The 72089-nt window shown below is 38.6% G+C and overlaps 1 long non-coding RNA gene across 1 annotated transcript; it reads right to left on the reverse strand.

Annotated features, from left to right (window-relative positions):
- Positions 1-31874: 31874 nt before the first annotated feature.
- LOC122184859 lies at positions 31875-46666 on the reverse strand. The gene is made up of 3 exons (XR_006180664.1): positions 46649-46666; positions 32644-32754; positions 31875-31917 (listed from the first exon to the last, which is right to left on the reverse strand). It is a non-coding gene; the product is annotated as an uncharacterized LOC122184859 (long non-coding RNA).
- Between the last annotated feature and the right edge of the window lie 25423 nt (positions 46667-72089).

Here is a 72089-nt window from a genome sequence, read left to right on the forward strand (position 1 = left end):
GAATCACACAAAAATGTCAATGAGAGTGACATTACTGACACACTGAGCAGCCACAAAATCCTGAGGTTTAGTTCCTGAAGCAGATGGATTTTGAAGTCTCTTCTGACATCAGGCTCTTCCAAAACAATGCAACCAAGCCTGCAATGATCAACCAGGACTTGGAGCAAAAGGAGAAGACGCATCTCTACATTCCTGATGTTATCTTCCCCCTCATTTCATCCTACTAGCTGCCATGGCAGTGGTACTCTCTTCACATTCACTGCAACTGTTGCATAATGGTGTTGGCTTCTATGAACTATTCTAGCTTGAGTCTAACAACCAAATACTCCCACTCACCCAACACTATCAGCTACTGAACTAAGAAAAAGATATTTAGAGCCCAGCTTCACTGTGGATACTTACCCAGATTTATTTGGACAAAAAAATACAACAAAACAAAAACAAAACAAAAAGAATATCCACTGGAGCTGTGCATGTATGCAGAGCAGACAAAATCCAACCATGCAGCTGTTCAAACTTCAAGAGTTACCACTCAGCAAGCCTGTGCTCTAAAGCAAAACAAACTAGAAATAATATCAAAAATAGACGAAACCTCAAATCCACAGATGGCCAGCACTTAAATATAAAGTATTTCTCTGGTGCCACAATTGTATTTAACAGCAGCACAAATGTTAACCTCAATAATGCCTCTAAATCCAGTGGTATTTATGTATTCTGGAAAACAAACCTGAAAACAGGCAATGCAATTAGTTTCATTTACCATATTTGGCAAGGAAGCTTGCCAGGTCTTCCTAGTAAATCCAGAGCTTGAATGTGAAAGACCAACAGTTACCTAATAGAAACAGGGTAGGTGAGTAATGGCTAATGAATAGTTTATTCCACGCATTTAGGAATCCTTTCCATTTCAAAGCTGTCTATGAACACATCAAATAATTTCTTGAGCTGTTTCTCAAAGCTTTCAAATTCAAAATATGTTAGTCAGATGCGCTTATTTCTTGGCATAAGGATACTTGTTCCATGCTAAAAACAATAATAAACTCTAAATTTTCACTGAAACAAAAAGACAGAATATGTGCTTAAAGTTTCCTGTTTTTCTTACAACACAACACACTGTCTTAAATATTCTCAGAAAGAAAATTGAGGAAGAAGGGGTTCCCATAACAAAACCTAATGGGTTTTATTTGCACATTTCTCTCTGTCATTCTGCAACAACTCCAGTTTGCAGGTTGCCCCACCAAAAAAATAGATTAAACCTCCATACTGCCTAACACTCTAAACAAATCCCTTTTGCTTCTCTTTTTGCAAGAATGAGAGGAAAATAGTACTTCTGGAAGAACTCTTAGGGAAGCAGGGCTATACTGAGAATACCCAGCCAGTGCTGTATCGGCATCAGCTGCCTATTTGGAGCTCAACTACCTGCCTCTTCAGTGAGCCAAAAGGAATGTCACACTGAGGAGCCTCACCTCTTCAAAAGGAGTGTTTACTTTGGAATAAAAAGGTGGTGAGTTCACCCAGACATGTGGCTATCTGCCAGCAATCGTGGAGACTACTTTCTCCTCCCATTTTCTGATGGGTAAGTGATTTGTGCACTAGATTTGTCATGCAGGCATCAGGTTGGTACTGAGCCTAAGGACTCCAAGCAGCTCACTCACAGGTTGCACCTTGGAGAAATACAGAACAGAAGTCAGATGAAAATAAAGACTATCTTAGTAAGTTCTAAACCATTATCTCTACTATACAAGTACTGTTGTACTAGTATACAACTAGAAATGCACAGTATATGTTTAATATATCAAATGTAAAGATATAAACTTGTTTGCAAGTTTAGATATATTACTTGTGTGCACCTGATACACCATATGTGTGTTGGAGATGAAAAAGGAGACTTAATGCTCCAACTCCTCACGCTTTTTAAACACACATATTCTAAAGCAAAGTCATGGCCATTTCAAGTTCCTTGCTTATGTCAATATAGAAGTAAAAATAAGATTACAAACAAATCATAATAGATGTTTCAGACTTAAGAGAACAGATATACATGCACAAACAAGAAAATTGACACCTAGAGCATACTATAGATGGGCTTCTCAGTCTTGCAATCCACCACATAACGTACGACCAAATGCTACAGAATTGAAGTGATCAGCATAGATGCCATGTCACAGACCTGAAAAGCTTTCTCTACCCATTGTCCTGTAACACCACTTCATGGAGAGGATAACTGATCACAACCTAAGCAAGCAGTTACTCATGTTTATTAGAGCCTTCACAACCTGTAGTGATGGGTGTTACGGAATGCCTGCAAAAAATTATAGCTTACACAACTGACCGCCTTGCTGCAGACATGGATTAGATGTTTAGCTCCACCTGAGGTGCACTGACCTCACTGAACTTGATTCTGAACTGAACACTGAACTGGAGTAAGGGTAAACTTTCCCATGTCAGTTTAAGCCTCATCGTTACAAATGCATTAAGTAACAATGTGAAATTCCTATTGCTGGAGTACTGAAGAAGCAGTACGAGCAAATGGCTGATTTAGGAAGACTGAAGCTAAGGGATATACATTCAATAGCTTGTCTGTTTTCTGAAATAAAAGTTAAAAAAACTAACTGCTCTTACTGGATATTTTACACTTTATTGGATATTTCCTGTCTGTTTTCTCTGGGGCTAGTAGGCAGTACACACATTACAGTGCTTCTTTTAGTTGAGCTGCTTAATATTATTATCTCCACAACTGCTGAAGGGGAATGAAACACATGCATATAAAGACTTAAACTTTCCCTCATGTAAAACTAGGTAACAAAAAACCAAAACTGTGCCATGTGTGCTGCATTTATCGTGTCTGCTGCATTACATCTTTCAGTGGTAACTCATAATGAATTGTTCCAAATGAAATCTTGACCAAAAAAAGAAGTCAAATAAGTTTTAATGTCTCCAAAAGGTCTCCAAATGTTATATTAGCTAAAAAAAAACAAAAACAAAACCCACAACACAAAATCATATCACAAAATACTACACGTTCTATTATCAATCTCAATAATAGGAACACCTTCCTTGCACAATTCCTGGCAGATGCCTGTCTAGCCTACTGTCGATACATCTAATGGCAGAAAATTCCCAACCCATACAAATAATCCTTATCATTTTAATGGCAACACTCTTTACAGAACATGAACTTTCTTCTCTATGGCATTCTGCTGTAGTTCATAGTATCAATTAAATATACAGAGAAAAAAATAATTTTTAAAAAAGGTAATTCTCTTATTTGTTACAGTAGCCTTCAATATATTTCATGTTATTTTCCCTCAAGCATTTTCTTCTATAAGCAAGCACTGCTCTCCTCTTGTACTTCAGGTTTGCAGACTGTTAATCACTTCCTTTGATGCCCTTCTGACTCAACACTTGTACTGAAATTTGGTATTCAAGACTAGCTATGATTCTCCAACTAAGGCCCTTGCTTTTCAACTGCCGAGTACAGAAGAATGGTAACATTATGTATCTCTCTGGTTATAATTCTACTGTTAATTTTTATCACTGTGTTAGCATTTTCACAGCAATGAAACATTGCTAATTCACATCCAGTCCCATTAGATACCAAGACCTCTTTTGCAGACACTGCTGCTCAAGTCCATGGATTGTGTTGAAGCACTCAATATTTTCTTCTCTATTCAGTAAAGACAAAATAACTAACCAAAATCCACATCCTATTCTTCAAAATCATTTGCAATGCTAAGCTTGTTCTCCAACGTACTTGCAGATCTCCAGTGCTTCTATTTTCTTAAATATCTCTTTCATTTCCAAATAAAATTTGGGAGAATAAACCAACCTCAAATGGCCACTCAGTGTGCCCTTCCACTGTAGCAGGGAATGAAGAATAGCTACTGAGACTGCTTTTCCATAAAGTGTGCAGCCATTCCAGAATATTTTCTATACTTCTACCACTTCATGTCTTACACAGATAGTACAAGAGATGTTCACAACTGAGGAGTTGGACTAGATGACCTTTAAAGATCCCTTCCAACTCAACTGAATTTATGATTCTACAAAACAGTCTCAAAAGCCTTACTAAAGTGAAGATTCATGATACCAGCTACAGATCCAAAACCATTCAGATAAAATTTTCATCTCTGGTATAAAGACACCAACTATGTAAGATCTGAAAACTATTCAACTGAATTTGATGTGAGGCTAAACTCATTATTTGTCTTGAGGTTTACTCCATCTAATTCAGATGACAAAAGGAGCTCGCATTCCCAGAGCTATTCTTTTTCCCCTAAAATACAACTTACTAAAAGATGCCATCACAGTTCCTCTCCATTTGGCACCAGCCTAAGCTCCAGGATGATGTCCAGAACACTTGAATCATTCCCACTTTATTTGGCTTGCATTTTCTCTTCTGATTAACAGAGACTGTGTGACTCTTGTAACCTCACAGCCGAGGATCCCACACTGAAGGATAATGGCATTTCAGCTTCCCAAGCCGTACCGAATGTAACTTGCACCACTGCAATCACATTAGTGCACTTTGTTTTGTTCTCATGTCCCAAAGTCACACAAAAGCATTCATTCATCTCTCCCTTTCCACACAAGGCTCCTTACCTGTACTAGTGAACTAACACTGCTGTTTGCTTTCCCAGACTGTTTACAAAACTTACTAATCATCAAACTGGCGCATAAAACTGAGACCAATTTAACAGCTCTCTGAATAGCATTTCTTCCCAAGTGTGTATAAGGTAAAATATGTCAGCTTTGCAACGAGGAGAGAATTTTTAAAGGAAATCCAAGAAAGGAAAGTTCCATTTTCTTGAAGCAGTTATAAAACTGGATTATGAGCAATTCAAAGATGAGCCAAAAGTGTACACCACTAGCAATCAAATAGGAAACAGGAAAATAAGACATTTTCAGGTTTTCCTTCTCACATCTGAAAGTGGTTTTAGTTTTCAAGTTTATTCCCTTTCCTGTTGGGCATTCTACCTAAGATTTAAACATTTTAGTAAAAATCTTCACTAACAAACATAAAAAGATTAAGACTGGGCATTAAATCCTTACCTCATGCAGAAGCTGGTTAATGTAGATGCATGAGTGAATACGGGTAAAAAATTAAGATTTGTTTTTCATAAAGTAACTTTTTATTTTAGAATCTGCTGAAATTTGATATCTCTTCGGAGAAAAATCCCTCAAAACTTGACTATGCATCCCCTTTTGGAAAAAGGAAAAATATTTTGCTCTGGTACAAACATAAAAAGGCTAAAGAGAAATGTATGCCTTCCTTATGTATTTGTTGAAATCCTATCGCTTTAGAGTTCATTAATAGAAGCTATAGTAAAAGTGCTATATTTCGTGGTTAGCAAATCACATCTTTTGCCATGTAGTTTGTAGCATTCAGTGACAACCATGAGATAAGAACCAGTGAAAAAGGTTGTTGATCCCTCAGATTCAAAGCCAAACATTTTCAGAAATCTCAGGCCTAAATTATCCTACTTTGTTCACATCTAAAGTCATGCAACTTCATTTAAGTGCATTAAGTAATCTTTAGAGGTACAAATAACATGTGTAATGTCTCCTTATCCATCACAGGATAAGTACAAAATCTGGTCCAGGATGTTTCAAGGTTCCAATACTGCACTAATTTGTCATCATGGTAATATCAGGCCTTTGTAGCATATAGGCAGAAAAGGAAAGATCTCAGGAAAATATTAGAAAGCTAATTTCCTTCTCAATCCTGTTCATTTCGTATAAGCACTTCCACAATATCTCCAGTAAATGCACCCATGTATTAAAATACACGTAAGTATTTACAGTAATATATTCTTGAGGATTTTATCCAATAACAGAAGAATAAAAATCTCTGGGTTTTTTTTTTCCTTTTAATAGTGCTCCATGGAATATGAATGCATTCAGTGAAATGCAAATCCTCCTAAATTATTTGCTTGCTTTGCATATGATGGAAAACAATAAATAAGGAAAGTGTTGAAAATACATCAACTTTTGCATATTTCACAAATCCAGCAAGTAAAAATAATAAAATTCCCTGATCTTCAACTACAGCTGAGACATCACAACAAGATAATTCGTCACACGCAATCAGGTAGACAGGCTCTAAAGAAGTTTCCATGACCCTTTCTACAGCTTACTCCTCTCCTGCTGTTTTTGTGTTACAAGCTATTGTAAACCATAGCGACCTTCAACATTCATTTTCATTACTCAGGTTATAACACTGCCATGTCAGGTGTCTGTGCACAGCTGAATTTTATGAGAAAGGAAACAAGGATCCTGACCCTCTTCTTTTCCTTCCAAACATTCTGCTGTGTCATTTTGATCTGCTGAAATGTGAAACTATTGTAACTGGATCACTCAGCTAGCATCCAAAAAGGCTGTATTATCATCTCTGGGTGCACTGACAACTGACAGAGTCAATACTGTACTTATTTCCACCCTACCTTCAATGCTTCAAGGGCTCTTGGAAGGAATATCAGGGCTAGATAAAACAATTCAACAAAACAGACATGATTTTTCAGGTATTTAATTAAATGTAAAGCAGGTGCAGAATGCAGACTGAAAAGCACCACAGGAAACACGTTCTGCTCAAAAGATAAATGACACTTACTTGGTTGTGTTCAATAATGGAGCTATTATATAATGTGAATTCCAACAAGCACCAAAAGTGGAAATTCCTTGTTTTGGTTGCCACTGAAATGTGCTGTTAATTGGATATATGGTTATATATAAATTCCTTGAAATTATGTAGGAATAAAATGGCTTATCCACATCTAGAATTTTGAAATGTGTGGCACTAGTAATGACAATAATTAAAGTAAGGTTTAAATAAATACTCACCAGATTTTTTTGTAAGCTGCCAATTTGCTATTGATTTCAGGAAGATAGGTGACTTTTGTATCAACTGACAGCACATGTTTCTGTATGCACTATGATTTTTATGTGAGCATACCTGAACACACAGGCACACAAAAGCTGCCCAAGCACAATTCCTTAATGACAGTCTCCTAACATAGCACTTAAGCAGCTAATAAAGACATCATATTTACAAAAGCACTTAATAGCCAGCACTAAGGAAGTTATAAAAGCTATGTCTGAAGTGCAGCTTCATGTTTCTACTTCTAATACAAATTCAGCCACACAATTTGATTGCACTGATAGCTACAAAAATATTTTTAATGAGAGGGATGCAAACATACAGTAATCACAAGCCCTGCACAAAAGACAAGGAGCTACTGTGAAATCCTGGGAGCAGCTGAGAGACAGAACTGCCAGGGAAGCCCAGAACTCTTAAGCTTGTCTAACCTGAACTCAGGTGCCCAGCATGAAGCCCGGAGAGGAGTGAGCTCTCCAGCCAAATCCCATTTCTATTTCATCTCTATGAAAACTCTTGTTTGTGAAACCCTGGGCAGAAACAGAACACATGCAAATGTATGAAAAGTTGTGAGTATTGATATGCCATTCAGCCCAATAGAAAACACAAAATGAACCGAAGTACACAAAGAAACTCTTTATCACACCTCAGTCGCAAGGATTTGTGGACAGGAATACTTCTTTGTTAACTGAATGAAATAAAAATTCCGTGCCTGTATGTAAGTACAGAAATAATGCAACCTGAGGAATTATGTATCTGATATCACATCACAGTTGTTAGAATTTGTTTCAGATCTCCTTCATAACTGGACTGTGAATCCATTTTCTTCTTAAAAATTCCTTCACTGATAATATACCATTTTTCTGTTACAAGGCAGAAACACTCAAAGCAAGACCCCACAGTGCACTACTTAACACCATGCGACAAGAGTCATCTTAAGACCGTGGGACCTATTTCCTCCCTGTCAGGAATGTGTGGGCACTGCCTGTCCTGTTCAGTGTTACTGAGCATTACACTATTCCAAACACTGCTTTTTGGATCACTTAATGGATTAAAGACTGTCAGCTTTTAGCCAAAAAAAGAAGGAAAAAAAAGAAAAAGAAACAGAAAAATTGCCAAGTGACACATTAGAAGCTCTATATTGTTGCTAAGTACTTACAGCAAGTTCACCTTGACAATCTGTCACAACACAATGGGATGCTCTGTCACAGATGAATCACCTAACACCATTCATAGAAAGGACAAGCACAGAATTCAAAGGAACATGACAAGCCATGATTTGCCTCAATCCTCTAAAACATGCAAAAGTGGAATGCAGAAGAGAAAGCCAAGAAGGAAGAGATGAAAGTTTAAGGCAACAACACAACGTTTCAAGACAGCACGTGTTTTTCTCTGCTGCAGTTGATGGACATGGCATGACTAAATGGCTAAATATGAGGTTAATTAAAAACAAACAGTTCATTTTTAAAATGTGTATTATTGACCAAAAATATTTTCTCAGGAGCTTGTTACATGAGCATTATTGATTTGGTGGAGCATTATTAGCGTGTCAATCACTTCCAGGCTATTTTTATAACCTTGTTCATGTTGTTTTATTGCAACATATACAGATAGAAAAGTAGATACACACAGCAAAGAGTACTCGAATTCATAATACTCACCAACAGTATCCGGTTTTCAGCATCTGGGGCCAAGAGGAGGCTACAGAAGGAACTTTTAAAGAGGAAAAAACGTGGAAATTCAATAATCATTTTTCTTAGCTTTGTTGGTTTGTTCCCCTGATGTGTTATAGACGGGTCTATTCAATCCTCAAGATCAAAGATGGTTTCTCAAGACGTGCTGGATAATACAGTATAAAACTGAGACAAAGCATGTAAGTTAAGGTACATTATGGAGAAGCATATAGAGGGGATGTAAAAGCCTGCTTAGTTAACTGCTTAATTCCAAAAGTCTGGTTTGTTACTCAGCTTAGAAGTAATAATTATGTTAAATATTATCATTCAAGTTAGCCTTTTGAAAAGAGGCAGCAAGTGTTCTGGTGCCGAGTCGAGCCACAGGATAACAGAAACACTAACAGTTACAAAGCAAGGTTCTTCATTTAAATTGCCACAGAGGTATCATGCTGAAGAACTCCTGTGCTCTTTGGCTATCTTGTTAGCCACCAGGAGATAAAGAGTCTGAAGAAGTGCCAAGAACAAGACTGAAATCACGTGGTATAAATAAATTTCATCAGGGACATGAGTGTTCCCTTTACTAGCTGGGCCAGATACAATAAGTATACTGTCCCCAACACAGCCTGTTTTTTTGTGTTCAGCACAAATTAATACAGATAACACTGCTGCTTTATGAAACGTATATTTTATTTGTTATCTAGATAGCAAGCAGGTAGCAAACATCTGCATCTCTCCAGCTGCTTTGGTCCCTTCCAACTGCTCTCCCAGGATAAACCCCTGCTCATTTTTCAGGACTGTCTAAACTTTTTCATGTGCAAAGAAAGTTAGCAGAAATGTTTACTTTCATTTTTACCAGAGGAAGCGAACCATATTTTGTGTTCTTTATTTCAGACAGTCAGAAAACCCGTCTGCAAACTGAGCAGTTCTGTGCTGCTGTTTGTTTCAGGCCAGGCAAGAACACTACTTGATGCAATTCTCCACAGACTACCCTAAGTAAAATGAAGGCACAGAATAGCTTATAAAAGGTAGTGGGGAAAAAAATACAAATAAAAATCAATTCAGACATGGCTTCTAAACACGCATACGCCATCTTCCCCCGAAGCTAGCATTTCCCAGAGTAAGCTTTGAGCACAAGACTAATTCAAAGTCCTATGGAATGCTAAAACATTCAGATGTATAATGCAACTGAAGACATTCTTGTAAAGTGACACTCATTTATTATCGTGTCCACTGGGTATTGACTGGCTCCAGCAAAACAGGGAGATGCATGTGACATGAGTGTTTTCAATTTCAACATTTCTTTTTCTTGCATCTCTCATGAAAAGGAATAAACCACAGTGAGCTGACAGTTTCTTGAAATTCAGTGTCACGTGGGATAGTAAATAAAGAAATAAGACAAATTATTTCCTTTTATGAAAATGTCTAACCAAGAGACTTTGTCAAGCTACCACCACATTTGTGAGGATCTGATTTCCTTTTGGCCCTGGATGAAGTGCAACTGTGCTGTGCAACTCTTGGATTTACTTATGCTGGGAAGAAAAAAATTAAGCATTCATTTTCTTTAATTCTTTTTCAGAGTTTGATACAAACAAGGTTAGATCTGTATTTCAAAACAAATCCGAAGGAGAAAATATAAGAGGCTCCTGAAAAAAAATACTAAAAGCAGCACTCTACAATAAAAAATAAATACAAATCATTACTTGAAACCCTTATTTTAGTAGGTTTATATGTGTAAGTCTGCATAAAACCTCTCAGCAGAATTGGCTGTACTAGTGAAGCCTGTGAGTCAATTCATTTTCTTTTTTGTATTTTTTGCAAATGTATGGAACTTTCTGTTGATGGCTGTCAGTGCTATGCTGGAGGCTACCCCCATCATAAAATACAATATGATGCTATAAGCATGTCTGAACTAAAGGGTTTGCTGACCACACTGAAACTAACATGAAGAAAAAGCCTGAACTATTTAAAACACGGTGAGAGAAAGGAATCCAAATTCAAGCTTCATTGCAAATGTAAGTTTTTATTGAAATAAAACCTAAAATTGGCTTATAAGGTTATTTCACAGCTTAGAACGTCACTTCATGAGATAATGTCAGTTAAACAGTTGTTACAGGGATAATCAGAAGAGACATACCTACATGTGACTAGAGTAAGAGTAACCTGATCCTGGTAAAGAACTTCCCCCTGATATCCAACCAAAATCTTCCCTTCTTCAACTTGAAACCATTTCCCCTTGTCCTGCTGTGGTCTACCACAGTAAAGAGTTGACTCCCCTCCTGTTTGCTTTTGCTGACTATGGCTCACGATGGCTTAAGATTTTTTGCTATTCCCAGCAGATGTGCTGCCATTATTCTTTTAAGGCCTGGTGTCTGCTTTATGTTTTTCTCCCCAGCTATGAGTTTCTGTGCTTTCCTTTGTGGGAAGTATTGCTGACATAGCCAGGTTGGGAGCCACATCAGAGAACCAGTGTTAGCATCCGCGCAGGGGAAACAGTGGGAACTTGTAGCGTAAAGGAAAGAATAAGATAAAACACAGAGATTAGGCAACCTATATTCTGAAGAAGCAGAATTGCAAGAGCAATTTTTTGAAATAGAAGACACTTCTGCAAGAAGGAGTCTGTATTTTCTTTACAAGAGGTCAAAAAAGCCTTGGCAATCTCTTTGCCTGTATTTTTAGAGAACGAGACTGAGTTTAAATGCACGTGCTTGACTGTAAGAAATTACACATGGAATCTTTTTTTCAGTCCAAACCCTTTTTAGCTTTATTTGCAAATAGCTGACTTAAGTCTATGCCTCCCTGTAAAGTTCATGGAAGTGTGCTCACACTTCCAGCTGGGCACGAAGTTATTCATGCCTTCCGAGATCTGAACAGTTCACTATAAAAGCAGTAGATTGCAATTGGTTTCCCAGCTTCCCTTTTCTCACAGATGTCATATGCAGATGTAAGAAAGTTCTCTACGCTATTTCTTTGCTTACATTTTCCATCCAGAAACAGGATAAAGAACAGTAACACTTTTATATTTCCCAGGCTTGTTGCCAGATAGATAGATAGAAGAATGTGAAGTACCTGGATACTACGTAAATGCGGGTCACAAAAACTACAAGTAACAGCAAGGCATAAAGGAATAAAACAGAAAAACAAGTCCTAAGCATATTTTGACTGCTAAAAGGCCTTGAAATTTAAACCATTTCCAGAATAGTAGGAGCAACTGCTCCCATTGCTCTTCAGAAGAAAATCTTTAGACCTCAACAATTCAGTATTTCTTCACTTTACTGCAAGAACCACCAAAGGCAGATGCCACTGAGAGCAGACAGCGTGTAATCTACCACCACCTTTTTCCTCTCACAGAAATCCAAAGCACTTCTGGCAATATTTCACTTGTGACACACTGCACAGATGAAATGCTTTTTATCTTTATGGCAAATTAAGCTTTAGCTGTTTTATACCTATTCCTAAAGGTGTTGTCTACAAACGGAATTCAGGTGTTCCGAATGCAATGAGGCACAGTTCTTACAGGTGAAGCAGAGAGCTTGGAATAAATGCAAACAACCTTCTTCAAACAAACAAACAGCAGAACACTGGCCGTTTTTCAGACTCTGAGATCTTCACTGGATTTCTGCATCAACAAGCAGAGAAAGAACAGTATCACTCCATTTAAGGACAAATGCGTTTAAATAGAATTTGTAAAGCCCATCAGTATTAAGTATACATGTAAAATGAGCATTAAAAGTATTCAGAAGAAATGCACTGGTATATATTTGTTCATGCTCATATTTTCCTGCTACATTTATACAACAGCTGAGTAAGAGAGCAATATGAATAATTTGAGAATCAAAACTCTGCCATATTTTAAAATAGTAATAGCAATAAATTGCAGCTCATGCTTCTGCAGCCATTTCTAAGGTATCATTTTTTCATCATAAGCTTTTCAACAGCTGTGACTCATAAACCATAAACACTTCATACCAAGAAATTGCAAATGACAGATGATTTATGATGTGTTTGTATCTCTCTATATAAAAATGTTCTTTCTCTACGTAGAGGTCCAATGTGATGGATACAGTATGACTCATGCATAAAAAGAAATCGCTGATGCAACCAAGACACCTGACATTGAACTTTAGTTGATACTGGCAGGTTCTCATTAGTGTGTTAATTAATTATTTAAATACAGAATCTGATTGATACTGAACTGCTAGTATTGTCTCATAGACAGAGACCTTGATTTAAACAGTATATGCTTCTTATACAGAGCCACAGCATTCCTAATTTGTGGTATGTGTCTGATCACACTGTATTTCACAATTGTTTTATCACTGGAATCTTTTTAAAGAGAAGCACATATTCTCTGTCAGCAGCACTCCACATTTCTCCAGGAACAAAGCAAGCTTACATCAAAACTCCTCATATCTCTTCAGATGATGGTTTCCCATCATCCCTGCATGATATGAATAAAGCCCATAGAGTTTTATGGACTATATATTATGATTTCCTGGTAAAAAGGAAAAACTGCTTCACCATATTTCACATAAAAGGTGTAGAAACATCATTTTCCAGAACTGCAGTACACGTGAGCAATCCTACAGACATAGATCAGGTAACCCTAAGGACTATAAAGAATACCCTCTCCAGAAGCATAACATCTACATGACACAACTCATCTACATGCATCAATACGAAGCAAAGTACTTCTTAAGGTAACCAAACTAGTAACTTCAAAGGACCAGGCACACAGACCATCCATAACAAGAAGAATAAACAGTAGTTAGTTTCTTGGTTCCTGCTGTTGTTTCCTCACTCTGACTTGTTTATCTCCACAGTTCACAATTGATTCATAAAGCCTGTGCAAACTTTGCATTTTATTTTATTTTTCTCCATCACTGTGAGGCTGTTAGTTTGGGCCATCTATAGGGATCCCTTCACTGCACTGTAAACGAGCAGTAAATATAATGTGTATTTCACCAGCAAATGAGCAGTGGGAGTAAAAAAGAAAAACTTAAGGTTTTTATATATGCAATAATTTGCTGCAGTTGAAGCATACACAAGGAAATGATGCATCACATAACATCATATGAAATTTAAAACTGGATTATTTGGGTTACTTAAGAGTTGGCCAAAAAGCACCTGCAATGTAAATACCTTTGTAAGCCCCTAAATTCCATCAGGCTTCATTTTAGTTGCAATAGAATAATCTTAGATCTGTTGCATGCAATTCAGTATATGCTGCACTATTTTTCCAAAACAGAAGGAACTTACAAATAATAACAATAAATCATTCCTGAAATCTCTCGATTGTTTTCTGAGTGTTAAAATCTGATATTCCTTTTTTATCCCCATTCCAAGAGAAAATCCAGAAAAAAAAAAAAAAAAAAATAGAGACAGACAGACAGAGGAAATGACTAACAACACTGAGGAAATTCAGACTTGGCTATGTGTTAGACATAATCAAGTGCAAAATTAGATAAATTGAAATTTCTATTTAGGCTATAGGTTTCAGTTAAGATAAGAATTTCCATTTACAATATCCAAAGGTACCAACTGAAGGAGATGCATGATTTTTATGTTGCTCTATCAGCTATTCAATAAGAACACTTCATCCACATTACCTATAAAACAAAGTGAGAATAAAGTCTGAAGGAACAATCCTGGACTGCACTATTCTGGTCAACAACCCAGAAAAACAGGTGATTTCAATTTCATTTTTTAAAAGGAAAAATATCACCATGGTACAGAAGAACACTTTGAAAAGGTACAGAAGTCCCCACACTAAGGGGGAAACATAATCAATGTTTTAAAAAGTGTATGCCTGCCCTTCTAAAAGTCTTTTCAGGTACAAAAAGAAGTAGAAGTAAGTGCTAGTTTTGATTTGTGACACTGAGTCCAGTTAGAGAACTGGTGGAGCCTACAATCCAGATGAAAGTAATGGAAGTGGACAACACTTGGGCAATGTAAAACTGTTGAAAAACTTGTGCTTTCAGGATGCATGGAAAGTTTGGAACTTCTTACTGCTCAGATGTGCCTAACTAGTAGCAACTTGCATAGCATGGATAAATAAAACCTTGTAGGGAAAAAAATCTACATTGTGGAGATAAAGACTCACTGAAATAGGCTAATACAAATAAGAAAAGAAGATAAAATATAGTACAGAATGAGTAACTGCAATGCAAAAGAGCCAGAGGGTTACCTGCATGAGGTTTGCCAATTCCCAAGAAAGTATGAAGAAAGGAAAATACAGAAGGCATAGTAAAGATCTATCAATGCTATCAGTCACGATAATGATGTAAAACATGAAGAAGGATGCTTCATCAGTATAAGGCTATGTAAAAAGAACTCCATCAAATGCATGTAAAGCTCCAAACACACTCAAGATGAAGGAAATCAAACCATTCCCAGCCCAAACTGAAGGAGCACTATCTCACAGTAGTGATTTTATTTTTACTTTTACACTGAAAGTGATATCAGATATTCAGAAGATAGCAAAGTACCAACGGATTCAGCACTATGATTCCAGAAAAAAGGTACAGAAGTAAATGGAAAGCAGAATAAAATGCTTCATACACCAAAACTGATCTTGATAAAGGCCTTTTTTTTAAAAAAAAAAAAAAGACGAATGAGACTATGTTTTATAGCCACTGCAAGGACACTGACAGAGACAACAGATAGGAAAAACTTAGCAAATCATGACACAGAATAGTGAACTACTGTTCCCTAACTCCTATAATGGAGGAAAAAAAAAAACCCCATGGAGCATCATAATAAAATTAAGAAGGTGGTTCAAAGCAAACAGAAAAAGGCAAATCTTTATGTAATTCACACTAAGTTGCAGAAGAGCTGACCCTGAGAGGATGATTGCTAAGAACTTGCCTGGATTCAAAAGTGTCTATTCAAATTCTTGGAGCAAAAATCCACTGCGGCTATGAAGCAACAAGAAAGAACTTCTGGCTCATAAAATCCCTACTCTACAAACTGCTGCAGCCTATGAGTGCAATTTCATGCCTGACAAAGTTCCTCTGCCTCTCTTAAGCATCTGCTATTGACGACTATCAAAAAAAAAAAAGAGCTGGGCTAAATATATCATCCTGGTAGAGGATCTGTTCTATCTTCACTCTGGAAGAACTTGCTAGGTAACTGACTGAGGAGTGAGACTGGAGGATTTCAAGAATTTATCAACTTTCCTGCCTAGCTGAATTCCTAGCTGTAGTCCCTCCCAATTTACTTCCAGAGCATTCAAGACAAATATCATGAACAAAAATTGTAAACTGTAGTGTAACAATGCAGAAGAATATATGGGTAAAAATTGATGATGAATACCTTCCAGTTTAAAATTTAGAAAAATATTTCTAATATTCTCAGGCAATGATTGGAATAAGATTTCAGTAGAAACAGTGAAACAAATGAGTATTTTTAAGATTGAAGTTGATCGCAGAGGAGATTACATCCCATAATTTTCTGTAAAAGCAGTAGATTGGACACATCAAGACAAAAGATTCTTTTAAGTCTTATACTGCTAATGGAGCCCTTGATCTCAACTAGGACCTTGACAAATTGAGCTCCAGAAAAAAGAATCCAATTTGTTTTGTTTCATTCAGACCAAGGAATGCAGAGGAATCTGAGGCACCTCCTAGCAAACACAAAGCTAAAAACCAGCAGTTCCACAAAATGACATCTGACAGAATAAACACGAGGACTGAAGCATCATTTCCCACAGATCAAAATATAAAGACAATGTCAATAATAATAACAATAATAACGGCAGGGAGCTGGCCAAAAAGAGACAAACAAAAGACAGGTGAGACAAAAACAAGGTCCTAGAAACATTCCTCTGTTACAAAATGAATTTGGCTTACTTATGCAGAATTAATCTTTCATCTCCTTTGATTTTATTGGGAGTACAGATATTACCTTATGCTCCATGGTGATGCCTAGATGAAGAAATTGCTATGGCTGAGAAATTAAAGCACTGTATTTTCCAGTTTTGAGCACAGTTGTAAAATGTTTAGAAAAGTCACAATCATTACACTTGTTTCCTGTACTTGTATCTCTCTTCTATTTGAATATTTGTACAACTGTACATGTATGATTTTATCTTGCAAACAGCAAATTGTATAGATCAGAACATTAGTTATAAATAAGTATATCTTTCTTTGGTCTTAAAACCTGAATTCTTTCCAGGGGAAGACTGTAATTAGTATGACATGGGGGCTTTTAGCAGATGTGAAACCGGATAGATTGAGCTCTCATATGAATAGCCTGAAACAAGGTCTGTCTTGCATGGTTTGTAGTAATGGAGAGGAAATTGAGCATTAAATACAAATCAACAATCATTCATTTCACTGCAGCAGCGGAGCAACAGAACTAGTGAAGTCACTCTTTTCAGCACCTTGCATCCTGCTGGACTTTATTTACAGCACTGAAGCTCCCATCTTTGGAAACGGCCACCTACAGGGTAACTCAAACAAAGAGTGATTAACAGAGAGAGCAATTTAAGGTGCAATTTTTATGCACAAGCATCAGAGAATTGTTATTTTCTCTGTCTCGCCTTTAGATATATTCATTAGGCTATCATTCTAGCAGCTTGAGAAGAGGTCAGTCCAGCACAGTACTGCAAGACACAGTAAGAGTAGATATTAGCTGGATACTTGTACAATAAGTGAAGTTGGAAGATTTATTAGTTTTCTAATCCAAAGTCTGACCTGACTCTCCATTTAAAAGTTGAATAGGAAGTTGAAAATCCCCTCTAATGTTTTTGAGAGGTGTGAGGAGACGAGGAAAGCACCTGCAATGCATCACTCTGTTTAGATTGTAGCATGAAACACTGGATTTGTTGGCTGCAGTGGTCTCTCAGTAGAGAGAACAGACAACAACAATCAAGGAGTTCACTGCTCATTATGTGTGAAGAGAAAAATTGAATGTTATTCACTGAAACACTGGAATGCTCTCCAGGTCAACAGCTCTAAAAAGCTGCCATAAAAAAGCCTGACTTAAGCTCTGAATAACTCAAGTTCATGCTGATGTTTAGATACAATTCTTTGAACAATTTAAAAGAAGTTAATATCTGGCTATTTAGCTGGCAGTTGTGATGTCCAGCAAGCAAATACAAGTTCCAGGAAAACAAGGCTGTCTTAACTGTACTCAGTATAAGTGCTCTTCGCAGTGCTCCCTGGAGAGAGAAGAACGCCACAATAAGGCTAATTTGTTAATGAATTTTATCCCATTTCTTCAAAGTTGCGTTGTTACCAATGACAATGATATCAATATTAAATGCACTATCAACTGGATTCACACATTGCCACATGCACTGTTTAGAGCCACGCTGTCTCCTGTGAAATAACACAATTGCTCCTCCTCAGTTAGTTCTTCCTTACCTCCAGACAACCAGTGCCCATCCCAATGCATAAAGGCCTGTTGTGTGTAGGTTCTACAAGTCCTGTTATGCAAGAAATACAGTAGAAAGAATTTCAAACAAAACAGCGGTGTAAAATTCTCCCTGAGAAAATGATGATACATCTCACCATTTAGCTAAATAATTTCGGAAAAGATTTCTCTGTTTTCTCAACTTGATTAGAAGTGAATACAAAGCTAACAAATCCATTGACCAATACTGCAGAACCCAAAGCAGTTAACCTGATTAATGTCACTGCTCAGAGCGTTTTAAGAAGCTAGTAAGTGAACTTAGAAGAGAAACTCCTTTAAACACAGCTACCTCAGAAAACAAATACAATAGCATGAGAGCAAAGACAGATATTTCTACTCAAAGTAGAAACAAGAATTTGATAACTCCAAATAAAAAGATTTACACTTTGAAAACATAAACCAAGTAATATGATAAGAAGTAATAGTATTTTCTGAGTTCAAATAGCATTCACACTGTGAAACTTGTTGCTTCAGCTTATGAATCATAGCATAGGAAATGCAATCCATATTTTTGTGTTGTATCCATAAAACATTTGTTTAAAAGTAATAACAATAATGATTATTTTATGATCTCACAGTGAAAAGATTTGCCTTAGAGTTTTAAACAAATCAGCAGATGTTCTAAACTTTTTACATAGGATTATAGTTTATAAAGCAAGAGTCAAAGAGATGACTTAAACCAATCTGTCTTCAAATGATACCAAAAATGCAATATGGTTTCAGAATTTCTGACAATGAGAGCATCTCTAAGGACTTTTATCTGATTACACTGCACTTGAATTCATCAAAAGTCTCCTTTTAGGCTAAACTGGGTTTCTGAGAAAAATCTACGCAATTATCAGCAGCTCAGTAACTTGATGCATAATTTCATATTTACTTACAAGTTTAATCATATCTTTCTTTTTTAAATACAGAGAAGTATAATTGTAACTTGTATATTCAAATATTTGAAAAAATATATATGTCTTTGAAAATTGGCCTTTTCTTGAAAACAAGAGGTATCTCAGTAAGGTTTTGTCTCTGATTTGACAAAATTCTGAAATTCAGTCTTTCCTTTCATTCTTGATCATATGTAGGAATGCATAAAAATTGGCGCTTTTATTCACATTCACATAAATTGTGGTTAATAAATAATCATTATAAGTTTATAGCAGTACAGCTTTGTGAATCAGGACTATAAAATATTCTTTCAGCTCCCTTACCCTGATGACAAACTTGTAAGCAAAGCGAATCAGTCCCCATTTCTGTGGAATAAACTTCACCCTTCTGTAACAGTCAACTAATTACAACAGACATTCAGGATGGTTATTCCCAACCTCCTCTTTTACATGTTACACTAATATGTAGAAGTCTTCATGAGCTCAAAGAGATCAGAGAAGCAAACACACCAGCTCTATCACTGAGTCACAGAAGGCAAAGTGTGTGAAGTTTTGTTGCAGTATAAAAACTGAAATGTGGTTCAGAAAAAGGAAGGACAAGAATGCAACCTGATCTTACTGGATGTGGACAGGAGACAGAAGTCCGAAGCCTATAGGTTATCAACTTCACTTACACCAGCACAAGCACCATCCATGACTACTAAGCCCAAGCATTAACTGATTGATAGATTTGCTTTGAAAACAAAAGGGGAGTCTTCAGTGATCAAAAATAACCGGTCAGCTAAACATTTATTCATATTGTACAGAAAGAATACAAATCTATATCCTGTGATAGATGACACATTGAAAGACATTCTTTATTATCTCCCTCGTCTCCCTCTTGTATATTGTTTCAACATTACGGATATGTGAAACTCAGGCTTATTCCACATTTTTTAACCATGAAGAGAAGCATTCTCTACCACACTGATATTATTAGTCAATAAGTAAATCATCAAGAAAAATGATTAATAGACTTGACTTAGAAATTCACTGAGCTTTTACATGTCTACAAAGAAGACTCCCCACTACCAAACACAGCAGCAATGATCCTACTTGCTTGGGAGGCAAGAATCCTTTTGTACTTCCCCATTCTTTGAACTGCCATGTTCTGATAATGACTGCATTAATGATGGACAAAGGCAACTGGGCGTTACTGACATACAGAGGAGGCCTTGATAATACATCTCCTTCAGCAGCATGGCTTATCACATTGGCCACACTGTGCTTGAGAAATGAGGCTGGAAGTTGGACAACTGGAGATGTAAATGTTTTCAAAAGGATCTACACCAGCTACATGCCAGCAAAAGATCATGCTACATGAAGTAAGGCTGAATGTTTGTGAGTATAGCTTTAACGCTGCCAAGAGGAACAAACAAAAATGAGGATTTGTACCAAGACAGCTGCAAAATACAACTACGAGTTGAATTCCTCATCAACAAACACGCATGTTCCTGACACTGATGACTGTTAAGATACACTGTGCAACATCAAAGGAAAATTTAAATGAGCGCTCTAGAAGATTGCCAAAGCAGCATTCAGCTTCGTTACTTTTCTGTTCAGCATGACAGACTGCTTGATTTTGGTAACTGCATCTTAGCAAAATAGCACAAGGAAGTGCTCTCATACTTTCATTTTATATAAGCTACACAAAAATCATAATTTCATAAACTCTGCAAGGTGTGCAGGATTATAATGGTGAACAAGATTGCTAATCTAAAAGGTTTCACACTGAAATTAAACAGATTTAATAAAACTAGAGTTTTTTCCAATAAAATTTTGAAGTAATTTCTTCTAATTTCACCCTGCAAATTATTTGCATTTTCCATCTTGCAGTGCTGTTGTATTTCTGTGAATGCAGCACTGATGAATCCCAGTGGTAGATAGTGAACTTGCAGACACAGAAGTACAGGTGTATTAGCATTTATTTAAAAGCCCCAAGGCCTACAAAGAGAGGGAAAAATTAAGGAAAGCCAACAAAATTAGAAAGGATGACAAGAAGAAGAAATTTAAGGGCCAAAGCCTCAACTAGTTCTGTACACCATTCCTCAGCACGGTATGATCTCACCTAATAAAATGAAAATCAGAAACATGCAATGGAAGCAATCAGGTTTTCAGACACCTGAAAGTCAACAGGAACCGTGTCTGCTTATGCTTAGGCTGTCTTTAGAGCATTATGTGAGCTCCATACTACCAAATAAGAATCCTACTTATCCAGCCACACGCTGTCGTCAGAAACATAAACACTGCCCCACTGCGTGACGGAGTCTGACTTGAGAGAGTAACACACGGGTATCTGCTGTGCGTTGGTTGGTAGAGCTTTGCTATTATGAGCCACTCACATAAAAGCAGGCCTGATTGCTTCTCCGAGCTGTTTTTATGTATAGCACTCATTAGCGCACAAACACCACCGGGAAAAGATTTCTAGTTCTTCTTTTTACTAGACCGATTTGGGGGGAGGAAGTTGGGAAGCAGTGCTCCGTTTGGAATGCTAGCAATAAAGGCCATTACACTTAGTACTGACACCCTGTATAATTTGAAAAATGATGTGACTTTCGGGTAAACATGAACATGCCATAAAGAAGGTGTTCTTATATTAATTAAAAAAAAAATAAAAAAAAAATCAAGCCTGCAGTCTCTGGGTAATGAGCCAGAAAAGGGCCTGATTTTTAAAACATACATTACAAGGCATGAATTATGTCCTTAGCTATTTGAAGGTATTTACTGCCTATATTTTTTTAAGCCTATAGAATCTGAGATTGTCTTCAGAAACCAAGAAAACGCAGAACAGATATACTTGATTATATATTTTAAAATGCCATCCATAAACTGCTAAATCAATTTGAGCAGCAATACGGTATTTAAATTGCCACATTCGTACTGTGAATTACAACTGTTTCACAGAAGTCTTTTAACAATTATGGGAACTTTTCTATGGGCTTCATTGAGTCACAGATCTGAGCAGCTGATGGGAGTTTTGCTGAGTAAGAATTAAATAAAAAACCTCCAGGCTTGTTTGTCTGATACAAGTGCACAGCACCACTCAGAAATCGCTATTAACCGAGCCCTTGGTGAGGACTGCAGGAGTTGGCCAAACAAGCAGAAATAACATCACTTTTAAAAATCACTACCAGTACCATGAAATTGGATACCACACATTACCGTACCCAAAAGTTGAGAGTCTACTTATTTAATTTGGATGAGTTTTCAAATAACTGAGGACTAAAGTAATCTATGGTGGGCACAACAACACGCAGGAAATACTGCAGTTGATGTGTCATACACCCTTCCCTGTAGCTGTCGAAAGAGAACTCATAAACGCTTCTGAAGGGCCTGTGCTAGACGTGCCAAAGCACATTTTCTCAGTGAATGGTTTTCAAAGCTTGTGCAAAAAAAAAACAAAACAAAAACAAAAAAACCCAATAGTGACAATTCAAAAATTAATTTAGGCTCAAAATGAATTTTTTATCATACAGAGAAGACAGAAAGAAAAATAGAATGGATATCATAAAGTACAATTATTATTTATTAATATTCTAAAACTCCAGGCAAGTTTGTGTTCCAGTATAAGACAGACTGACTATAATTCTAAAAAAGCTAGGTTTATTTTCCAAATAAAAATAGAAATCAGAGTCAAGATGCTGGATATGCTTACAATCACATAGTATTCATACTTTCCAGAATGATCATCCTGTAGCAAAATTCTTAGTTCCTCATGCACCAAAGTGATAGTCAGTACCCAGGTTTCATCAGCACGATCCACCTCACCACTACCAACAGCAATAAAACAATTTACAAGCATGTGAGACTTCAGACTAAGGTAATGCTGAATTACCATACCTCCCTGACTTCTGAAAATATACAGACTACATTATAACTGGTTTAATAAAAAGTTGTTTCCCTCTACATTGTCAAAAGTAGGCATGACAAGCCTGTGGCAATTTGAGGTACAAGAACATGAGCAGCACCACGTTCCAGAAGCCCACAGACTTTCCAGTTCAGATCACAGCCCACCAGGTTCACTTCCTCTAGATGTCTTCAGAAACCTCACAGAGCTTGGTTATTTTCCAGACATTAGTAGCTCTTCACCAAGTCTGTAAAGCCACTGAGCTATTAATTTTTAGTTTTACTAGGAACACCTTAGTACAGGTGTGTATGGCTACAATTAAGTTTATAAACAAACAAACAAGTAAAAGCATTAAACACTCAACACTTGCACGCATAGGCTATTTGACCATCACTGTTAATGCACGAGTAACTTCCCTCCTGCTCATGGTCACCAACATACCTCTAGTGATGTAGAAACAAAGCAAAACAAAACACAGGTATATCATTATTTTCCCTTACACTTCACTTGTATTTTGTTTCCTGTGGCATACGTTGCCTTAGTGATCTTTGCACTTCAGTTCATTTCCCTTTATAATTTCTGTTCACTTGCCCTCCTCTAGAAAACAGAAATAATTCCTGCTCTGTGTTATTAGGTAGCTCTGCATCTCCACCATCTTCTAATTAGTGAAGGGACTTTGTCTTTGGCTCCCATACCTTGCTATGGACCTACTAGGCAGCCTCTGTATCATCTGTCAGTCCTCAGCACTACTGAATGCCAGCAGCAGCATGTGAATGCATAGATTTCCTGCTCTCCAAACCCTGTAGTTGAATGTTACTGCCACACTCAGCATGCAACCTCACATACAGCCGTAGTGTGCCGTTACCCAGCAGTACACAAGCGTAGGCCCAAAGTTGGTGCATAAACATCCGTGCCAGAAATGCAGCGTTTCACTCCGATTTCCTGAAAGCACTCATCTAGATGCGAGGCAGCAACGTGACAACACCAGGCAGCAGGTGCCTGTGCGCCCTTTCCCTCTGATGTGCTTTGCATAGGGAACAATCCTGCAGCAGGCCCAGCAAAGCAGACAGTGCCCACCGCAGGGATGCCATGAGAGCAGAGGCTTACACTTGCTTTTCTTCACTTGCACAGAACCTCTCTGCCCGCATTCTGAAGCAGCCCAACTTCTGCCTAAGTAATCTCAACTAATCGTTACTTTTGAGTATAAACAGAAAAAGCAACAAATCATAACAATAAAAGGCAGCCATGTTAAAAAAGAACCAGCTTGTCCTATTCTTTGAGCGAGAGTCTCAGCTAAACGCAGGATCTACAAATTTTCCATTTCATCAAATCCTGCTAATAGAATTCTACAATCTGGTAGTTTAAGCTGCAAGTTAGAAAAAGCCAGGGAAACATTTGCTTTGGCACTGGCAGGTTCTCAGATTTTTCCAGTTGGAACAATGATAAATGACTTAACCCTGATCATTTTTCTGAAACCTGATTTTTTTTGTTTGACATTTATTTACAGTTTCTATAAACACTAACACCTATAAAACATGGTTTACTGTTTGATTGCTTGGCGGACAAGCAAGCCTTAAATATATAAATTATGAGCACCTAGTTAATGAGTGACATGACGGACATGAAGTTTTATTTACCATTGGCATGAGCCTTCATATAAAATTAGTGGCATAAGAAAGCCAGGTTTTGTGAATGCACATAGTCATACCTATTCATGGCCTGACTATTTTTTTATTTTTTATTTTTTTTAAAGACTTGACATAAGACTGTGGCCTATGTGTAATTTCATTGCCTGGAGCAAGGTTAGGGGAAAGCCGCTCCATCTGGCAATTTCCCTTTGACTGGCACATAGTTAAACAATGATGCAGTTTGACAAATTTCAAACCCTGCTTATGAAAAAATAACATAAACACAATAGTCACTCTGAGTAGATTGTCCACCTGTGCAAGCGGGCATGAAGTGTTAAGTAAAGGCTGCTGGTAATGAATAAAGATGCAGTGCATAGTTGGATTAGGTCGTTCCAAATGTAAATCACTGTCAGATAAAGCACTTGTGTTTACATGTAGCATTAATATTTTGATCAGTATGTTTAAGAGAATTAGCTTCTTAATGCAGATGTTCTCATTTGGACCTTCACACCCGTAGCTTCAGCCAACTCCTTTACCATCAGTTATGTCAACATGTCATAAATCTTAGCAGCTTTAACTTCTATTTTAAACAAAGCTTTGTTGTACAATTTGGAGGCGTGTTTCCTTCGGGTTTTATTTTTGGCAAATTTCTTGTTATTTTGTTGAAAATCTGACACATTAATGTCCAATTAACCATCTTTGAGTATTTTACTGACAGGGATCCCAGCAGCAATCAAATGCCTTTTTATTGTAAGAACCCCCGCCCCCAATCCAGCCAGCTGTATCCATTATGTGAACAAGAAGTCTTTATAATCTTGACACACAAACAATGAAGGCAATACATTTAGCGGAAACGGGACATATGTCTCAACAGCTACTCACTCTGTGTCCTTTCAGGCTACGTACAATAAAGGTAAATACACAGATCTGCAAAATGGGATACGTTGAGATTCCAACAAAAAGTTCGTGGAGAGCTTCATTTATTTATTTTTATTTTATTTTAAACAAGAGGAATCTGTTAATCTACCTAAGTTATTCTAACACTGGTGCCCTCACCAATGCTAAGAGGACAGGACACCTTTGATAACAAACAGCCCATACATAAAATGGTGCAAAATATCTCTTACGTAACTGTGAGAGCGGCAGTGGTGTTGCTTTATAAACTTCACACCTTTGTCATGAAGTGAACATGATCCCTTTCTTAATTATTAATTTTATATTTTCCTCTAATTTCAGTAATTATTTTCCCACGTACTTTTAAGACCTTAGGAATAACAATTTCGTATGAAGAGTCTACTATAAATGAATTAATTTTTTTTTAACCTGAAAGACTAATGCAGCAGACAATATATTCTGCAAAACATTTTTTTTCCTGAAATTCTGAAATTTTGAAGAAAAAGGAACAGCGGAATTTCTGCATTTTGGATAATTTTGTACCATCAAAAGTATTTTCCATGCTTCATAACAACAGGAGTTCTAAAATTCACTAAAATTTTACTGTTTGATATAGTTTTGTAACTGCAGTATGTAAACACTTTGTCTCCAGTTGATATTCCCATACATCATTCTCAATAATTAATGCACACTTCTATATGCATAAGTTTGTCTAGAAAGACTATCATCTTTTCAGAGCTTCTATGTCATAACTGAAATCAAGGTATTGAGGTAAGTTACAGAGCAATTTCTCCCTTTTCAAAAAAATTTATTGGAGCATTTTGCTGTTTTTCAATATAAGTTTAAATGGAAGAGCTAACAGCAAGGCATGAATACTCTACAATCGAGATCTTCAGCTCATACGCCCATCATCGAGAGAATGATCTGAAAGTTGTACAGTGTAGATACATTGCAAGCAAACAAAATTGTTTTGAACCTCATTTCAGTGCCTGGAAGACAACCAAAGTTCTTGAGCTATAACAGTCCTCTGGATAAAAGGAAGATGGACAAGAACAAGCAGCACATTAAAGATATCACAAAAGAAATGATGGGACACAAGTGCCATTCTCCTTTTGCCTCCCAAATGAGAGGAAGTTGATATTAAAAGACAAAATTATTTGGTGTTTCAGAGTTATTTGTTCTTATTTTTATTCTATTTTATTTCTATTTTTATTGTTCTCATAAGTAGTTACAAAAATAAAAAAGTTTAAAAATGTACCTAAAGCAAAGCAAGAAAAGCTACCATGGATTATAGACCATTTCCTTTGTCTGTCACAGAAGGTGAAAACCCAGAAGGAATAAAAAGTGGACATCTGGAGAAACTGTCATATGTCTACAGTCCATCATTCAGGCTGCAAGTCAGTAAAATATTACACACTATTGAACCAAGCTGCTAAGCAACTTCACCACCACCTCTGCATTAGCACTACTGCTGCTACCTAGGAGATGACACAGCTTTGTGTCCACAGACAACGTGAAGCTGTCTGAGGGGCAATAACATCCTTTTCTAGTTGTACTAGCCATTTTCCACATATTCATCTTTAGTAAACCTGCAGTTGGAGTGAGTATATTCTTCCAAACACCTACAGCTGTGGGAGAAGTACCCTTGCTGGCCTGTTCAGCTAGCCAAGTGATAAAAGCGGAGGGTGAGAACCACCTTCTGGCACCTAGTTCTAAATGTAATGTCCTCACACAACTGACCCATCATGCTCTACCATCCACACTGCATCTGTAGGATGAAACTTCTTGTATTTAATGGAAGCAGTATAGTATATGGATTTAAGTTTGGGTCACTACATCACATAATGATGTCACTGCCTGGTGGCAGAATGTAGCTCTCAAATCTCCTTGATTCCTTATAGGTATAACAAAAGACACTCACAGTCAAGAGCGTGGCTCCTTTCCAGCAGGGAAGGGCCCTGCTATAAACTTCATAGGAAGACAAAGCAGAACTAAGTTTTGAGCACATCTCCTCATATTGAACTTGAGAATCAGTAAAAAAATGAACGAAGACCTGTCTGATCTACTCAGAGTCTGTAACTATTCAGCTAATACCAAGTTCATTTCCTGAAACACTTTAGCAAAGAAAATCAAAGAGTCTCAAAAATTGTGAACACTACTCCTTACTCTTGCTCTCTTGAATTCTGGAGATTTATTATTCAAAAAACACTGTAAACATTAAAATCTGACTGTTGCTTTGCAACTGCATGCACTGTACACTGCAAGAATTCTCCTCACTTCAGTGAGAAATCTAATTCAGATGTGTCAAAGTCCCAAATAACATTTCAATTTCCAAAATTACCCAAGAAAACTATAAAACAAAGCTGAATAGTTTCTCACTACTCTTTCCAACAGTGTTCATGCATTTTCTTCAGATGCTTCCTCAGAGCCACACTCTCAGTTTTCCGATATCCATGAAAAACAATAAACAAAGGCTGGTCTCCTGCTCCAGCTGCAGGGCCAGAAAGCTCTAAAAGGAATGATGAAAAAAATCCTAACACTGAAAGTCTGCAGTGACGCTCTTGCAAGAGACAGGACGCTTTGTCCAACAAGGAGATACCAGGTGACTGGAAAGGGAATGAAAGTGTTCATATTAACTATTTTTTCTTTATTGTAAAAGACATTAAGACCTTGTAAAAACAAAACTGAGACGCCAGAGAAGCTGGTGTCACAGACAGCCTTTGTGGGACCTACAGGTATGACAACCAGTCAAAATAATGTGCATCACTATCTTCCAAACCCTGAAGTATAACCCTATCCTATCTTGTTCAGCCTGACCTGAAGCTGTGCAAACCAATCCATATCTGCATCTGTTTTTGACCTGGAGCTGTCCTTCAGATACAACATATAATTGCTTACTTTTGCTCAATAACAATCTCTTCCACACTGCTCAATTAGTTCTCACATCATTTGGCTCTTACGATCACACAAATATAAAATCAAATACCATCCATTTCAAGTCCCAAAAGATATTTTACTCTCACCTCCAGTTTGTATATTGGATATTCACTCTTATTTTGTGACCTTCTGGTCTCTCCCTCACCTTAGAAATGGCACTACCACAAAACTTCTGTCCTATTTTACTACTTTGAAACCTATATTGAGATTTCGATTTGATACGGAAAAAGTCTGATCCATTTTTACCCATAAGATAAACATTCCTCCCTCCTTTCTATCTATTCTTTAGATTTCATCATGATAAATCGATGAACCAAAGCGATTAATTAAAACAAACAAAACAGAATGATTACTCTTTTGAAGGTGGTATTTAAAAACATTTAAAAAAAATACCATGGTTCATACACCAAAAGTTTCCAAATTCAACATCAAATTAATATCAACATAATATAAACATATCTAGACAACACTGTTTAAAAATATATTTGGGAGAAATAAATGCTTCTGCTGTATGATGGTCAAAAAGCAGGCTCCTAAATCTTCCCACTGCCTGGAATGAAATCAAGTCACTTAACACTTGCTGTTGGTTATGCTAATCCTTTAATATTACTATTTATTCCAGCTAAGGAAAAAAAGGCAAAGCCAGCTGTTCAAAATGTCAGCATTTTAATGTTCTCAATGTTGGTGTAATATTTTATCACCTGCTCTTTATGTGTCTTGATTCATACACTTAATTATACCTCAGGGTTACTTATGGGGATAGCTATCAGTTTATATTGATTTAAGACTCCAATTAAAAATTGCACAACAGTCTGAATTGATATAAAATAAAATTTTCTAGTTGCCATCCATCTAACACAATAAGAATGCTTCCTTAGAAAGCTGTCTGAAACTGACAAAATATTTTTTTATCATTATGGCTAAGGGAAAAAAAACCCACAATGCAACATTTCAGGATAACAATTTTTCCAAGACCTTTATGCTGACAGTCTTGTTTTTGTTTAACATTGGGGTAAGCAAGCAACTGCAGTGGAGTCAGCACATAAAACACTCAAAACCAAAGATCAAGGTATTCAAATATTTGCCCACATTTATTAAGCTGTTAATGATGGTACAGAAGAATGCAACCAGTTTCTTCAAAAACCACAACCTCCACTGGAAGAACAAAAGTTATAAAACTCATACAGCCAACCTGAGTGCAACCAAGTGCCCAAGAATCACAATCCTTACACTGATGTTCCCCTACCACATTCACCATTTCATTGGCTGTCTGCAACAGCCTTACGTTACAGCCAAAGCACAGCTGAGGGGAGCAAGTCTTTTCCCCATCTATTTATTTGCAAGAAGACCATAAGGTACTCACCTCTGCAAGCAGAGAGCAGGGGATAAAGGAACAGAACACCAGCAAGCACTGGCATTCTCTTACTCCTTCACATGGCTCTAGCCATGAATCCAATCAGAATCCAGTCCCTGTAAGTTTCCTGGAGATAGCCTACATTGTATGTATTGTATGAAATATTTTGCTTTAAATATCACTTGCTGATCTTAAGATTCTGAAATACATTTTTGTTATCCCAGAAAAGGGATTTAAAAGATGAAGGCAATATGGGTGACTCTGCTGAGAAAGAGGTAGGACAGCATTACTTAAAATAACATTTTGTGGTATTAAGTTGGTTGGAGAACAGAAAATAGTGAAATAGTCCTCATTATGCTTACAATTTCTTGTTTAATCTCACAATAAAGGTAGATGAATGTATTGCTCTTCTTGCAGATCTTTTTGCTCAAGCGTTACATCAAGCCATAAATGAAAAATAATGGCTGCATATGTGGAAAGGAATACAAGGTTGTATTCAGCCCTCCAAAGAAAACAGAGGAACTGAGCCTGTAAGGAAATACATGATCCTGTATAAGTTCCTACCCAACCTACTTATCCTTATACAATACAGATTGCATCAGTCAGCTTATCACCCTGCAGTGCCAAGCCTGTATGAATATGGGATTTGCAGACTCTGCTTCTGTTAGTACAATCCTCTATGATTTGTTAGTGAATCCTTTAATAAGCAGTTTAATAAAAATGAATGGATTGCATTTTAAGTTTTCGAACCTTCCAACAGCTATATTGCAGTTCCACTGAAAATGCTGCAGAGTAACACAACCTTTATTTGCTTCCATCTCTGTTAATGACAAGGAATTGTTATCAGTGCTATTATTTACTTATAGTAACAGACAAAAATATACTGATCAGGACCAGAGCCTTAAGTCCTCTAGAAATATAAAAAAGAAGGAAAAAAAAGGAAAAGAAAAGCTACCCATTTTATTCCTGTGCATAAACATTGATTCATAGAAGCTATATGAGAAAGGAAAAGAACAAGCCTTTTAGTGCTGCAACATGTCTACATTGGAGAAGTTGTGCTCTCTGTAAAAATGAAGTTTGTACTGCATCCAATGGGATTCTAAAATTCCTCTTTTGTTCACTTTCATTAACTTCTTGTGGGAAACACCTGGAGATTCCTAGAACTGCTGATGTGCAAACACATCAAAACACAGTGAAAAACACAACTGCTATGGTATCTGATACGAAATTAAGTTGGTCCATTTTCACACCTCATTTTTTAGCTCCTCAGTTTTGGATACTGGATCTTGCAAAGTTCTTTCTAATTGTTCTTACTATACTACTACTTTTTTTTTTTTTTTTTTTTTAACGTATTTTCAAATGTGTTTACCTGAATATTAGGTTACTATGTTAACTTGATGATGTGTGCAAGTAAAGGCTAATATAGTAGGCCACAAATCAGGTTTTGCCACAACTTTTAGAAAGATCAAATACTAATTTCATATTTTCTCAATACAACACCTGAAACATCATTACAGTTTTCTCATATTAAGAGGATTCCTGCAACATTTTTCTACAGCAGTAAGACAATTAACAAGATTTGAAGATTTACTAATTATATAATGCATGACCCTTGTAATTTATTAAGTGGTCACAGAATGACATTATCCACTCATTAACGAATTGAAAAGCAGGAGAAATGTAAGAGGATTTCAGAGATACACATCAATATTGAAACATGGCTGAATACAACCCAATGCTAAGGAATGCAACTGTTTGTTTCAGAATGCAACATTTCATCAGGTGTCCAGTGCCAGAAATCACTTCCATGCAAGGCTTTTCTGGAATCCCCTCAGCAACTTTGTCTTCCTAAATGCTTAGAATTAAAGAACTAAATTTGAAAAGCTCAACTTAGGAATCAACTGATCACGCAGTTCTTGCTCAGGCAAAGTTCTGACTGAAGTTGGGAAGTTTTGATGAAGAAAACCAACAACTCCCTAGTAAGGCAGAAGAGAGAAAGCTTCTTTTAGAGCCAGTAAGTCAAGCAATTCCCAAGGCATGTGAAGCCCTCCAAACACTACTGTTGTGCAGTTTTCTATTAATTCTTATATTCTGTTTGTCAACTGCCTATGACAGTTTTGGCAGTGCTTGGAGCGAAGTCCATCTCCAAGAACAATAAATTTCCTTTGTTTCAATTGAACTATGAACCATTAAGAAAACTACAGCATTCTCATCCCAGTGCTGAAAGCAGTGCAGTGATAAAGCTCACTATCAACTTAAATATAGGAGCAATTTGAAACATACTTGCTAAGCTTCAGAAGGTGAAGATCCTCAATTTTTTTTTCCCAAATTGTAAGCTGCTTCTGTTGAAAAATCTCAGCCTTTTTAAACAATCCTATGAGTCTTCCATGGTTAGACAGCAATCACAGATCAGTTGGGAATGGAACAACATAAAGCAGTATGATGATGCAACCCAAGAAAGTCTTTTCTTTCTTGAAACACAGACTTAAGTCTTAAGTACACTTAGCACTTTCTACAACTGTGGATTTCACTGAATACTGCTCAGTATTAACAAATTACAACTGCTCTGTATCTAATTAATTTCAGTAAATTCTATCTTTCCCTCTTTAAACTTTCTGCAAGGGTTAACTTAGTTTCAGATGCCTACTTACTTGGAAGAATACAATATTTTATCACCTCTTACAGTCAGCCCATCCCACAGTTACAGTATGAATAGTAAGTGGGAGCTAGCATGGGTCAGTGCAGAACTATAATATCTTACATCATATTCTCATACCCACTTTTATTCTAAGTATATTGGTGTAAGATGCGTAAGATCTCATGCCTGTTTTGGTAAGCTCTCAACAAATCCAAAATAGGGGATACATGTTGTCAGTGCTTCCACATTCTATAGGACACAAAAAGCCTTAAGCGTAGTTTCTTCCTCCTATGTACACAATAATAAAGCAGTGGTTCATTACTTTTACACTGACATCTCTTAGAGGCCAAAAACCTCAACTAAGAATTTGATATACTCTTGCAAGATGAAGACACAGAGCAAACATGCACAAGAAACTTTAAACATCAGTTTGATAATACTTAATTATAACTTTCAATGCAACGACCTACAGAATCTTTCAGGTGAAACAAGGATTGTCTCATGAGATAAAATTTTTCTTTGCTGGGATGAGGTGGAGGCAACTTCCACTGAAATCCTCCAGTGTGCTGTTGGACAGATAGCTGGGGAGCCAAGAAAAGAATGCAAAACATTTAATAGGCATCATAAACTCTAGGCATCTTTTCCTGGGAGCCTATTTTGTGACCTGAATACTTCAATATCACTCAGAGTGCATGAACAACTATTGTCATTCACAAAGATACACTAGTAAGGACATTACTTCTGCTGATCATCATTCGAAACAACTAAATATCCATACTCCACTGGCATCCAATAGCGTGGTTAATCAATAAAAATGCTCAGTTATCTTATAAGAATTTTAACTTCTACAAATTTCTTAGATGTATATTAAATACAACATAAAAGGATCATTAGGAAAAAAGCACCAACAGTTCTAAGTGTTTGTAATTGTTTCCTACGTACTTTGTAAATTATCAGCACTTTCATTTCTGATGTAAAATACATCTAAATAGTTTTAAAAATTATGTTAAAGCACCCAAATGGATGGAATTAACTTCTCCAGAGGCAGCATATTCCAGCATTTATGACAGAGAATATTAAAAAAAGGTTTAGAGACTCTTTCACTAATATTTTTCATTTTTTTGAACATCATACTCTTGTCTGCTCTTGCCAGTTGATTATGAATATGTTGGGACATGGATTGTCTCTTATTCTATGTCTGTACAATGTCTAGGGTTGTAGGGCCTCTTCTCAGCTGGGACCTTAAAGCACTAATGCTATAAAAGTATTACTAACAGCAGTAAAGCAGCTCTTTGATCGCACTGAATTTTGAGAACTTAGTAGAGCAGTGGTTCAAAAATAAGTAGTGACCTGCCAGAACCTTATTTATCATAGTTCAGCCACAATGTGACAAAGAAATGCAAAGCATTAAATTCTTCTGTGATGAAACACTACCTGTTTAAATGGGTTTATTGGAAGAGTGAATACAGTACCTTGTATAGAAAGACAAATTCAAGACTAATTTATAAGCAGAAGAAAATGGGAAGATGGAAAGAAAGACAGAAGAAAAAGACAAAAAAAAAAAAAAAAAAAGAAAGGAAAACAGAAGAAAGAAGAAGAAAGAACAGGAAGAAATAAGAACGAACATTTAGTTGTAAACAAACAATTAGCTCTTTGAATATTCAACAAACTGGTTGTGTGTGTAGGATATAGGCTGGCTCTTTTCCAGTACTACACAATCCTAATTAGCGATGTTGAAACTGTGTATTTTTGTAAGTGATTAGATTGTTACAGGGATCCATACAGGGTTAAGAAACACTGCAGATGATTACTGATTACGGAAATGTTTACTGGATCTAAATGAAGTGACCCACATTGCTCCTTGGTATCCTCTTATCTCAGAGCATTGCAAAACTTAATCCACACAGCAGCTAATGTCACCATTTGTCTGCCTGGAGTAACTGTTTCTATTTCACTCTGGTTCTTAAAGCATTTTAAGAGATGCTTTTTTTTTTTTTTTTTTTTTTCTCTCTGAGGTTTCTTAGGATTTGCTGCAATAGCAAATTGTCTTGCAGTCACAACTGTTTCTATAAACACATTGTCTTTAGGGATTTTGCCTCGCATTTAAATTTCAAAAAATGAGAGAGGATTTGGGCAAGCTCACGCCACCCAACAGCACTGGTAAGTAGTTGGTGGGCACAGAGATGCTGTGTACTCTCCAGTTCATCCTGTCTCTCCTGCATGCATCAGGAAGAGGACACTTCCTCCATCTAATCCCGCACAGTTTATCTTGAAGATGTGTTACAGAACACACAGTTTTCTGTTCAAAGCTGTGATATTTGCTACTGACTTGCAAACCTTCTTCGCTATACCCAGTAGAGTTTCATAGAAGTCCAAAATCCAGATAGGCTCAAACTAGCTTGGAAGGCCTCATTAACAGGTCTTGAGCCAGGACTGTGATTGTTAAAAAAAATGCAGACTGAAAAATAATTTAGAGCCTGATTCAAACTGAAAAACCACTCATCAACCACCATCAATTTGCCTTTCACTGATATTTTGGATCAAGGGGCTTCAGTTCCTGAGTTTTGGTTCTAGCCTTGCATAACCACAAATCTAACTACAATTTTCAGCATACTTTTTTACTGTCTGCTTTGGAAAGAAAACATGCTCGTTATGATACAGTTAATTTATCAAAAAAAAAAACCAAACCATAACAAATAAAAATTAAGCCAACATATCATGTGTAGCAAGAAAAAAAGAACTGCAGATCGGCATGCTGCAGTATATAGCAACTCTGGAGGTGATCCAAAGTCTCAGAACCACAGCTGAAAACCAGGGGAATAACTGAACCACTTTCTTGTCTATTGCCTTGTAACAAGCTTCCATTGTAAAATCACATTATTAGAAACTGTCTGTTTTACAGAATGTTTAAAAAAATTGAGAGAACACAAGCGTAATTTTTTTAGGGCTCACTTAAGGCCAACTCAGAATGTAGAGGGCTTTCCCTCCACCCCCCTCCAGTAATTGCTATTTAAAGATCATTTGAATGACCTTCTAGTACATCTTAGCCATCTTTTTATTTACTTGTCTGGTAAAACCCAATCCTTCATCAGGCCAAATAGTCAAAGAGATGGAAAATTTAAACCTTTCCAGCTCCTGAAGGAAAGTTTCTCCCAACAGCTGTCTTGCTTTATGAAAGCATGAAGTCAGTACATCCAATCTCATGCTATCAATCACACGGGCTGACATTTCCTGCAAACTGTGTCCACAAGACAAACGGGAAAAGAGAACCTAAAAGGAACAACAAATTGCCAAAAAGCAGATGGAATTATGTGCTCTTGTTTATATTTGGCTGTTCAAATGAGCCTGGTCTAAATGCCTTCCCCTTCAGAATTATAGCACTAAGCAGTCATTTGCATCACTGCTGAAAACACCTGACACTCGTATTAAGAAATATTGGGTTTAATTGCAGTCCATTAAAATGTGGAAATGTCTTCGGTGTAGGATTAATGATTTAAGTGAACTGTCGGCTTTTAGAGTATTTTTAGGCCCTCCTCCTGCAGATGCAAACATCCTCTTGTTTCCCCCTCCCCTCCCTGAACTTTTGCAAAAAAGGTCTGCCACATGTTTCTCATCTCCTGGCTTTAGGTAAGTAGCATTTAAAATGACTCTGAACATCAAGCATCTATGATTTGTGACTTTCAGAAGAGTGTTTGTGTACACAAAGGGATGTTAAATTGTTGTTTTGACTTTAATCTAAATAATTTTCATTTCCCCTTACAGTGAATATTTTCTACATGTACCAAAACAGGGTTGTGTTTTTGTCAGTTTTTATACTTGCAGGAGTATGAAGTTACACACTGGATGGAATGCACTGACCGCTGGTACTCAGCTCGTGACTCCTTACCATACAGCGAGGTTCAGCTCCAGACACAGAATGTGTGGTTGGATTTCAGTTACACTGCCATTTATGTCTTCATCTGTGCACACAGAGCAGAACAAGGGGAACCACCGCTGTTGCTACCCATTTTAAAATCATAGGAGGGGAAAAAAAAAATACGCCTTGAATGCTGTAAACACCATAAATACAGATGCTTTGATTTTCTGCAAAATAAATACATAAATCTGCACCTTGCATGAAAACATCTCTGTAATATTTTTACATTCTAGTTTGTTAGCTTGAGATTTCTTGACACTCTTTAGGGGAAACTGAAAATAACATTTTAACTGAAAATCATTTGTGGCGTTTGCGGCAGCAAAGATCACCAGCCCACTACACCTATGAAGCTTCTGGTCCTTGCCCAGCACTGACCACTGAAGTGTCTGAGTCCTGCTGGATCTAGTGACCAGACAATGATGCCCGTCCCTCCCCCACCCTTCTCTGCAAACCTGTCATTACCCAACAAAGATTTACAAGGTTGTGCTAGCTGGGTCTCAATTTACTGACAAAATTATGACAGATAATGTTTTCCGCTCTACTTACAAAAAATACTGATGATAATAATGCAAGAAATTGGAGTTGGCTTCAAAATCCAATAGGTTTGAAAAACAATATTCTCAACAATTCTGCTGTCTCCTAGCTTAAAAAACACAATTTTCTGATGTATCCCCTATACTTGGCTTCTGGATCTTGTACTTATGTCATTATCTTCCCTCTTCATTAAAATACTAAGAATCAGGACGTTCAGAATCATTTGAACTCAGGAATCACCAGAGCTGATCCAGTAAGATTGTAGACGTTGAGTGTGAGCAGTCTGTAGGTACAGGTGCCATGTAAGTACCTTCCAGATCAGCCAATCAAAACCAAAAGAAAGGAGAAAGAATGCCTGTCCTTCTTCCACTATTCCCACAGCATGGAATAATGAAGACCTTAATTCTCAAATATATTTGTTATTTGAAATTAAGCCTAGTATATCCTCAGTTTGCAGATGTATGCTGTATTTACAGTATATGCCTGATTGTTAACATTCAGTTGTTAAAAATGCAGTTTACAGACCAGCTTTAGCTACATCATTAGTACATCTTGTTCTTTGCAACATTTTCAACACATAAACACAAAGCCTAACGCTTAGCAGACTGCTACATTTAAAAAAAAAATATTTTATTCAGGAATTTGAAATATTTTTGTTCAAGATTTTTGACATGCCTGTGCTTATAAACATCCCGTGCTACAGTAAAGCAGATACAGAAAGGTAAGTTGCAATGGAGTTGAAACTTGGCTTAAACCATGGCTTAAGCCATGCTTTGGAAAACAGGACCAGTCAAGGATTAATGAATCCTTTTCTTTCAAGTAGGTGGCAGTGTCACAGTCCCACCTCAGCACACTCAAGGCAGAGAGCAGAAGTTCTGGAAGATATCCGATCACATTTCTCCCTCATTTATTTAACCACATCAGCTACTGCTGCAAATATCATCCTTCATTAAAGCTCATGATCAAGAGCCTCTCAGCAACAATGTCAGAGCTGTCTGGACTTAGTTCCAACATGACTGATGCCAATTCCATGCTCCTAAAGACAAAGAAGGAACTGAAAGTAGAGTGCAATCCCCAGGTACAAAAAAGGACATAATCCTGTGTGCTGGATATTTTCAGGGCCATATTTTTCACCTCTCTGACAGAGGATTATCTCTTATTTTCACCAGCAGGAACAATATTTCATAAAGGAGCATGTTCTGTGATAAGATGGCTAGAGATAGGGCCAAATCTTGAAAACAAAACTAAAGAGAGAAGTTTCACAAAAGTTGTATTTTAGGAAAGGAAAAGTTAAGACACAAAGACATAACAATTTGTTTGCTTGTTTAACCAGGAACCCTACTCAAATTCTGTCTCAACCCCAAGAATCTCAAATAAGAATGAATACACAGAGAACACTGAAGACATAATGAAGTACGAGAAGTTAAATTTAAGCAGTCAGAGAAGCCATACTGAATGGTCAGAAAGCCAATAAATCACCGTACATGGATTTGATTACTGATCAAGAAAACTTCAAAGGAAAGAAGTAGTACAGTCCCTTGTAACTCCCATTGCCCAATCAACAGGAACTGAATAAAGTTACCTCACAATCCAAGACATCTAGACTGGACAACAGCAAACCTTATTGTCACGAGAAGCAACACAAACTCCAAGTTACAGGAGGCACAGACTTTCATTATAAAAACATTTTACCTCTAGCAGAGAATTTATATTCAAATTCTCAGTTAGAAAACGTTTTGAAAAGGTACTTGATTTCTATGCTGCTCAGCTCTGTAACCCATTCATGGGAGCAGCTGGACGCACCCACTGCACCTCATCTGTGACGCTGACCCTGCTCACTATTCTGCCTTTCAGCCTCCTGTTTTGTGCAAGCACCTCTCTAGGTAAATCCTATCATTGAAAGCCAACCGATGGGGCAAAACAGTATAAACAAGGGAAGTCAGAGAGGCCCATATGTAGAGAGAAGACAAACCCTACAAGTCCTGTTTGTTTTTAGATCTGTTGATTGAATCTCTCCTTCCCAACAATATATTTACATACACAAAAAGAAACTAGATTGAGAAAAAAAAGAAACTATTAGGCATGTCTGAACACCTACATTTCTAGATCAGAAATTTCTAGATCATTTCTAGATCATTCAAGGCTGGATGTGGCTCTGGACAGCCTGGTCTAGCAGTTGGCAACCCTGCATGTGGCAGGGGGGTCAAAACTAGATGATCTTTGAGGTCCTTCTCAATCCAGGCCATTGTATGATCAGGTCTTACTAGCTGATATAAAAAAAATAACATTCATTTTTATTATACTGTATCCTTATCCCAGTAGGCTTTGATCGTGCAGAAGCAACTGAAGTAAATTTCAATTTTACTAAATAAAATTGATGTAAAATTAGGAAGCAGAAAACCTGCGGTAAGAGAGAGAAGTGCATGAGTAGAAAGATAAGATGAAGGAAAAAAAAAAATAGCAACATGATGTCTTGGGAAGGAATATATGATAAGGACAGAAACAACTTCCAAACACTGAAAAGGTAGTGGGTGGAGGAAACCATAGAAAAAGTTCAAAAACTGAAGTGAACTGCCAAATAAACAGTCAAATAGGGCATGGAGAAAGAACAGCACAAGGACAGACCAAATGCCAATGAGGTCTTTGATTACGCACACTTAAATTCACTTGACTTCTGTGGCAGAAAGTCATCTGTCCAGCTGGAAATATGCAGATCATAGCAGGCTTTCAAGCAACTCCAGATTTGGATTTGTTTTTCATCTGAGTATGCCACTGGAGAGGGAATTTGGCTGCAATGCCACAGAGGATGGAATACTGATGGTGAAACAGCATGCAGATAATATAGAACTGATGAATTCACAGTATCAAAATCACTATGAGAATCTACCAGACAAAAAGAATAAGAGTTACATTTTCTGCTAACTGCAAAAATCAAAGAGTATGAGGTGCTTAGAAAGGGAATGTTTTTGACAGAAATACTGGGGTTAATTAATGACATACTGTAATTAAACACCTTTTTACAGTCAGTGGTCTCAATTCTGGAAAACTGAGTTTCTCTGGCCAGAGCTATTTGTATAAAATTAACTTAATTTGTGTTAGTCTCTTAAGCCCAAGGCTGCACACTAACGGCACTCAGAGCACATGCTGGAACAACAACAGTCACAGAGGTAAAAATTTCATGAGAAATAAAGGAGTTCACAGCTCCTGCCACACAGTTTTACCAACTGACCAGAAAAGTAGGCTCAACTCAATTCCCACCAGAAAAAAAAAAAAAAAAAGATACTCAGAAACCTTTAATTTCAGGAAGTTTGTTCTTATGTAAATAGCCCAAGTTTCATAATGGGCAGCTTTAACTTTTTAATGCATTATTTTGTAAGAGCCTACGTACAAGCCTATACCCTGAACACAGGTCCTTTATGCAGTGAGACATATGTCATGTTACATGCATGGACAGAAGTATAGAACTAAGACTCACATAAGGAGGAAGCATTTTTCAAGTGAGAAATCATCTGACAGTTCTGCTTGAAACCTTCTGGTTGCAGGGAAATATGACTGCCCACACACTGCCACCCACCCCAGATTCCAGTGCTGTCACATCCACAAGGATTTGCAGCAGGCACCTGAAGTTCTGCAAAGCTTCCAGGACTTTGTCTCCAAGCCACATAAATGTGCATTCCAACCTTACGTTGACACACCGCCCCAAAGATGTGAACAAAAGAAAGCTCACAGACAGACGAAGCCAATTCGCTGGGAAATGTTTACGACCGATTTTTTTCTAAACTTGAAGGCACAACAAACTGTAATCACTGACCTGTAAACACGTTTCATATTAACCCCACAAAAAATGGCCAAGCAATTATGCAAGCGTAGGAAGCAATTGTTAATAACTTATTTTTTCAGAAACAAGATCCCAAATTTTCAGGAATGGCTTCCAATGTAATTGCTGTGAAACTTGAAGAGCAAGAACAGCCACTCTGTAAATAAACAGATTTTACAATTTAAATAAATGGTTATTTTTTTCCCTATAAAATAAAGTGTTACCTGATGCCTGAACGTTTCATATGGCACAATAATTAGGCTTCAATTGCACAAAGAAAGGAACTACTTTGTACTGGTAATGGCTAAATGCTATAACAATTTGTAAATTAAACCGTGCTGTAATTGCTGTAGAGAGTTATACAGTAAGTGAGTCTACAGCAGTATCAGGCTTATAAAACAGGGCAGCACATTTTGCATTAGGCTGCTTTAGGAACTGCAGCTGCTTCAGAATGCAGCGTGCATTAGCAGCATTAACCATAACTGCAGTTCCCACAAGCAACACACTGTGCCTCACAGCACTCCATCTCCAATGCAGTCACCTCTAATCCGCACCACCAGAGATTTCAGAAGCCATTACCCAGGTTCCTGTGCATGTAAAGGTACTCATGAGTTTGCTCTCTCCACTCTGGTCCTCGCTCCACATTCCCTCCAACTTAATTTCCTAATGGTTTCTTTCTTTACTGTGCTGGCTTTGTGAAGTTGAGTGCAGACCGAACCTTTTCGTCGTTTCAAGTCAAAAACAAAACCATACAAAATGTGATATTATGAATTCCACTGTGCTAACTACCCTCATTCTATTCCGAGCATGCTGAATAATTGGAAGAATAAAGAACGGATATAAGAATTAAATTACACAAGGAATAAAGTATTTTAAGAAAAAAACAGCTAAGCAGAAAACTATTTAGCTGGAGATTATCTAGAAAACACAACTACTATGTTGCAAAATTATGGAGTCAGAAGTTCTAATTTGCTTAATGGAATCCTTTTACTTGTCTTTATTCTATTAGAATAAGAATCTTAGCTGCTTGGCTGCGCTCATGAAGTTGTTCCAGAAAAGCTGATGTGCTGTTTAGATTGTCTGGCCTAATCAACGATAATGTCTATAATTAAATCAGAATGCTATCATTCAAACATGCTTAATTTAGAATATATTATAGATTTAAAAGTGTAAACAGTGACAAGGAAATAGTGAGCTTAATACAGCAATTAGAGAAAGGGTTTCATTAAGGGTCACTCCAGCATATGGATTCCATTTCACAGAAAATATCTGCCAAAGCCACGCAGAAGCCACAGGGGTTATTCTGTTACCACGGAATGCGAGTGCATCTGATCTTACAATGCTACAGGAGAAAGAGAGCGTGTAAATACTTGCTCTCTGATGTCAATGGAAAGCTGTCCACTGAAGCCACTGCTGATCAGAGTAAGAAAAGGAGTCGCTTCAAGATGCAAAATTATTTCAGAAGCAGCAATGGATTCCTCCCAGTTACTGAAAGTCACAGAGCATCTATTGCTGGGCTGTTCACCGCAATGTGGCTCAGTGCCACTCTTAGCTTACCAGGTAAAATACTCTTCTCCTTCAACTACAGCACTGAGGAAGCACACGTGCTGCTCTCAAGGCACGCATTTTGCACAGCCACCAAGGCGTTGATTCCTCTGTCCAGCGTTAGACTGGACTTCGTGACAGCATCCTTCTGTAACTTCATCAGATTCCTTTCAACGACAAGTTTTAGATTCCTCCTTATTTATTTAAAACAAAAACTGAAATAGAAAACATTGCAACATGCGACTTCTTTGCAAAGCAACCGACAGCTCTGTCAGAGAAAACTTAGACCTCAAATCAACTTTTCAACAACCTCTTCCATACCGCGCTTCAGATTTTGCCCTGTGCTAAATTACAGACACCTTCTCTTCCTTAACACACGACAATCCGTTAAAAAGAGAAGCCAAAAATCCCGCAGAGCCGCAGGCGCCCGGCGCTGCTCCATCGCCCCATAGCCGCGCTGCGCAGCGCTGCTCTCGGGCGCCCCCTGATGGGCACAGCGCACGGCGAGCCCCCGCCCCGCTCGCGCCCCTCCGCTCAGGAGCGGGAGGGCTGCGAGGAGCTCCCGGGCTGAGCCGGCCCTGCGGGGCCGTAATGAATGGAGGAGGTTCAGGTGCACCGTGCAAAACCTGATTTGACATCTGAAATGGAGTTAGGGTTTGGCCGGTGCTGTGATGCTAACGGCTCCTTCTCTTCCAGAAAGGACCCTTTTCTCTAGATTGCTAGACCGAAGCGTAGCCTTTCGTTAGGAAAAGACCGCTTCACGCCAGGGAACGGCATTAATTCCGTATTCGGCCCGCTCCCCGCAGGCACAGAGCTGTACCCGTCTCCTGTAGTCGCCGTGCAGCTCCGTGCTCGGGTCCTCTTGGGTCCGGAACCCCTCCTTTCCCACACACGAGGAGCCTGACGGCCGAATTCCCTCTAAGTAGTTCTAATATTGGTTTGGAACAGCACTTAAAATGCGATGATACTAGCTCATTAGAGTTTGTGTTTCCAGGATGTTTTGGGATTAGTGGTTAAAAAAAAGCAGTCCCAGAAACAAGCTAGAGCAACTGCTGTGTATTAAAACAGGATGGAAAAAGTTATTCTATTGATGCCAGCTATGTTAGTCCACTGGCTAAATGATTAATGTTGATAATTCCCCTCCAGCAGACTCATTAAACCTGGACTTATTTTTCTTACAGACCTTTGACATTTCCTACTTTCTTAATATCAGAGGTAATGACAGTGGCGTGATTATATACTTATTCCTTTCCACCTTCAAGCAGTTTTCTTTGGCAGGAGTTACTTTTTAAGCAGAAAACCTGCACACGAGTATTCATTCTTTCCCAAAAACTGTTACAGCTCCATTAGCAATACTAAATGGCAGCGCCCGAGAGGAATGCACAACAACTCCTCTAAAAACCCAATAGTCGAGGTATTCAGAGCAATACCTTGAGAACGATGTTTTCAACAAAACTGCAGTTTATAATGGTTAGGGGGTTACTGCCCCATTCCCCCACGTTTCTTTTAGATCCTGTTGTCAGAAAATGTCCAAGTTAAACAAAGAAGAAATTACAGAATGAATCTGGAGCTTAGCCTTGAAGAATTAGGTTTCACTCTAATTGAGATCATACGCTGCATGTGCAGTTTTGGCACATAAGCCATATTAATCAGAAACTCTTTAATCGTGGATAATTTCTCCTGTGTGTGCCAGATCGGGCATTCTGCTGCTGGCCCAGCTTCTAAGTCTGTTTAAGAGTCCACCTTTGACTTCATAAACACCCGCTTACAAAATTGGGGTCAACTTCCTCCTATAAAGGTATGCTGCGCTGGCGCTAAAAAAAATTCCCTTAATGATTAAATTGCATCTCGCATGGAAATAAAAATGTGCAGATTCCAAAGGAATGACTATTTCTAGTGATTACAATTTGCGTTGGAAGTAGCCCTCACTCAAGCCTGTCTATGAAGTACACAGCAGATGAAAACCAGGGAAGATGATCCAACAGCCACAGTTTGAAATTTGATGACTGCACTGAGCATCATTTAATCTACTGTTATTATACTACTGCAAGTCCAGAAAGAGTAAACAGGGCACAAAATAGTTTTGTGCATTCCATTTTAGATGCAGTAGGCAGTGTGAGTAATAACACCTACTGGATTTTCTTACCTTTATTACAGGAATGAAGACGGAACTTGCAAAGCAGACAGCGAGGTGCCCCATATGCATGGATGAAACCCTCTTCCCACCAAACTAAAGTAAATTATGAAATTTTATTCGCTACAACCTCGATGGAATCCACAAACTCATTCCGAAAGTTCGGCTGTTTTGCAAGAGGTGAAATTAACTGCATTCCTCCTACTGAAAAATGCTGTTCCTTGCATCACTTATGTCTTTCACTGGATTGTCAGAATACTTAAACTTTAATATTCACAATGAATACGTAGAAGCATAAAACCTAGCTGAGATTTGTCATAAGGCACAAGCAACCTTGTACAATAAATGGATCTTTCCATACATTTCTACACCTGTAGGTTCAAAATGAGCTTTTGTCTCCAGAGCTACATTTCACATTTAAGTTACTCAACAGCATGACTCCCATGATAAAGATAAAATTACTACTCCAGAGTTACCCTGATAGGAATTTTAAAGTAGTAAAGCAAAACAAATTGCAGCACAATGCATAAACAGAAAAAGAAAAAATTAAGGGAATCCTCTCTACCCAATCATACCACTTCCATAAACATCAGACACTCTGCACTAATGTCCATAACTTGTTTTAGTGGTGACTGCTAGACTTTCATAATCTATATCATAAAATTCCCAGCTTCCGACGCCCCTCCTTCTTCCTACAGCTCTATTAACCACCTGCAGCCTGCCTTATGCATCGCATCCCTCTTCTCTCACACTTCTCTACATTAAAATATTGTGTCCTCTATCTCTCTTCAAACATTATGATCCACCTTCCTCTCTGCATTTCATGGAAGTACGCTGTTCCAAATGTTAGTCTGTTCTTATTTCAACCTTTTAGCTCTACAACACTTTCAGCAAGAAGGAAGAGCCAATTGTAAGATTATGCTAGAAACCCAGAAGTTACCATTGGACACAGAAGCTGCCAAGAAGCCTGTATGGCAAGCACAGGCAAAGCGGGAATGAGAGAAAAATAAGGAATTGCTGTAGCACTACCCACTTACTTTGCTAGCTCCTTTCCTTATATACCTGTAACTTGCAGGTGATTTCTGCAAGCAATCAGTACTCTTAATACACACGTAACTCTGCTCCTCATCAGTTTTACCACACATTTTAATGAGAGAAATTGACCAATGGTATGTATTTATAACAAACAAGCAAACTTCAGGTATAATGACAGCCAACCCCTCCTGTTTCATTGCTGAGCACCATGCCATATGGCATGGGATACCCTTGTGTCCAGGTTGGGCTGGCTGTCCTGGTTCTGTCCCTCCTGCTGGCTGGCAGGGCAGCATGAGGAGCCATGAGCCCTCAACCAAGTGTAAGCACTGCTTTGCAACAACCAAAACATCAGTTTTTATCAACTTAATTCTCATCCTAAATCCAAAGAACAAGAGCACACCATGAAGGAAAATAACTTTATCCAAGCCAAAACCAGGACAATGACTTATGAAAACTCCAAATAGTACATGTTATATCTTAGAGGAATTCCCAATGATTACATCCTTCTTCCTATTTACATTGCATTGCTCTAAAAGAAATGCAGCAAAAATAAACCCTCAGAGGCACCATGAGATGCACAAAATCCACCTCGTGTATTTCAGTGGCTGCCCTACACCTTCCTCTGAAAAAGCACAATACAATTTGAACAGAGAAATGCTTCTTGTTATGAACACAATATTGTAAACTCTGCAGAAAACAAACAAACAAACACACACAGTATTACAGAAAAATGGGAATGAATGCTTCAATTTTACCAATTTACCAAGACTTCCAATTAAAACTAAGCCTCTGTCAGGCTTTTCTGGGGATCACTCTCTCAGAAAGCTGATTTTTTTCCAAAATAACAAAGACAGATCCCAATTAAAAGTGTAGAGATTGCTACCAGGGAGCTTCAGGCAGTCCCCTGTGATGAAACAGGGGCAATTCTTGCACTTCATGAACAGAGGTAAGTTCTGTTAAATCCACCTCCTTTTCTAACTGAACCGTGTTTCCATCTGAAGCAGGATTATGGCTATGTGGAGATTCAAGGAGAATTAAAAGAATTCCTGCACATTACAGAGATTACCAAAAAAACCCAACCAACACTTCTATACATCTAAAAGTTTCAATATCTTTCAGTGGAAGACAGGCTGTGAAGTAACTACCAGAGGCTTTTGTGGTCCTTGCATGGAATGTGAGAAATTCTGAGCAAAGAGTGTGAGAGTTTCATGCTCTTTTAATGCTTTTCTAATGGCAGAAGGCTCCAACCGGAAATAAGCAAGTCTGCTGTCCCAGACAGTTCAATGTTTCCACAAGGAAATAGAAAAGGAATGAGCACATTAAAAAAAAAAAAAACAAAAAACAGAAGGATGGCAGAGGACAGAGAGAGAACTGCAACAGATGCTAACAGCTAAGATCTCTCCCAGGCAACCACTTGTACAATCAACACACAGAGGTTGGGTTTAGTAAGATTATCACAGTGGAAAGATAATCAGAATAAATGGAAATGCTCACCAGCGTCATAGGCTCACAGTAAACTCCACAAGGAGCAGTCTCTAGAAAGAGACCCTTCCTCAGGGGCAGTCAGCCCTTAAATGGGATCCAGGAGAGGTGCAGCCAGCCTGCACCCCTTCCAGTACCACAGATGATTGCCTTCACCTGTGCTCCTGCAGCTGACTCATCGCTCACCTCAGGTGGTCAATCAGAGGTTCAGGCCGTGATCAACAGTTCCCATACCCCACTGAATGCTGATAGCATGGCAGATAGGTCAGAAGCAGAAAACATATTCAGTTAGTCATAAAAATAAAGCCAGATCTCAAACTCAAAACCAAATCACCTCATTTCAGAGACTGCACATCAGCAGTCATGGCGGCTGCCTGTGTGTACTCTCTTGGCTTGCAAAACAGGTAATGCCACGAGGTGAGAAATCTGAGTTAGAATGATCTAAATAGCATCATGATTTGCTGTGGGCCAGGAAAATTAAGATTGAGGGTTACCACTGATCATTTGAAGCACTGATTTCAATCACAGTAATTTTATTACAGGTTGCAGCCATGAAAACTCTGTAATTGTGTGCAGTCTGGTAAAGCTGTGCTGTTGGTTGTTGTCTTCTTGTTTAGGAGTCAGGAAAAGAGATCTTTTAGATCTTTGTCAGATGCTGAATTTGATGTTTATGTCAGACCAAGGATCAGGTAGGACTTAACCAGTGCTTTTGGAGTGATTCTTTGTTGCCCCCTGATTCAGTACAGCTCAGTGCTGTAGTGAAGTCCAGGCTTCATTAAAAAAACCTGGGAATGGGTTAGGGAGATATCAGACTAGAAATGGGTAACTTATAACTGCTCAGAGCTGCTGTACAGTACAAGCCTGTAGTCTGACTCTTGAAGCCTGTTTTGTTTGGTTACAAGCTCAGTTTCTGCATTTTTTCTTCACTTAAAAGCTTTAAACCTCCTGTATTTCAAAATGGTTTTAGAATGATGTTGGCTTTTGTTAAGCATTATACTTTTTCTAAACTTTACCAAATTTGCTGTGTAAATAACAAAATTCCATTCATAAACTGTATTATCTAGAAGAAAAAAAAAAAAAGAAAAAAAAAAAATCCTCTTGCATTGGATCAGCTAATGACAAAGAGTAAAATAAACTGCCTCCTTGGTTTTGAACTGGGAAAGTCAGAAGCAGAGAGTAGGAAACAAAGGACCACCTCACCAGATGCAACCCATGGCAAATTAGTTCTTTCCGTCTGACTTTCAAACTATCGTGGTTTTTCCTTATTAGTATACCTAATTGTACTAGGAAAAATGTGCAATATCACCAACTTATGGTGAATCTGGCACTAGTTATCTCACTATTTCTTTTAGTAACACTTAGCAAAAATGGTCGAGTAAACCTCCAAAGCATAACAGCATGCTATTAGCCAAACGTCAGAGCCATATTTCAAAGCTCATCGCTTGGAGTCAAAGAGAAACTCGTTGCAAACAGCTGTGCTCATCAGTAATTTCTTAGTATTTAATATAAGAAAAAATATAAAGACTGAAATCTTTGATGGAAATGAATGGAAGTTGTATCCGGATTTCAGCAGGGCTGAGGTATCACTGACGGAACTATGAAAGCCTTTGTCAATGGATGTAAACTAGTAAAATGTGCCCTCTGAAAGAATGTTAACTTCCAAGTCTCTTGTCAGATAATGGCACTATTCACCAGCAAGAATGACATGTTTAATCTGATGGATTGAACATCCTTTAATCCTTCCAGCTATCCATTAAACTGTTTATTCTCAGTGTAAATTGTTCCAGCCATAAATTTACACCAGCTAAAGTGCCTATCATGCTGGTTTACGCTTGGCCACGTCCACAGATTTTGTGTTATCTGACACACATCTACAGATTTTCAAAGCAAGCTTGTACTGTCTAAATTTTAAATCCTTAGGCAGGCCAAATTGAAGCTTCATTTTCCAATAGGAGTATTCCAACATTTAGGAAAAGCAATCTGTTTTTAAGGGTCATGCTTCTTATATTGCACCTCAAATGCTTGTGTCTCCAAATTGGAGGAATTTAGCCCAAAAACTCATTGAAAATGTTCGTATTTGTATTGCTCTGGGCTCAATTAGTATTCACTTAAGTTAGCACGATTCTTGACTACATTTTTTGGAGAAGATTTACAATGCAGTCTCATTAATAGTAAGTGTCCATTATACAGTGAAAACAAGGCAAACATTTCCTTAGCAGAAACTACTGAAAAGTTTTCTAGACAAGTCCAAGATGTTCTTCTTGCCTTTCTGCCCCCAACCTTCCCTGGGTAACATTTAACCTTTTTCTTTCCAGTTTATGGGATTTTTGTCTGCCCTACAGATCATTAATTCTCCCTGCTTTATTCTGCTGTTATTTTGAGTGGTAAAAATTTTATACTAAAGTTTTTCACATCTCTTAATATATTTATCAGTAATGTTGTTGTGTGTTATTGACTAGAAGTAAAACAAACTTGAGTGCTAATAGGAATCGACATTACTCTCCTTTTCTCTAACTTGTAAGCAGCAAAGGAAACAGCAATGATGAACACACCAAATTCATCTGACATTTTGAGGCCAGTCTCTGATATTTCATGTACTCTGTCACAGTTTGCTAAGGGGCGTGATATTCCTAAATGTCAGACTCAAAAGCACGGCGTGTTTGCTGATCAGTACAAACATGCAATCTACCAATTTGCACGCTATACGCTTGCATGATAACTATATCACAGACAGCATGAGCCAACTACAGTTACCAACTAGGATAGCAACTCCATCCCAGCTACAGACTGGATTTTTATGGAGCAAATCCCACATTCAGCTCCTGGGAACTGACAGTGGCAGAAGTTCTATGCAAAATCCAGGAAGCAAAAAGCCCAGGTGCCCATTGAGTTCTGCTCCTTACCTGCTCTTTTTTTTTTTTACATCTCATTCACCCAGCACCTTGTTTACCATGGTCACCAAACATCCTGTGTGATTCACAGTCTTCCAGGCAGAGGGCTACTGAGAGTAAAGGAATCATTTTTGTCTTAAAGTCAGTGATTCTTTGCTGTCATACCTGTCTGGAAGATTTCAGCAGCCTAAAGAGAAAATGTGGGTTTTTTTGTGGGTTCTTGATGATTATCACTGAAGTATTCAGAGAAGTAGTTGCAAAACGCTCGCCCGAGTGCCAGCTTTTTGTATTAAAACTTGCTTTTGCCTGTAAGTCTGTTTTGGAAGCGTGCTCACTGTTTTCATCTAATGCTACAGCAATGGAAAGTAGAGGTGTATTTTGTTAAATACAAAATCCAACTGTCATTTTGAATTATATGTGAAAACAAATCTCCATACGGAGATCTACTTCACCATTTTTTCATATAAAGCTCTGATTTTCAGTCTTTCTATTCCCAATATTGACACAAAGCGAGGATTAGAAATAAAGTTAGTGAAATAATTGTTTTGCATCACTTCAAAGCATTTCGGAGTTAGCTGCATTTCACGTTGTTTTCCCTTTTCTGAATTGGTTCATTGACTGGGGACATGTTTCTGCAGGGCATCAGGAATCACGTTCCTTATGTTTAATGTGCAGCCTAGCCATCCATTTCATCCACTTTTTTTTTTTCCCCATTTCCTACCATACTTCCATTATTTGATAGAGAAGGTTTTTTGTTTGTTTGTTTAATAAAGACTTGATTATTTGCTAGTTTTGGGATGTGCCTTTTTAAAATATACTGGCATGTTATGCAAGGCTTTGGAAAGAAAACATTACTCCAAGACACAATTTTAGCAAAGCCTGTAATTTTCTGTATCCCTTTTCCCTCAATTCTCTTTAAAATTGCAGTGAAGATGTTGACATTTAAATTCGATCTTCCTTTAGAATTTTTCCAGCTCCACCTTTATTAACCCCTTCCCAAAATTAGCACACTTATGTCTGTGAGATATCAAACAGGCCATTTTGCAAGAGAACTGCAGTTAGGAAAGTTCAGTTTGACTTTCGAACATTTCCAGTTTCTTTCAAACACACCCCAGGAGGAATAAAACATGAAGTGGCACCTAAAAGTTGAAGCTAACATAAAACATCATCAGTGGTTTAAAATTCTGATCCTGGAAATGGATGCTTATATGCTTCACCACAGAACCATCACTGTTTAAGAGAGAACCAAAACTCTCAAACTCCAACTGACTTAAAGAAGAAAAAATCCTATTCTGAATTATCTTAGTGGTTGAAGCTGATGACAAGAATTGCACATCAGGACTGCCTTATTTCAATTTGAAACAGATGAAGACCTTACTCCCTACACATCAAAGTTCAGTACATGCCAGAGCATTTGATATAATTTGCAGCCAGCTACGAACACTTGTGTAGAATGAGAGCTCATTTTAAAAGACAATCTCCTTCTAGGCTCACTTCCCACTCTATTAAATAACTTCAGCTGCACACTATCTAAGCATTTAGAAGAAAAATCTTAATTGTTATTTTTTAAGTTATCTCATCGGTGGCTCTCTGGCACATCATCAAGCAACGGAGATATCCTGACCAATGCAATGTGTTTGCTTCTAACCACCTGTAGCTTTCATGTCAAAAAAGAAAAAGCTTCCAAAAAATCCAACCCAGTTAATTTAAATGAACTTGCAAAACTGACAGAAGTTATACTTTTCTGTAACATCTCTTTTAAGGAGTAAATGCAGTTCAGATTAGTGTGGGAATGAACATAAGCTCAACATGGCAGTCTTCCATGTTTGCATTTGATCACCATCTACACAAGAATGCGTGAGGAATACACGCAGCCCATTTGACAAACACCACTACTCTTGTAGTGCCAGGCATGAGGATGAGCATTGCACAGCCAGCAATAAAAAGGGCAACAGCTGCTAAAATCCCCAGCAACTATTTGTCCCAACAAATTGGGATGCTGGAAGAGAAGCGTATTACTCAATCCATTCATTTTAAATCATTCTTGTTTGTTTGTTGTTTTTGTTTTACTTACTTTACTTGTATAACTGTATATTTACTCTTTGCTTCTGATCCCAGATTCTGTTATCAAAGTCTGCATGAAATTCTCTTTCTTACAATCAGTGGCTGAGATCCACCACTAACTGCCATCTGCCTTCTCATTTCCTCCAAGTCTACTAACTACAACACATACACAGCTAGGCTTGTTTGCTCTGCTAGCTCATTTAATTTTACCTAATCGTTGCCAAATCAAACACCATTTTTACTCACATAAAGTTAAAAGAGTGACATGAGAGAAAGAGGAAAAGAACGGTTTTACTCACTTTGGATTTGTATTTTAGGTAAGATATATTTTTGCAGTCTTGCACATTTAGCGGTGATTTTACTTTTAACCTATCTCAAAACAAGATTATTTCAGTGCAGTTTGAAGGAGCACTGAAAAATCATTAATTGAGTCTTTGAATGAAGGGAAACATTACAGAAATTGTAATGCTAGCAAGAGATGATGCAGAGAACTTCGTTCCTGAGTATTTGGGAGAGAGGACTGGGGAATGCATTTCACACTTACCAGACACTTCAGTGACTACTGAGGCAGTATTTAAACAGCAGGAAAACAAAAACAGTAAGTCATCTCCACAATGACTGGCACTGCTGCAGCAGACTAGATCAGTTCTTGGAAATACAGCAGGGCTTACAAGCTCAGTTAAACATGCCAGCGTACAGCCTTGAAGCTAAGAAAGATTAATGGAGAAAGCCTGCGTGCCACCTACTCCTAGTGATGTTGGTATCAGTGCTGAAGAACAGAAAATTGATTCCAAAACCACAGCATTGTGTTCACACACAGAATGCTGGAGGTGTCATTTTCAGGAGACTAACTTCAAATTCCTTCATCACCATCACATAAACAATTTGAGGTTCAATTTGCAGTATGCATATACGTTCTTTTGCATGTCAGAAAAAAACTCAGCTGCTGTGCTAACATGGACCCTCATTGCAGTCTTTCAATACCTAAAGGGAGCCTATAGAGGGGAGGGGAATCAACTCTTTGAAAGGGTTGATAACTGCAGGACAAGGGGAAATGGTTTTAAGTTGAGGGAGGGAAGATTTAGGTTGGATGTCAGGGGGAAGTTCTTTACAGAGAGAGCGATGAGGTGCTGGAACAGCTGCCCAGAGAGGCTGTGGATGCCCCAACCCAGAGGTGTTCAAGGCCACACTGGATGGGGCCCTGGGCAGCCTGGTCTAGTATTAAATGTGGAGGTTGGTGACCCTGCCTGTGGCAGGGAGGTTGGAGATTCAGGATCCTTGAGGTCCCTTCCAACCCTGGCCATTCTGTGACCCAAAGCATGCTTGCCCCAAATGTATGAAATGTAATTCATGATTGCAAACAAAAGTTACCTTATTTCCTTTTCTTTGTGGAATGCATCTGAGCACCTAGAGAGCTGGTGCTCCTGCTTTCTGCCTAACTGTCATGGTGCAGCATGGGCTTTGCAGAATCACAGGCTGCCTGTACCACTTATGCTCCAGCAGTAACTCTGGCTTTCATGGATTTCTAAACTAGTTCAACAAACTTGTCCTAGAGGCAAAGTAATGACCAATCTGCCCTTGTCATTTTTGTCATTTCAGGAACTATATCATTGCAAAAGTCAGTTCTCACACAGGCTAAGCTTTTAAACAGTTCCCTGCTGGGGCATTAATATTTCTCCTGGGCTGTTAAATACTTGGAACACAACCCAACATATGGTCATAAGTAACAGGTGATGACCAGACATGCCTGGGGGCACTGAAGTTCCCATACTGTCCTCCAGAAAATACTATAATGCCTGTTAAGCAGTCAGTACTATTTGCAGTGCTTTCTCTGGGGCTTTCTTGTTCTTTTCTCTACTTTAACCTCCAACCAGTGACTATTGGGGATAAAATGAATTAAAATCCGTGTATCCTTCAGAGAGCTTACTATGTTTGGTGACTTGAGTTGTCCCTAGCATGAGAATAACAGTACTATTCTCAGTATTGCTGTACTACTCTTTAACAATAATTACTATTTTTTAGGAAGAAAAAAGACTCTTTTCAAAATACAACTTAAAAACAGCAGGAATTACATACCAAAGCAACATCATATTTTAATATTTGTACTTGATACAATAACTAAGAACATAGTAAATTTATGCAAGCCATTTAAAAAGAACAAAGAAAATAATTCTACTTGATGTTAAGGCAAGCACTCCATTGTAACAATTGTATTTTCCTGTTCCTAAGTGCAGCAAGACAGACTTTTGTCTTGCATTGGCAACAATAAAACACTATGCATTTCATCTTGCATTCACACTTTAAGTGACATCTCTGTAAAAACTGGGAAGTTACTTTCTTGGTACACCATCAGTGATGTCTAAAAAATTCACTTCTTATATAAAAACTGCTTGTTTCTGTACATTTGTAATAAACATTAGATGATTTAGAAACCTTCTTATATTCTGCTGGGAGAAACTTGGCAATTTTTGTGCTGAAAAGCACATTCATGTTAAGAAAGTGATAATTAGCTTTTGTAAGGATCCAGATATGGGTTCTACACTGAAAAGGTTTCTTCAAGTGAGATGAAATAGGGAGTAAACAAACAAACAAAAAGTACTCATAGGCATTATCAAACTAGTTCACTTGGTAAGATCTTCCTATCTAGCACTGTACAGTTATGTCTCAGCTTCTGCTGGGAAGGCATTCAGAAGCTGTGTCTGAAGTTAATATTCCCGTAAGATAAACGTAATAAATATTGCAGTTTTAGTCATTTTCAGAGGCTCTTGATGACACAGGTCCATTCAGCAGCCCATCCACCTTCCCTTGCTTGAGGCAGCTTAGGAACCCAAAGACAATCATCTTGCTGACCATAGAAGAAAGCAAGCCTGACTATCTCATCCACACTGATTTGAGAAGAGGTTTGGGTCTGACTTTACAAGTGTTTTGCACTCAGAGCTTCAGCTGAAATCAATGGTAGCTGAGGTAACTCAGCACTTTTTATACATAGGTTTCCTGTACAGGTTTACAGCAAGTATTTATTTCCATCTCTTTGCATTTTTCCCTATATGTATGTATTTTAATTCCCAGGAAAAACAAAACAACAACAAAAAAAAGTCAAACACATGGAAATGTTCATGGCATCTCCAGGGACAAGAACACTGCAAAAAGCCAAATAATAGGTCCTATTCATTTGAAAATTAGTCAAATGCACCTACAGTTTTAAACGATGGATAAATTGGAAATGCATTGTCTTGAAGATAAAAATAAGGGTATTGAGAATGTCTCATCAGCTGCTAATCCTACTGGCTTTGTGTGAATTACTATGCTGATACAAAAACTTCACTCTTTTTTTTGTCACTATTATTTCTGAGTGTTTTTTTTTAGGTTGATTAGTTGGGATTTTGTATGGGTTTTTTTTTGTTTATTTGGGTTTTATTTCTTGCTGGTTTTTAGGTGGATTTTGTTAGTTTGTTGGTTGGTTTGCTTTTAATGTAAGTGCTGCCTACATGGTAACTCAGACATAGAGCCTAGGCCCATTCTTCTACTGTCTTTGACAATCCTTACTCTGAAATTTTAATTCTTATTCTTGCTGAGGTTTCTGTCATTCCCAGTACAAGTTTTGGGCTCTATACACAGTGAGCACTGACTTCAGAAACTGAAATAGTTCTGCAAGACGTGGTTTCTGTGGTCTTCTAAAGGAAGACAAAATTTGATACTTACTTGTGTTATTAGAATAGTCCTATTCGCTCTTACAGTAAGTCTGAACAACATCCATAACCACCTGTTAAATTACCCCCTTATCACAAGAAGCAAGTCCTCCCCAGGAACAAACAATGTTTATAAAACTCTTAAAATTGTCATTAATATTATTAAGATCAGGCTATCGGATCACACACGAACTGAGATAACTTACAAAGCAGTAACTAAAAACTAATGTTAGATAACCTTCTGTAAGGAAACATACGTCTGTACATTAGGGAATCAGAAGACAGAAGCCCTGAGCTGACAACCCAAGCTCCCAGATGCTCTTCTGCCATGTCAAAAGGCTGCAATTTGCAGCCACTTGGCTGCAGTACAGATAGCACTGCCTTGATGCAGCAACTGAACTGGATGAAAGACTCTGTGTATGTGTGGGGAACATAAATGGGATATTAATTATTAATTTTGACAAGTCTGAATGCCTTAATAATGTATTATTTTAAGCTGCAGGGTTTTTAAAAAGCCATTGAGGCTAAAACAAGCTGACTTTGTGGCTTGGGCTCTCATTCCTCCACTTATACCAAGCGACAACAAAATAGGTTGTGACAGACTTTGGTGAGAGCGGTCTTGTTTTGTATATTTAATAAAGGGTTGATAAATACAATGTTTAAAGTATAAGGTTTGGAATAAATCAGCCAGAACACACTACGTGTTAACCAACCTGACACACAAGGCAATTTAAATTCATACTTGCACAAACTGACTCATTTGTTGATCCCCTCCTGCCTTATTACTTCCAGTAACGTAGTACCAATGCAGGTGACATTATTTTTAAACACAAATGTAGAATTGGTGCAGCAAAATGTGTCATATACTAATCCTACTTGATTCTGCAAACGATGGGAACTATGTTAGACCTCTACCATGTAACAACCAGCTGTTAGGAGAAACTGCAGGTTTCATCTGAAACTGGGAGGGACTTGAAAGTCAACAACTAAATAGAGCACAGAAATAATAATGGATATATTTTAGAACTGAAGTCAAGTTGCTTCTTCCTTTCTTCCTATGCAACTCTTGAAAGGTTTTCCAATTTGATTAATCATACTTTTTCATGTTACAATTTGTAATATCAGGATGAAGTAGAAAGTTCTCATCTCCAAGAATGGTCACAATACTATCTGTTGTCTGTGCTACCTGTTAGTTATGTCTTACCTTGAGCATTGTGATGACTGGTTTGGGTCTTTTGATGTTTTGGGGGTTTTTTTTTGTTCATTTGTTTTTGTTTGTTTTGGGTTTTTGTGTGTGTGTTTGTTTGGTTTTATAACCAATAGGAGATTCAATTGAGCAACATGTACCAAGTCACATAGTTCAAAAATTCAGTGCCAAATACATAGGAATATTTTAATGAATTTGATATTTTCTGAGTAGAAATGGAGAGAGAATTTTGGAGTTAGAGGAAACAGATGGGAAAACAAATTCTCTTCCTACTTAATTCTACCATCATCACACACAAAATGAAAGTAAAAAAAAAGCTGACCCTCCAGTTGGTCAGTAACCTAATGAAGTCTGTTCTCCTGTGGTTTTCTGCTCTATACTCTTCTGCAATTCTACTTTGCCCCAGTTTCAATGCAAACAGAGCTTGCCAGCAAATCCACTAAATCCTCACACAGCCACGGTGGTTAATGGCTTCTCAAAAGGTGCTGGAACTGGCATGAATTGGAAAGGTTGATAGACAATGTCCTCGTGTAGGTCTTGTTTCCATAGAACAGAGATAGAAAAATCAGAAAACAGCAATGTTTCATTGCAGCAAACAGGAATTTTGGAAGGAAATCAATCTTCTGTCAAAGCTGCTTGTTGCCACGGCCAAAGAACAGGTCTGCCTATGAACTTCTTCCAAAGACAATGCCCCATAGTTTCCTCTTACTTCCTAGTTAGGGTAGTATGGTTCAGTCGTGGTTGGACTCAATGATCTCTAAGGTCATTTCCAACCTGAGTGATTCTATGATTTTATGATTCTAAATTCCTTTTTTTCTCAGCAGTCACTCTTAAAATCTTAACAGCAACATCAACCTTTACGAAGACAAACAGACCATTTTCTTCTGCATAAACAATGTGCTTGCAACCAAGGATACATGCAAATGCTACATCCTTTTTGTTCCAGTTAGTAAACACTAAAGATCTCCCTATAAATAACTGTGACACATCAGTTTGCACATCTCCTTATCTTTTATCTTCAGCTCTGCTATTCCCTTGCTTCATTTCAGAAAATGTGATCTTGAAAATGAAAACAGTTCAGAACTAGGCCACCATTTTGATAAGTCTTTAAAAGACCCGAAAATACCATTTGTGCAGACATCTCTAACAAGCTTAACTAATCAGTATGTAAGGCAGCAAGTTGGCTGCTGCTGGCATCCTACCCACAGAAGCAGAGTTCTGCACCACTTATTGGTGTTGTGGTTGACCAGTCAATACTGCAGAGTACAGCAAAAATTTAAAAAGTAAAAAAAAAAAACTAGGCACTCTACTCTGCAAAAAGCAACAGGGATATCTATATAATATATATTTATTATTATTTATAGGAAGATGCAGTTAACAGGTATCAACCTATGCATAGTAAAAGAAAGGAAAAGGGAAAAAAAGAAAAAAAGAAAAAAAAGCCTGGCAATATCAGAAGATCAGCACATATCCAGCACCCTGGACTAAGGCAGCAGACAGATCTGTGATTTTTAATTGGTGCAAATTATTCACCATTCTCTGCAGCTTAGCAAATAATCTGTTTCAAGGGAAAAATAGGTGGAGTTCTGTCAACCTAATTCTCAGAAGTGGCAGTCAGAAGTCTGCATAACAATATAGCAGCTAACCTGTGTGCACACGTACATCTCATTGTCTATTTCTAGTACTGCTGGATAATGATAGCATGAAATGAAAAGAACAGTTGAAACTCAAGCTGCTAAGACAGGAAAAAACATTTCTTTAAAAAGAAAAAAAACTCACAATAATGAACTCACAATAAGCATTAACCCCTAAATTATCTGAAACAATAAGAAGAGCATTCAGTTAGGTATGATTAGTAGAATTCCCTATACAGTAATTTTCATTAAATCTAATATTAATTGGATAATACCTAGCATTACCAATTAAGCCTAATATTACCCAACCCTTTATTATTAAAGCAGAGCTAGCTTTAAACCGCATCCTAAGACCTGTAAAGGCAAGAATCTTGGTCATCTTCTACCAAGCACTGCTAGTCTCAAGTCTGTAAAACACATTCTTAAAATGGATTCAGCCAAGCCCTGAAGCACGTGCATAATTCTGAGCCCTGCTGGAGATCCAGAACTTCAGAGCATGCTTTTAGAACAGGATTTTTTGCCAAAGTAAAGGCTGAGATTTAACAGGAACAAAGCAATCTAAAATTTAAGCAAAGCCCTAAAAATAGCTGTTTCTTTTGTGAGGAAAGTATTGTCGGCTTCTTCCTGTATGTTCAATTAATCAAAAAAAAAAAAAAAAAAAATCCTTTTAAGCAAGGATTAAATTGCAGTTAATACCAAAAAACCTTAGCAACATAGACTATTTAAATGGCTTTTAGACTGAATAAACTTCTGCCTGTTTTTATACCCAATTCTGAACACAAGAATTATTTCCCAGTCACATCTGAAAGATGCATTATAAGTGAAATAAACGTACCTTCATCTTTCTCTGTATGATACAACATTCTTCTGATGTTGTTAACCACGCTTCAAACACTGGAGGAAACTGCTTACTCCTTAAAGCATCCTGCTACAAAACTGGAAGACTTTTACCTTCTAAATACACTGCTAAAAAATCTGAATCACAAGAGTCTGTGGTAGACATTTGTATTAGGCCAAGTTGTGTCCTGCTCAATACACAAAGTTAACTCACAGCTTTGAGAGCTAAGCAGACAAATGTGTCACCCACGGAGATAAAATAGAATCAGTAGGCACAAACACCTGAAATGTTGCCCAGCTGATTCCTGCCCCAGGCATTCAGAGGTGCAGTCTGACCCAGCCCCCAGCAAACTGCTTCTAGATATCTCCAGCCAATTCACTTTGATTTCACATTATGCAATGAGAACAGGAAAGAAGTTTCTCTGTTTACAGACACATATTTACAGTGTTCATTCTTCTTTTTGGATAAGAGTTCAGCTATAATCCGTATCTTTTGTTCAATTACAGATATGAAGTCAGAAGATTTCACATTTCCCAGACTCGACTCCAATGAAGCAGTTAGCAGGTGTGCTGCAGATGGCTCAGCATTGGCACGCGGCTCCACACAGGTGTTTTATTTTACATTTTGTGCTAGCCAGCACAAAATCCAGTCTTCTGGGAGCTGAGATCCATGTTTGGTCCTGAAGAGCAGGAATCTTCCTCGCTTCCTCTCTCACTACCAGAAGAGGCTACAGCTTTATTTATAAAAAGATTAAGCTATGAGCCCTGAAATGTTTGGGTTAGATATTAGGAGGAAGTTTTTCACACACAGGGTGGTGAGGCACTAGAACAGGTTGCCCAAGGAGGCTGTGGATGCCCCATCCCTGGAGGCATTCAAGGCCAGGCTGGATGTGGCTCTGGGCAGCCTGGTTTGGTGGTTGGCAACCTGCACATAGCACAAGACGATCATTGTGGTCATTTTCAACCTGGGCCATTCTATGAAATGTAATACAGAACATGTAGATTACCTAGGGAAAGTCCATGTCAGTGAATGGAGGAGTAATCTGTGCGCTAAATGCCACCCAAGTACGTCAGAACATGGCAGACTGTAGAGGAGATGTACTGACATAATCATATTATCAACACATTATCCTGAATGGAACCTATATAAAGCACAGTTCTGAGTAAACGTTCCTTCACACCTGTTGCCTTTACCTTCTGTATATCTATAAACTATGTAGATATGTAATGAATCATTTCCTCCACGTGATTTCCCTGATGAGGTGGTGCAGTTATGATGACTGCAGTCCTCTCCTCACTACATGCAAGCAGCAGCAATGCACGTCACTTAATGCCTCTCAGCCGAAGTGCTTTAAGTAAATCTCTACTGCTCAGCTGCAGCTGATGGCGCAGTTTCCACCCTTTTATTGCTGAAGAAGTTGCTAACAAGTATCCAGCTAAGCCACACTGAGCTTCATTAGATGTCCGAACTCGGATACTTATGTGGAAATGCTCATTTTGCATTAAGTAAGCAGACTGCATTCTGCAACAATTTTCAGCCAGTCACTAACAGCCCAAGCAAGAACTACCCTGGCTTTCTGCAATTACCATGTTTATGCCAGCTGCTCTAATTTTCAACCACATTTTAAAGACCAGTGCCTTGTTATTGACATGGAACAAAGGCTAAACTCTGCTGTGAAAAGACTAAATTGTCTTTGAAAATCCTGTTCTCTTATATTTCCTGCTTTGTGTACAAAAAGATCTCTTTAGAAGTAGGAGATGAATATGCAAAAAATATTAAGATAATCAAACTCTTGAAGAACTGGCAGAAAACAAATCACAGTAACAAATGTCTTGCATCCAGAGAAGCTGAGGGTATCTCAAACTACCTACTAAGCATTTATTTACGTTTTCCTAAAATGTTCAATGAAATTTAAAAAAAAAAAAAAAAAAAGTTAATTTTTGAATGATCTTCTGGAGCTGCCACAGGTAAGACAAAAATCATTTGCAGACATATAAAACTAAGGAGTCAAATTAATAAGGAAACCAGCTTCAGCCAAAATCTTCTTCCTAAGCTCAGAAAGATATCCAACTATTACCGATGGAGAAGTTTCTTGCTTGACAGCAATGTCTGACAAAACAGGTCGAACACCACATAAAAACAAGCAAGAAACCACTGCAGCACCAAAACCAATGACTGTCAACAGAGATCCTTTCATAAATACAGAAGATGGACACTTTCATAGACCTTCAAATATTTGATATGCTTTTTAATAAATATTCAATAGGAGCATAATGCTATGGTATATTAGACACAAATAACACAAAGTGAGCACCTATACTGACAAATACGCAATTATTACCTAGCTTAGTCAGGTATATCACTTTAAAAAAAAAAAAAGGCAAATAGCAATACAACAAATCACAGCTCTGTCTCAGACCTGATGTGAGGAAATGTGACTGGCAGTCTTTAGGAGTAAAGACTGCAGTGACACTCATGGTAATGAAAAAGTAATTCTTCAGCTGCCTCCAGTGAAACAAGTTTCTGCTTCCAGTGGACAGATGAAACTTGCTGAAATCATCCTTAAAAGTGCCATTTCAGTGGGACAGTCTGAGAAGAGACTACAGATAAAACAGACATTTAAAAACTCTGTTACAGGTCAGAGGTGAAGCGTGTTGGCAGGGGCCCATGAGGAAGTTCAAGCAAGCATGGCCATGATGTTCTTGTTCTGCAGCCAAGCAGACAGTCTCCGAGGCTGCAGATCCAGTATTTTTCATAAGCACAGGATTCAATTAAAAAAAAGTGATTTAACTGTGAAAAGACGAGTTTCTGTTAAATGCTAAACAGTTGCATCCCTAATACTGAAAGCTCGCTGTGCCTTCCATTGCCAGAGCCTTCAAATAAACTAAGCAAACTTGCTTATATAGCTGGAAAAAAAAAAAAAAAAAAAAAATCAGATATTTGAAATGCTGAGACCGTGCCAAATGCATCCCAGAGCCCTGTGTTACCACGAACTGTCCAACAGTCATTGCAGCTGAGACCAGAGCTGGTTTCCACATTGCTTTGTTTATATTGACTGCATTTATGATGCCTCAGAAGTTGCCAGTAAAATATTTATTTAGCAGTTAAAACGTTCTGCAAATGATTTTGCTGTCCCAAAAGATAAATATTTCTCAGCATGCTGAAATGATACATTGGTGTTTTTGTTAAGGAAATTGCATGTTGATAAAATTTTCTCAGATTACACTCTGTCGTTCCTTTGTATTTGAAGTGGCCACATTAATTTTTTGTGATATTTATTGTAATTGTAAATTGCACTGAGATTAGAAACATTAAACTTACCATAAAATGAAACACATTTCAGCTATTTCCGAATCATCTATTTAAGGGCTTGAGGACACTTTTGATCCTTCAGGTGGATCCGAGCACTCCAAGCTTTCAGGACAAGGATCCAACACAAACCAGAATCCCACTCTTAACCATTTGGGAGTTCTTTTATTCTCCTTTCATTTCTTCGTTTTTATTAAGTTATTATCCAGCACTATTTCAGTGCGTCCCTGTGCTGCAAAATTTCAGTTTGTGGTTTGCAGCAGATTAGAAATTTAAGCAGACTGTTAAAAAAAATAAAAAGACACCACACTGCTATCCTCTCTCCTTCCTTTCACTTCTTTTATCTGCCAAATAACATCACATCCGTGGTTTTGGTTAAGCTTAACAGATTTAGGCAACAGTAGTATATCTCCAGACAGGGCCTGAAACTGCAAACAAATGAGAGTTGTCAGTAATTGATGTTATCAAAGTTTCCATTACACAGTCAGGTCTTTTTGCCTGCTCCCAGACAGGCAGGGCATTGGAATTACATATCAGGTCCACATTAACCTACACCACATTATCCTACATTATTGTACGTGTCTGAAAAGTAGCTTCACTTCCACCCACAGGTGACCCCAAATTGAAATCTTCAGATGCAAAACAGGAGCTATTTTTGGTTTAACATCTGCATTAATGTATTAAACTTTGATTTTTGGCTATTTGTGTATTAGGCATTAATAAAAGCAAAGAGCCATCTGAAAAGTAATAGAAGAACCAGATGTCTTTCCTCACTCTAACACAAAGGAAGCCAGCCTTTGACTTCGCTGCATATCTGCAGAGGTATTGTGGCTTAGCAAGGCCAGGAGGGATGCTTGCTTCAACAGACTCAGTGCCTCATCTAGTACAGAAAGGACCTCCAAGGAGCATCACACCTGGCAAGTCAAGTTTTACCAAGAGCATAAAGACACCTCAGGTGATGTATAAATACATCAATACGTGAAATTCTCACACTGCATGGAATCACACAGAAAGCTGCTCTTTCCAAGTACAAATAAATACACGCGTATTGCTCAATAAAACACCTTTAGTTTGCTCCTTAGATTGCTGTACCGTGGGTCTTTATGGGTTGTTTCATAAATCCTGGTGTCAAGAGACTACATCGTCTTCATTCTGGAAGCATTAAAAAAAAATGAAGATTTTGCAGGATTTTCTTATTTATTTTCTTTTATGTAAGTGGATTTATTATCATTATTACTATTACTTAGTAATATTTAGCTGCATTACCTACAACCATCAGGTAGTATCTCTAACCAATCATATTATTTCATATAATACTATCAATATCTGATCATGTTATATCAATATCTGTGTCAACTGAAACAGGTTTCTTAGTTTTACGCTTAGAGTCTAACCCACTGTGGATCACAGGCAAAGTAAAAGACACATTTTCAGCTGGTGCCATCTGAAACTCATTCCTATCAATAACAATAGTTTGCACTTACATGCTTGATTTCTCAGCCACAGATCTCAATCATTTTATAACAGAAAAGAAATAAGCATTACTCACATCCATGGCCTATTTAGGCACAAAGACTTTGATGAACATGCTTGCAAGTCACTGCAGCATGCTGACCAGCATTCCAGTTCACCCCTCTAAAGAAGAAAGCTATTCCTAGCTCTGTCATGGTCTTCCTCCTCAACCTTTGGTCTTCAGTTATATCTTATGACATCCTGAACACATTGCCTAGATGCAGTCAGAATATATTTTATAAGATGGCAGGATCCCAGAAATCCATTTGAATTCAGAACAGTTTCAGATTAATCAGTGAACAAGAAAATTATTCTACTTCCCCCAAAATTCTCATCTTCCTTCCTCACCAACCTTTTAATTCATCAGATTATCTGGGTTTATAATAAAACCATTTTCCAGCATTTAGAGGGAGACCTTTTTCATATCTCCCTATGCAATAAACATTCTTTTTGCCTTCTTTTCTTCCTGTAGGCTTTTTTGTGCCATCTGACTTTACCAAGCATCCCTGTGAATCCATTGGGAACCTGCATGGACATAAATTAAACATTGAACACAAAGGAAAAGAAGTTCTGATTCTAGCTGCTTTCAGACCAATTCTTCTAAACAGGAGATACAAACTTTTCAGTAACTGATCTTGAACATCAATGAATTCCAGCTCTTGAAATGTGCGTTCATTAAGAGAAATCAAACCCAGCTTTATAAATGAACATGGTTGCAACCACAACCTACAAAGAGGCTTCCACCCTTTTCTCTGAAAGCACGGATGCACCCCTCAGCCAGCACACGAACCAGAGTAAAACACTGAGGCCTCTTCCACAGGAATTTAAATAAGTCCTCTGGTAATTAGAAGGCCTGGGAACATCCTGAATCAAAGCTAACCAACAGAGGGCAACAGGATTGCGCGAGGAGGGATTATTCTGAGGCAAGGACTGGGTTTCACTCCAAGGACACTGATACATGGGGATTTAGGATATCACAGACTGATATGAATTTACAGCCAGAACTCTCCATCATATATGGAGACACACAAACCAGAACATTCCACGCTAGTGATTTTTTGTTACTTTAAGAAACACTGTACAAGATCATTGGTAGATACTCTTTAGCTATAAACTAGGACTATCACATCACAGACCAAATATAGTGTCAAAAATCAGTACAAACTCCCTGGTATGGCTGAGATGTGGGGAGAGCAGAGAGATGCTGGAGGAAAAGTTGGCACAGTCCCACAGAACAAAAAGTTGCACGGAGAAAAGGAGGATATTGTCTTTGTCAGAACATGATCCAAAATACATCAAATGAAATTAGTGAGTGGCAAATTAAAAAAGCAAACAAGAAGTCATTCTTTACATGTTGCACAGATGAAAAAAAAACCATGTTTCCAGACAATGTGGCATATACCAAAGCCTACTTGGTTGGAAACAACAAATAAATGCAACAAATGACTACAGGCTAATTGGCACTTTCACTTCAGAAAACCCCTGAGCAACAAATGCCTGCAAAGAGACAATTTACTTACCTCTTTTTTACCTGTCACTGAGCACATGACTGACTACTATCAAATGCAGCACACAAAACAGATTCAGATCTGTCCTCAGATTCTTAGGAAATCCTGCTTTCTTACTGTCACCTTTCTCAGCAGATAAATACTACCTTGACAGAAAAGTAGTGAGGGTAGGGATGCTGAAACCTTCAGCACGCGCTGATATAAATAAAGATTGAAGTGAGCAAGAGAAAGTATAGAAAAATAAATGTGATAACTGAATTATCTCATTATTAATCTTCTAATATTTGAATTAGAAGTGGCTCATCAGCTCATGTCAGCTCTTGCAGGTACAGCTGCACAGGAACTAAAGGGATCTGAGTAGAACAAATCAGACTCTACTCATGTGGACAGAGATTGGCAAGTGCAGGGAAAACACTTCTGATTTGGAATAAACAGGACAGGACCTACACCCACATCATTCTGGAACAACCATTATTTCCTATCCTCTACCCACTACCTAAGCTTCTTTATCAAAACAGTGCATATATGGATTCAGGATTAAACTTACAAGTTTCCTGTGGGATGAGCAAGTGCTTCCCCCATATGCACCTCCCAGCTGTGGCAGATCTAGTTGTAATACCTTTAGCATTGAAAATTACCCTTCCTTTGAAGCTTTTGTTTGCACTGAATGCAGAAACAGAATGTGTATCTGACAGACTTTGTGGGACATTCAAGGACACATTTACCATAAATACACAAATAAAAATATAATCAGGGAAACGCACCTGGAAAACATGAGATGTGAAAACCTAAGGTCAAAGAAGAGAATTTGTACAGCGTATATATAACCAAGCCTGAGAAAGCAGAGAATTTCATTCAGAGGGCAGAAAACACAGATTCATGCCAAAGTCTTTGGCCCACTTTTGGGTATCACCAATTATGGGCTCTCTGATAGAGAGGTATTCTTTTCTTATCCAATCCAAACATAACTATTCCAAATTCATAAAGGGGTAAGACCTTCACTGGAGGTCATCTCATCTAATAGAAGATACTTCGATGGACTGTATACAGTCCAAAACATTTGTTTAAAAGACCTCATTTTTCTAATTTCTTTTTTTTTCCATACCCAGTGAACAATACGGTTACTTTCTATTAACTATAGCATTTTAGAACTTCCTAGTTCTGTCAGGATGTCAGTTGCTTTTATAAATCTCTTAGTAAAAATTAAAGATTGCAACACACACAAAAGAGAACACAGCAGGATGACAGTGCCCACCTGACACTGCAACAACCAAAAGACTGATGTTGGTCAATGAGTGGAACTCCTAAGAATCAACTTAGTATAAATAAACCCTCAAACACACTGTGACTGTTTTAATAATGAGAGGTCATACAATACTTTTGCTTACAGAGGCTTTTTTTCTCCCTGATAGCTGTTTCTGAGCAGCATTTGCACGTGTGATGCTTTGCTTCTCTGTTAAACAAGATCCAATAGGTTTACACTAGAGGCTACAAGGCTCACAGCAAACCACAAGGATCTCATCATTGCCTTCATGGCAATCTGCTTTTCATTCTGAGAAGAGCCATCTTCTGAAATAAGAATTAAGTACAGTTTCCAAACCTAAAAAATACATCATACAACAGAATGAAAAGGGATCTACTGAGACAGTAAAGATCAAAGGGTAGAAGGAAAGTGCAGCAAGTTAAAAAATGATTATATATATAAAAATCCTGCTTGCAGAATGGTGGAAAGCAAGGAAACAAGAAAATGCCTTCTACGTGTTTAAAAGCCTGGAAAACAGAAAACACGACCCTTTCTGAGAAGAGGAATTTGTGAGTCCAGGGAGGAGACAGTTGGTATGACTTTCTGACCACATGAATGCCACAAACACCCTCTCCAATGCTACAGCTCTTGGCAGCAGACCATCACTCTTCCACTTCATCTACAGCTTTTCTGGCCATTTGTGAGAATTTCTGGCTGTCCGTGGGCTCAGTGGGAGCATGCACTACGCACTGAGTCCATCACCTTCCAGATTCCTCGGGCTACTTTTGCACTGTAAAAACAGTGAAAGCAGAGGGGAGTATCAGAAACCCAGAGCAGAAATATAAGCACGAGTCTTATTTTAAGTATCAGGAAAATAGATGTAAGACCTTCATAGAAACCTGTTGTCATTCAATATTTCCTGGTCCACTGGGATTAGAACAGCAAAACTAACCAGAAATTCCCTGCATCAAGGATGCTGAGAGGTGGCTGACCCAATGCTGCATGCTGTCTCCAGAGCACATCATCCAGCAGTACCAATACAGCTTGCCCTGACCAAGCTTGCCAGCTCCTAACAACCTGTGTTCCTTTGAAATCCAACACTCTTTCTTGACTTCTGCTCCTCATATTTCTCCAGAATACTATCAGATTTCTTTCACTGCTTCCACGCACAACTCTCTGTCTATCCTGATTTCTTCCTCTTCCTTTGAGGGAGGGACAAAAGAATTAGGATGAATAAATGGCAACTTTCCCTCTCAAAATTCGTCACTTACCATGACCTAATAGTGCACCCACCCCAGACTAGCAACACTACTATTAAGCAATCTATACAGACCCAGCGTCACCCAATCCATTCTGCAAGGAGAGCTGTGTGTTAAGCCTGATACATTCCTCCTTCCCCACTCCAAGTCATGCTTCTCCCACACAGCCTGTTTTCACACTGCAAATACAAAATTTGGCTAAGACAAAGTTTCCTGAAGACCATCACAAATTCCTCAACTTCCATTCAAAGAATCAGTTCTCTGGAACCAAAAGGAGAAATCTTGACTTACAGAACTCATCCTGAACTGTGGATCCTGGGGTTCAGTCTTCACGTTGCTCCTGCTGGGGATGAAAGAGTCAACCAGACACTATTTTGTTTGTACCCGCTAGCCAGCGAATGTTACAGACCACTAATTGATGTGGTTATATAAAGTTTGTGATGTTCTATGTATTTTTTAAGGGTTTTGTTTTTGTTTTTTTTCAAACTTGCCTGTATTTTTCCATTTAATAAAAGTTAAATCCAGCGGGCTTAGCTGCAGTTTACACACTGGGAAGTGTAAAGCACTGGAATTTACAAGCTTTCTGTACCATACACACACACACACACATTACAGCTAAACCAAAATTCTGCAAATATTCATTAAAATTCAGAAGCAAATTCAGCCATATTTACAGCTGCTTCACTTTTGCTTTCTGCAAATATTTGAGCACTTGTACTTTACTAGTGCAAATACCAGTGAATAATGAACTTTAATTTCAAATAACCTATGACCTTAGCAGAGGACATTCAGATATGAAATGTGCGGTCTGTATGCTATTCCAATGAGAAATGCGTGCTGATCAAGAAACAAGCAGTACTTCTAACTTCTGGAATTGGAAGTATCAAGTCTGAATACATTTTCACATAGGGAACTTTCAGCACAGAATTAAAAACAAAACAAGGACAACAAAAATCCTCACAGTGGCATCTCCATCTCAGCTGTGGCAGTAACACACCTCGAACAGCCAGAGCCAGAGGAGGCTGAACAACAGCAGGAGCTTCTGAACCTCTTTGGGGACTGGTGCACAGCCCAGAGCTCCACTAGGGCCCAGCATCCTAAGGAGAACCCCTGCCCAGCAAATGGGAGCATCCAACAGCCCGGCTCTCACGTTGACAAAAAGGAGAAGAGGATGATCATTGTTCAAGCATTTACTGAAAACTATTTTAATGTACTTAAGATACTATTCAGTTCGGAAAGCAATGTAAATGGGAGGTTAGCATTCAAAAGTACTTGTGGTTCACATTCAGCTCTTACTAAGTAGCTCAGAAAATGCCAGTTGGGGGATCAGCTGGGAGCTGGCAGTCAGCTGGGCGGTAGAGAAGGAAAAAGCCCCTTAGCCCAAATAGAACAGCCAGCTTCTCGCTTGCAGACCTTGCTGTGTTTTGGGAGTCACTTCCTAGACCGCCAAATCAGACGTAACCTGCTGCTGTAGGATGACTTACACACACTTACCTGACACAACAGCCACACTACACACGGTGCGAGTTTGGAGGTTGCTGTAAGCCATAGAAGAATAGCCACGGCAGGGCTTGGGTTGCCAGTTCTAACGATTGCAGAATTGCCTCCAGAAAAGAATCGGAGCTGCTGTGACACAAAGCTTTCAGTGTGTGAACAACCACTGCGCATCCGCCTCTTCTCCTCATGGCTCTGTTTTCTTCATCCTCGTTTCTCTGACGGAGAGAGACTTTGCACGGGCAAGTTCCCAGGCTATCAGCTATGAAACATTAGATTGGGATCAGTTGTCACAAAGAAACATTATTTTAACACAATTTTCCACTGCAAGTCATGCTCGAGTAACTTCTGAGTATGGTAACAAGTATTTTTCGAGTATGAGTAATGCTGTAAGAACATGTGCACCTGAACCCAGCAGGCACTCTGTGGCACTCAGAGCCTCCTCCTTGAATAGCACCCTTACATAGAGCACACGGGCTTCAGTATCTGTTTAGAGAGTGAGCTACACTGCCAGCAACCCTGGAAATAACCAGCTGGAGGGAAAAAAAAAGCGTCGGAAAAATAAATCTTTTCATTGCGGCTAATGCCCAACCTTCAGACACAGATAATCTCCTCGTGTTCATTCAGCTTCCGTGTCATTTCGTTCAGGCAAGTTTCCACGTTCCCAGCCTAAAACCTCTCTTAAAAACGCTACGGGCTTATTTTGTGGTTTGTTAATATAGGTGCAATGTAAACAACGGATTTGAGGATCTCGCATAGAAAGAACCCGTTTGGTACATAATCGTGTTTTAATGGACGGCGTTTGTAAACCGGTGAAACCGTACCGGGCTGTGAGCGCGTGTTTCCACCAGCGCGGAGCTGAGCGCTTACTCACGCACGTCTCGGGACACGAAATCCGCCCCCTGACGAACGCCATCGATGTCACTGGAGGCGGTCATCGCACGGCGGAGCTCCGGTTCTGGCGATTCCCTGCGGATCGCACGGAAAGGTGCAGCCCAGCGGCGGGCACAGCCCCAACCGGCCCAGGGCTGCCCTGCACCCCGACCCTCCCCGCAGCCGTTCCCCTTACCCGGTGCCAAAGGCCGTCCGTCTGTCTGCCCGCGAGGCTGTTTGCGGCCGGGAGCTGACGGAGGGCAGAGCCTGGCGTGGGTTTCCTCGAGAAGCTTCATAAAAAGCGAATGTAGGGCGTCGGAGCTGGAAACTCACCTGAAGGGCGTTTTGTTCAGAGAGCCGTCGTGACGTTCGCCGATTAACTGTGACCGGATCGGTGCTTAGACGTACGAAGAAACCGCTTTGATGGTGCTTTTCCAGCCCTCGGTCCACGCCCTTTGCTTTGCTTACAGAGAAAACATCGCCCGCGGCACCTCTGCTGCTGCGCTGACAGCGGGAGAGCCCGCAGCAGTGGGTGCGGGCCCGGCAGGGCTCACACATAGAGCACAGCACCGTGCACAGCGCTGCGAACGACCCCGGGCGCGGACAGCCTCTGCACCGCGGGCCCCGCAGCCCCGAGCCGCTGTGATCGACAGCCGGCTGCGCTCCGTGCGTCCGCGTCACGCTTCGTTCCGCTGTGAGAGGTAATTAAGAAACGGAGCCATCAGGCTGCATTGGGAGTGTGTGCGTTGGCACCAACCTGCTCGCTGCCGTTCCCTCCGGGCGGGCGGCGGTGCGGGGCGATACGGCTCAGAGCGCCGGGAGCGCAACGCGGAATGAGCGCTGCGGGACGGCTGCAACAGAATAACGTAGAAACTCATTAACAGTGGCTTACAGCGAACCGAGTATTTTATACAAAAAAATAAATTAAATATATATCGATATTTTTTTCTTTAAGTCGGATATAATTTCGTTTTCTTTCGGCTGATTTCTCACGTAGTAAGAGGAATTTGGTTTTAATTCTCATCCGTGTGGCCGCTCTGTTCCGTTCGCACGTCGCCGTGGTGCGGGCAGCTCTTTCCGAAAGGAAAGTTTGTCGTCAAAGTCAGCGCTGTTAAAACAAACGTTTTTAGGAGAATAACTCCACCGATGCGGAGGTCGCAGCAGCGCGGTGCCCTGCACACGGCTCTCCATTCATACCCCGCTCGCACACCATCTGACTGCCTGCTGGCAGCCAACACGAATACCACTACGGGCCGCCCGTCCCGCAGCCGCCAGCAAGTTCCCGGCCCTGCCCGTAGTGCTGGAAGCTCCCGGGGAGATCTTTCCTTCTGCCGGGAGAAGCCTGAAGCCTTACTGCTCCACCTCTGCAGCTCCCGGGGCGGTGGAATGCTGCCATCGCCCCGCGGTGCCACACATAGGGAAGCGGCTCCGGGCGGCTGCTCGCGGCTCCAGAAGGGCTCCGTCGCACCCCGCCTGCCCCAGTCCCCAAACCGAGGGCAGCAACCCGGGAGGACGCGCCCTGGAGCCGCTGCGTTCCCCTAGCGCTGTCTGGAGAAAAAAAAAGAAAAAAAAGAAAAAGAAAAAAGAAAAAAAAAAGAAAAAAGAAGTAAAATGAGATTTCTTATTTAACGCTTTTACGGACTGTGAAAAATAATCACTTGTTCACCACTTACTCAAATGTGAAAAGAAAATATTAACACGATATCACAAGTGCAACAGGAATAACGTTTCCAAAGCGCTACTTAACGTTAGGCACAGCCTGTCTGTCCGTTAAGTCAGGTAAAGGCAGCCGGGAATCCGCCTTCTAATTACACGCGGTTCCTCCTTTCGGCTGCGCTGAAGCTGCTGTGCTGCAGCAGAACCACGGGCTGAGAGGAGACGGGGAAGAGGCGGACAGACCGCGGGGTTCCGCTCCTCGAAAGCGCCGTCCTC

The sequence above is a fragment of the Lagopus leucura genome, unplaced genomic scaffold (genome assembly GCF_019238085.1).
Source record: "Lagopus leucura isolate 7727_CA_CO unplaced genomic scaffold, USGS_WTPT01 Super-Scaffold_100026, whole genome shotgun sequence".
Lineage (NCBI taxonomy): Eukaryota > Metazoa > Chordata > Aves > Galliformes > Phasianidae > Lagopus > Lagopus leucura.